At 45.0% G+C, this 72,089-nt stretch overlaps 1 protein-coding gene across 1 annotated transcript; it reads right to left on the bottom strand.

The window, feature by feature from the left end:
• Nucleotides 1–39,379: 39,379 nt before the first annotated feature.
• On the bottom strand, nucleotides 39,380–59,315 carry fermt1 (FERM domain containing kindlin 1). The gene is made up of 16 exons (XM_083642492.1): nucleotides 59,225–59,315; nucleotides 56,701–56,858; nucleotides 55,965–56,062; nucleotides 54,981–55,116; nucleotides 54,666–54,794; nucleotides 49,174–49,360; nucleotides 48,943–49,045; nucleotides 48,632–48,739; nucleotides 46,911–47,042; nucleotides 46,009–46,058; nucleotides 44,079–44,203; nucleotides 42,154–42,260; nucleotides 41,745–41,969; nucleotides 41,490–41,614; nucleotides 40,600–40,741; nucleotides 39,380–39,800 (listed from the first exon to the last, which is right to left on the bottom strand). The coding sequence occupies exons 2-16, from the start codon at nucleotides 56,849–56,851 to the stop codon at nucleotides 39,627–39,629; spliced, it is 1,992 nt and encodes a 663-aa protein (XP_083498618.1). The 5' UTR covers nucleotides 56,852–56,858; nucleotides 59,225–59,315; the 3' UTR covers nucleotides 39,380–39,626.
• Nucleotides 59,316–72,089: the final 12,774 nt, after the last annotated feature.

Below are 72,089 nucleotides of genomic sequence, written 5' to 3'. Positions count from 1 at the left end.
CCCAAAAAGCCCTCAAGTGTGGGCATTCTGCCAGCTGTTCAAAGGACGCCATTTTGTGGATTTGATCTGATTTATGGATTTGTCAGACAAGAACAAAGAACAAAGAATAACACACAAAACTGCAGACAGACTAAAGGCACCTACACATGATCCGTGGTAAAACAGCTCTGCACCCGCTGTCCCATTGTTTTCCTATGGGGGAGAGTGGCGCTTCTCAACTAGGCAGCAGCGCTACCCTTGGCGACGCGCACAGCTTGATTTTTCCACTTTGCTCTGCGCTCAAAGTTCAAAATATCTCAACGCTGAGCTACTTATCGCTAGTCTTGCTGGCCAGGCCAGCCTCCTCTCCCTTCCGTCTGAGGAGTCTGGCGCAACGGAAACATCTCTCCCATTGGAGCGACTGTTTCGGTGGCAGCCGGATGTCCGCTCCCCACTTATTACAAACTCTGTCATTGGCTCCGACCATGTCAATCAGAGCGGCTTCCCCTCCCTCCTTGTGTGTCGCTGTAAATAGTGCCCTGCCGCCTCAGTGAAAACAACAACGCTAACTAGCTAGCAAGCTAACGGCAGAAACCTACACGCTAGCTCGTTGCTACACGCTGAAAACGGCAACTTGGATTGTTGAAAACTATTTTCCAAGGACACTGCCGCTAAGCACCGCCCATCGCAATCCCACTATGGAGACCTGCGGCGCCAGACTCCTCTCACGGTCGGGAGGGGAGGCTGGCCAGCGAGACTAACTTATCGCTGACCTTTCATGAGCGCAACCAATCAGAGGAGAAGAATCAGGGAGATGCCGCTGCTCACCTCTTGTCTTGCAGATGTGCGCTCCGCTCACATATCGCTCTACCTCTCGATGAGAAAAGTGCAGACCACTTATCATGTGAAGGCGCCTTAAGAGGCATTTACACCTGGCACCAACAATTTTCTGTGATCAGATTGCAATTGGATAGTGCTTGACCGCTTGAAAGTACAGGTGTAAATGCCCCCAAGACACATTGAGGACGGATTGGGATCCCATCCGCCAAACCACCTCCGGAGGTGCTCAGGGATGCATTGTGACCACAACGAACACAAGTGTAAATGCAATGTGTCCTCTCAAACCACATACGTACATCAACAGTCATTGCCGTTTTTCTCTCTCTCTATGGAGCTTGCCTGAACAGATCACAATTGGATCTCAATGTGGACACTGGAGACACATTAATACCAATTGTAAATGCCATCAGGTTAATGTGGTCAAGCACTATCCGATTGCAATCTGATCACAGAAAGCCCATGTTGGTGCCAGGTGTAAATGGCCTCTCTAGGTCCATTTAGTGATTTCTGTGTGGTGATGATGGACAGCTCCTTTTATCGTTAAAATAAAAAAATGCTCTGAGAAAACATTATTTGAAGTCCGTACTGTTTACGCTCAGATGTTAGCCTTGTAAACCAGCCTGTCACGTGAACTCACATTTCATTTTGTTCTATCAGACCGTCTGGTCTCAAGTCCTGGGAGGGTGTTTGCAGAAACTGCAAAGCATACTAGCCACTCAGCGACCGGCCAATCAGGAATGCCGCTAGCAAAACACTAATGGCTGCCTCCGTGCCTGTCAGCTAGCCTCGAGCAGTAACGTCAACGTTCATCTAGTTTAAACAGCCATAAGTGCAGTTATTGCAGAAATAGACTCAATAACGAGTCAACAACAACAATTAAACAAGTAGGCTACAGGAGTATGCAACAGCGGGGTTTCTCGGTGGAAAAGTTGTTTTTGCCGTTCTCCTGAGTGGATTTGGATTTGACTGGATCCGACACTGATTGGCTGAAGGAGTTGTCTTTCAAGGCGAGTACACCCGCCCAACTTCCACCCACTGCAAACACTGCGTGAAAGCTTGATGCCAGACGGTCTGGTAGAACGAAATGAAATGTGAGGTCATGTGACCGGCTGGTTTACCAGGCTAGTCACATGTGGGCCGCAGATATTTTTCAGATTTCCAAGTGGTGGGCCATGAGTCGGGATTTGGGAACCGCTGCTCTATACAACTCCTCTCTTCGTCCTGGAGATGTTGGACCACAGACAGACAAGCGAGTGGATATCTGATGTTGACCAGACCACAGGATGACCTTCAGTCTCTGAGTGGAGTGGACACAACATGGCGTCCTTTGTTCAGCTGGCAGAATGCCAACACTTGAGGACTTTTTGGGAGGTGAATTCATGTCCATGGCAAAAACAAATAAAAAATATTAATAATAATAATAACAACCACAACCACCACCACAACAACAACAACAACAACGTCCTGTAACACCTCTCCTCTAAATTAAAATCAGAATCAGAATCACTTGTATTGCCACAGTATGCAAGTTACATACGAGGAATTTGTCTTAGTGTCTGTATGCAGCATGGCGGTCACATCAATATACAGAGATAAGAAGTAGGAAGATAACTAAAGACAATCACAAAGTTGCAAGTGCAATCAAATCGAGTAAATATATACAATATGTACATGAGTCAGTATTACCAGCCTGGGCAGAGCTAGTGTCAAGAGGAAGGATGATGACCTTTATCTAAAACTATATTCTGTGTTTGTTCTTACCTGTGTTTATCTCTATTTAGCCCCTTTACTGAAACGCTCAGTGATAAAGCTGTCCGATTAGAAAGACTAATTACAGGTCCAAAATCACCAAACTCATCCTTTAAAGCTGCATGAGTCCAGATTTGACTGTAACATAATTAAGCTGCAGAAATCCACGTTCTCCTCTGGACCACAGATCCAGAAAACAGTCTGGAAAACAGTTGATTGTTTTGGGCTTCTTTTTGTAAATGGGGTGTCATTAAGGAGAGGAGGAGATGTTTATGTATGTGATGGTCTACATGTTGTTTCAGAGACTTTTCCACCCAGACCAAGAACAACTTTCTGAGGGAAACGGTGAATATTTTGAATTGTTTGGCTTGGAAACAGAGATTAAAGATTATTGAATATTGGCTGTCGACCCCCTTCTCACCTGGCACCTTGGCGTGTGCGGCGGTCCAGAGAAGGATGGAGAGCAACAGCGTCTTCGTCTCCATGACAACGCTGCAAATATCAAATCAACCAAAGACACGAACTGATCGTCTTCTTCTCTGCCTGCTGACGGTGGGACAGCTGGTCCTCTGGACACACATCAGAGTGGGAGGAGTCTGGAACACTTTCACAACAAACAAACAGTCCATGGTTCATCTGAGCGGACTTTGAGCTGCCGGGTTTGTTGTTCTCCACTCAGGGCCGTAGCTAGCTATGAGGACGGGGAGGTCCGGACCTCCCCTAATATTTCAGCCTGCCAAAAAAAAAAAAAATCTTTTTTTTTTTTTTTTGCAGGCCAGGCCAGGCCACTCACTGAACAGCAGGCCAGGCGCCGCCTACTGGTTTACTAGTGGTTTTATTACTTTATTCAGGTTTAAAGTGGGTGCATCTCATTGTAAAATTGGACTTGGCCCAAATTGGGCTTCAAATGGCCCAAATCAGGCTTCAAACGGCCCAAATCTGGCTTTAAACGACCCAAATAGGGCTTCAAACGGCCCAAATCTGGCTTCAAACGGCCCAAATTGGGCTTCAAACGGCCCAAATTGAGCTTCAAACGCCCCAAATTTTTTCGCGCGCGTCGGCCCGTATCGGCCTGGCCTGCTTGGTATCTAATGCCCGGCCTGAATTATGATCCCAGTCCGCCCCTGGTGGTGAGTGATGACTGTCTGTCTGCCTGGCGAGATAATTGAAGGTGAGCGAGCTGCGAGACAGTGAGCGAGTGAACGACAGACAGTGAGTGACACTGACAGATTTTTTAGCAACAACCAAGAAAGTAAGTGTCTAGTCTGTCTCTTAAGTAATGTTACCTGTGTGACACGTTGGGATGCTACTGGCTAATCATGCATGATGCCAATTGCCAAGCTCCCGAAGTCAGGTATGCAGGTGGCTATATGCATGGTTTCAGTTTCATGACCCAATAAGTAACAAAAAGAGGTGGTGTAAAGGTAAAAACAACATAATATATTTTATTTTATTTTTCAATCGTTCCTATCAGGAATAAATAAATGTCCCTCTGTATGTTTTTTTTATTATCGATGATGACTTTGTGTGTTGTGTACGGCTTGGGTTGTGTACCTGTGTTTGTAGGTGTCATTTTGATATGAATTTGGCTAAAACAGTTTGTGTTTGTTAGTTACAATTATGTTGACAGGAGAGCTGAGCAGGTGGTGACATGAAAGAGAATATACTGAATAATGACATCACAACAGTATAATCCTAATGTTGATTTAAAATGATATATTACTCTAAATATGGCTTAAAAAGGGGGGAAAAAAAGCTCAATTTTTTTTCGGCGGCGCCCTTGCTGGACCTCCCCTATTTCGGAACCCTGGCTACGGCCCTGCCTCCACTATAGATCGATCTCTGTCTGTTAGTTCGTTTGTGAGTCAAGTAACGTTGATTTTGTGCTAGGGGGCGGGATTTACAATCAATGGGAACAAAGCTATACAGTTATCATAGGTTGCATACAGTAATAGTCAGAATGGGTTGATGTGTTTAAATAAATAACTTTTCATCAAATTGATAGCTGAGGTTTTAAATCCAGATGCAGATAGTTTGATGAGTAATATAGCTTGTGGTCTATGACATCAAAAGCTGCACTGAATTCCAGCAGTACAGTAGCTACCCACCATTAACTTTCTATCAGTTTGTTTCAACCAGTCATCTGTTAATTGTAAGGCTGTACATGTTGAGTAACCCACCTTATGTTGGAATTCAGAGTTGATACTGTTTTCTGAAAAACTATGCAGAATCTGTTTAAATACAATACCCTCCATAAGTTTGCGTAACAGCAGACACCAGCTGATCCAATTTAAGGTCACTCATCGTCTTCATTATTCCAAGTCCAGGTTGCACAAGATCTACCCTTCTGTCTCACCACTATCTGATAGGTGTCAGGCGTCAGAGGGTAAGGCTTATAAAATAACCCTTCAGTCGGAGGCGGAACTCGCCATCTTCGGCTGCTCGGGAATCCTCTCTGCTCCTCAGTGCAGCAGTCTCTGATGCAGGGGATGACTGTCGCCAAGAGACTCATTCTGAAGGAGTGGAAGTCTTCCTCTCCACCTTCTTTTAAGCTGTGGCTGACAGACATGGTTTTGGTTATGGAGAGACTCCGGTTCCTGAGGACCAATTCTCTTGTGAAATTCTCGGCTATCTGGGACCGATTTCTGGCCTACTTATACAAGGTTGAAAGCGACAAGTAACTTTCCCAACTGGCTTTTCATGGACCCCTTGCATGGCATCCCACGCATAGCCTGGGTAAACCCAGCCCCCAGTGACCTGCTCTCAGGCTTACCCTGCTCACGAGTCACAAGTAGTGACTGGGAACTCTGAGAGCAGGTCACGTGGGGGCTGGGTTTACCCAGGCTAACCCACGCACACCTCTTACAAGCACAATAAGCAACACCTCTTACAAGCACAAAAAGCACTTGATGTGGCAGATAGCACAACGCTGTAACATTGGAATGTTGATATATGTATATTTTTGTTTTTGTTTTTTCTCAGTCTGTTTTTTTCCCCCAGGTTCTGAAAATTGTACAATAAAATATAAAAAAAGAGAGAAGGGTCACAGCTCCAAATCCCTCCCCCCCTTCTAAATAAAGAACAGTTCCTAATGCGAAGCAAGTTGTGAAATATAAAAACACCCTTTAATGTTTTTTTCATTAAAAAAAACTTTCACATGTTGAAACAAAATTAAACAAGGCTTAATTCTTATAGACATCGTGCCATCAAACTTTTGAGAGAAAGACATCCAAATCTGTCTTTACTAGTTATTTACATCAACAACATTGTCTTGGTGCTCTTGCAGGAAACATTGCTCAAACTGTCTGCCCCTTTAATATATCATACAGAAGAATGTGTGACTTTCACATTGTAACATCTACACACGAGACAGACGTAGGATCAAAGGCATGATATCAGGGGCGTTTCTAGGTCCTGAAGACATTGGGGGCTTTAGCCAGGTACCCCGACGGGGAGGGGGGGTAAGGGGAGAGGGGGCTCCCCTCCCCCCCACTCAAAAAATTTTGGTTTTTCCAATCCGTAAACACCCATGTTGTGAGTCATTTGAGATGGATACAGAAGAACAAGATTAGTGGGTCTCGAGGTCCAGGGACCACCAGAGGTCCTTGATAGGGTTCTGGCGGGAGTCCACTTAGCAAATTTACATATTTTATTTTATTAAATATTATATCTCAATGGTACGAACCCCCCCAGTAACTCCTGTGAAGGTATTTTATTAAGGTACACGCTTCCTGTAAACCTAAATTCTGATGGTGCCGTTTTTGTATCATATGGTACTTTTATTTTGAAACTTAGAGCGGACGTAGTGATGTTATATCTACGCTACTTGACGTACCTACGGAACCTACGGTTCTATCTAATCAAAAGCGCCTAGCTGGAATTGGGAACAACGTATTGTTTGTTGTAATGGTTTAATGAAGCAGTGATGTGTGGTTTTGTTTAATGTAACTGTGAAGTGAAGGCATTGTTATTGTGACAGTCATGCTAACGTTAGCTTCTATAGACATTGGAGTGGATGGCTGTGGCTTCATGCTGATGCTCAGGGGCGGTTCTAGGCCTTTTTTGGGTCCAAATCCATGGTGGTCATTATTAGCAGTTTCTGACTACACTTAATGTGCTGTGTGCGTGTTCCCCCCCCCCCCCCCCCTCTATGTTCTTAGGGTGGGCTGAGACAAAAATTTAGGGGGGTTCAGCCCACCCGAAAAGTTTCTAGAACCGCGGCTGCGCAGGCGCTCCCTCCTCCATCTATCTGCCTAATCCCACATCACTTCACACAGGTCACACACAGTACAGCAGCGAAGTGGTCCTCCACAGTCCACACAATCGTTCCCCCCACTCATGATCAATGAAACTGTGAGGTGAGCATTGAGCAGTCAGAGTCGTTAGTAGTTACTTAATTAGCGCATATTGATATGCAAATTAGCGCGTAACGTTGTTTCGTAGGCTAAACAAAAGAATTTGTCGCTGTGCCTGCCAGACAAACAGGTGGACTGGAGGAAGGTAGGTAGGCTACCATGGCAGCAGCCAGCCATGTCATGCTAGCTCGCAGTAAAGTGGGTGTAAATGGATGCAATGTTTTTTGAGAAACATATGGGCATAAGTGACAAACATATTTTCAAACAGGTCCCTTGTTATCTGAATGAAATTAAGCCCTTCAGAATCGCAAGTGGCTGCTTTACACAGCCTGTCTGATGTGATGATGACGATAGCTTAACATGCGTGCATGGCATGCTATTCCCTTTTCTTTCTTTCTTTCTTTCCCTATTTTTGCACGCTGTGGTGGTGGTAGCCTACCAACTTCCAACCAGTCAGATCTTGTTTTTTCCCACAATAATTTCATAATACCATTTGTAATGCCACCGTTGTAGTGCTGTTGTTCAAAATTAAAGTACATTTTCTCAGATTTATTGGTGTCTTTCTAGTCACACAATTTAATAGTCAGTGTTTCCCATACACTGATCTATTTGTGGTGGTACACCCTACATAGATTTTGACCCCCACAAATACTGCCACATATTAATTTCAACTAGTTGACTGCAAACTCCTGCTTTAGTGCTTACAGTATATTATTATCTTGTTGGAATATTCCAGCCAATAAGTTAGGAAGTTCCCTTTTGATTTAATTTTACTTTTGTTTTGCCTACAAAGCAAAATGTTACTTTACTTGAAACTCCCCTGAAGTGATTTTGGTATTATTTATGCAAGCATAATTCTACCATATAGTAACCTTTATGCAGAATATATATAGTGTATATATAGGGAAACAATTATTTTTTCATCGCTGTAAAACCACAGAATGGTAAAGAAGATATTGATGTGTGTAGTTCTTCATAGATCTAGTCTCTTCTGATCTCAAAGTGCGCCAGTTTGATCCATTTTTACTTGAAACTGTACAAAATTTTCTTCCGGGGGGGCATGCCCGCGGACCCTCCTAGGTGTTCAGTGGTCCATGACCTTTGGGTGGGCTGAGCCCACCCAAAGCTCTGATGCTAAAACCGCCCCTGCTGATGCTAGCGTTGTAGGTTGTATGGTTAATAATATTCTGTGTGAAGATATTTTCTGAGATAAATGGGCCTTGAGCATCAAGGCCCATTTATCTCAGAAAATATCTTCACAACTAAACAACTAAATAACATAAGATAATTTCATAGTTGTAGCTACTGTGATGCTGTGCATGTTGGCGCATGTCATTTGTTTGAATAATTTCATAGTGAGATGATGAGCTCGTGTGGAGAGGAGGTGGTGAGGAGTGAAGCAGAAACATTATGTAATGACACACTATGACAATAGTAACTGATAATTTGGTCCTGCATAGCCTACTGATATTTTCTGTTTGTTTTTTTTAGAAAACTGTTTAGAACTCTGACTTAATGATTTTGCTTTATTTATTTTATTTTGTTGTTTATTTGATTGTCTGTTCCAATTTTGTAAATGTTTAGTCTGATTTTTTTGTATAATGTACTGATTATTAATGCCAGACTTTGTTTATTGGAAGAAAAAAGAAAAAAAAAAAAAAAAAAAAAAAAAAAAACTAGGAAAAAAACATCCGGGGCTAGGAAAAAAACATCCGGGGCTCTAGCCCCGGAAGCCAGGGTCTAGCGACGCCCCTGCATGATATCCTGTCTCTCATTCCTGGCCCCCAGTGAGTTTATGGAACAGTTCTTCGTCTAGCGTCTCGTTCTGGTCTTTGGATCGCGTGGAGAGGAAGATGTAGCCGCCGATGTACTCGTGCACCACCTTACAGTCACAGCTCACACAGGAGAAGGCTATGGACACGTTCTGGTCAAACTCTATGGCCACCTGGAAGAGCAAATGCATCATGTGATTCCCAACACACAGTCCTGTGTCGCAATGGCCCAATCTCTGCAATACAATACCACAGGGATCATGTATTTTTGTAGGCTTATTTAGACGTCCCTGCACTTCCTGGTTCCTACGTGTAAAAGTCAATGGGATTTTTGTATGGGAATCTCGGTTAAATACATGAAATAAGGTCTGTGGTTAACAAAGGTTTGTGAAACAGCTAACTTTGTGTTGAGCAAGAGATAATCAATGGGAGTATTTTAACTAAACTAAACTTTACCACTGTTCCTTCAGAAGTTGTAGCTGTAGACTGTTGCATAGTTGATTGCTCTATTGCTGACAAAAATGTGTTATCGTAAGTCGCTTTGGATAAAAGCGTCTGCCAAATGACGTAATGTAATGTAATGTAATGTATAATCCTCACAAATGAGAACCACGTTTATGACTTTATGAAGTGTTTTCTGAAAATCGCGTAAAAAAACCGCATATACACTTAGAAAATCATAAAAGTGGTCCTCATTTGTGAAGATTAATTTGCTGAACATCAAGTTCACTGTTTCACACACTTTTGTTAAGCAGAGACCTTATTTCAAACATTTAACCAAAATCCCCATGCAAAAATCCCATTGACTTTTACACGTAGAAACCGGAAGTGCTAACATCCACGTCTTCTGGACTCATTCCTGCGGTGCTCTGTAACGTATCAGGCATTTATTTGATTTTCTCTGTTGAGGCTCCTGCCTTGCATGAAGAAAAAAGGTGAAATCATCATATATGAGGCAACCATAAGTTTTATAATAACATCTTATAATCAGGAATTACATTTTATTCTTATTTCCTTGTGATGTACAACTCAACTCAAGTTGCATTATCTAAACACTTGAGGGCTTTTTGGGAGGAGATGACCTGGACGAGGATTTGATTGTGGTTCTCATTAAACTAATGGAGAGCTAAATGAACCCTAACCCTAAAATAATGAGTATATCGTGCAACACCTCTCCTCTAAATTAAAACCAAAGAAGAGGATCCTCTACATACGAGACACACTAGGAGTAGTGGGCAGCCACAGCAAAGCGTCCGCAAGGGGACCAACTCCAGTTCTTCTTTGTCATTGCCTTGGTCAGGGGCACCAAGTAAGGAAGTAGGGAAAGCAGAGCACCCAGTGGAAACCCACACAAACATGGGACATGCAAACTCCACACAGGAAGGCCCTGGTGCGGACCGGAGCGGGGTCCAACCCAGGACCTTCCTGCTGTGAAGCAACTGAGTAGAGGAAGGATGATGAACTTGATCTCAAACTACAGTATGTGATGCGTTTGTTCTTGCTTGTGATTATTGTATCCCTGTTAGTAAAACACTCTGTTATTAACCTGGGGGGAAAAAAGTGTCTATGTGACGCCCGTGGTGGGCTTGTAGGCGTGCACTCATTTAAAACCGACAACGCCACCTAGGTTTGAAGAGCCTAGGACTCTTTTAAATAACACAAAAAGGGATCTAAAACCAGGTTCGTTTCATCGGGTGGAGAGCAGTTAAAACCAGTGGTGTATCAAAAAAGGTGAACAAGGACACAGTGCAAGGAATAACAGTTTTTAATGGCTAAAATATAAAATGCAACAACAGTGATCACCTAAGTCTAAAAATAAAAGACAGGGGGTTAAAACTGCAGCAGCTAAAATGTCTTCGTTAAAATACAGCAGCTCAAATGGTCCAGCTAAAACTCTGGGCCAAGCCCATAAAGTGCTCGTGCTGGATGACTGGGGGAATCCGGAGTCCACCGTGCAGGGGGGCCTCCTCTCCTCTTTGGTCAGACCTACAGACACAAACTGTAGGGGAGTCAACCGTCCTTTGCTTACATCCTGCTTATTACACGTCTACACCACAAGCACATGGAACACCGAGAAGGTCAAAGACTTACGCGGAAGGGAGAGTTTACACTCTCCCTCTGCTGGCCGCTAGCGAGCGGTGCTCCAAGGCTGGGTTTGGGTTGAGTTTCGGTCCGGCCCACTGCTCCTTCTGGTCTGCTGCTGCTGGGCTGCTGCTAGGTCTGCTGCTTCAGGTCTGCTGCTAGGTCTGCTGCTGCTTCTGGTCTGCTGCTGCTGCCACTGTGGTCTGCCACTGCTTCTGGTCTGCCACTGCGTCCCACTGTATGTTCTCCCCAGGGAAACGGCACACCGGCGAGCCCGGGAAGCCTCGCCCCGCCTGTGGGTCTCAGCAACCTAGGTGTGGGACAACATTTGGGCATCCCCCCCTCTCTCCCATCCCCCGTCAGTCATCTACGGTGCGCCCATAGGTACGCAGGGAGAGAGAGGGGCCCAAGCCGCAACGGCTCAGTTGCCCACACCTTACCTTGCCCACAGGCAGGGCCGTCAGCTGCTCCCCTCTCCGCCGCTTCCCCTCAGTGTGTGTGTCCTCCTCAGTGTGTCTTTTTGTCCAGCTGTCTTTCTGCATCAACAGTTTATATACTTCCCCCAAACAGGTTAAGTCCCTCCTCTGGTGCTGTTCAATTGGTCAGCTCAGCTCCATCTATTTTCTAATAGGCCCCCCGCACTGCCTGTCTTTCTTGTGCTCCATCCAGCACAGATTGGTGCCAATGGACAACAGGTGTGCAGTGGTGATCAAGCTTGAGACAATTAACACAAAACCACGTCTAGAAAATAAAAGCATGCATCAGTCCCAAAGGAAACATAACTCAAAAATAATTAAACACTGCAAAAGAAAGAATAAAGAAATACAAAAACATTGTCTCACCGCCCGGCTCACATCCCCCCACACTTTTCTGTTGGCAGTCCCTTGCCACACGACATTAGTCTCTGTATCGGGCAGGTGGTTGGCCCAGGTTCGTTCTGGCTGAACGCCGAAGAAGTCCATCAAATCCCGCACCTGGGGGAGGCCCAGGCTGCTCTGTGGGTGGCAGTGTTCGAATTGGGGGGGAGCTAAGGGGAGCTGAGCTCCCCTAAGAAGGACATTGGCTCCCCTGAAAGACTGCTTTGTGAAATGTAGGGGGAGCTCTAAAATATTGGCTGTTTCTTTTTCAGACAGGTTATAGAGTTCGATTTTCTGTACTGAAATAAATAATACTACAAATACGTCAAAGTTGTGTCTTTATTTTGCTCTGAATCGCTTATTAACGTTCACACTTCGATGTTTATTATTTCTATTCCTGCTGGGTGCCATCCATGCGTGGCGGCGCTGCAGTCAAATCCCTCACCTAGTTTGCACGTTTGACTTGTCTTTACTTGCCGGCTGTATTTGAAACTTTAAAAAATAAAAACAAACCGTGATGGCATCCTGGGCGATTGGCGAAAATGTCTAAACGAAATCAACCGAGCCTCGCACAATTTGGGTTTGCCAAGAAACCTAAAACGACAACTAATGTTGAACATTCTGCACCCGTGCTTCGCGTCAGCTCAGAGGGGGAGAGATCAGCTGTTTCAACCGCAGCACACAGCAACGCACCAGGGACGTCTACAGCGAGTTTGCCGAACAGGCAGCCGGTACGAGAGCCGCTGGTGGTTGATGTAAACATCAGCTCGGACTCAGGAGAAGAGAGCGAGGCTCTATGGGACGTTCACAATGACAGCTCGGAGGAGAGTTCAGGTGCTGAGCCGTCGGTTGACAATAATAATGACAGCTTGGATGAAGAGAGCGAAGCTTCTTGCCGCTCCTGCTGCAGCACCAGACGGCCCCGCGGACCCCGCCCCCACCACAGACACAGTGCTGTGCACAGACCCACCTTTCAACTGGACAAAGAAGCGATGGAGTGGGTGGAGAGACAGAAATCCATGGCTCTTCACCAAAAATAAAAAGTTAGGATGTGCTGTGTGCAAAGCTGCAAAAAGCCTGCTGCAATCCGAAAGGGTAAATGGAGTACATATGTCAGAAGAATGGATGAGTGGAGAGGTCAGTAGTGTGAAGTTTTTGGCCTACTGAAAAAGCTTTATTTTTGTCTCAGGGTATTTATTTTAGAAACATTATTCTAGAAATATTTTTTGTTAATTAATATTAAATTTTACAGCATATTGATTGTATAGGTTATACAGGATTCTTGAAGGGGTGTTTTGAGCAGAAAAAACGTTGCCTGTGTGTCCCCTTGCTGCTTTTCTTTACTCTGATTAATAAATGAGTTCGATCATCCAATACGGCTAGTAGAATGTTTTTCACATGGTCTTTAACCCAGCAAGCACCGTTCTAAAAGAGGAGCAAATGATACATTTGTTTATTTATATTGAGACCCGTTATGTTGCCAAATTGCGTCAATTAATTTGCTTCAAAGTGAAAATTTGAAGCAAATTTTCCAACCCCTCAAAAATTTTGGCTCCCCCAGGACCCATGGTCCAATTCGAACCCTGGTGGGTGGGAACCCATAAAAGGCCCCGGGAGTCCAAATATGTAAAGATTTTACGCACTATATCCCTTTCATCATCGTCTAGGACATTAACTTGTCGTTTAGCTTCCCCAGCTAGGGCATCAAGAACAATATCCACCTTCCTAGCTTCAGCAAGTTCTTGTGCTCCCAATAGCCCTCCAATTTGCTCTTTCCACTCTGAATACCTTAAATCATCAGTGCCTTTAAACTTTGGCAGCCATGGGGCCCAGGGAAAAACTGGCATCATCCTGTTCACTTTTTTTTTTTTTTCTACACCACAACTGCTCTCTGTAACCCGATCCTGCCGACTAAACGCCAAATGTGACGCCCGTGGTGGGCTTGTAGGCGTGCACTCATTTAAAACCGACAACGCCACCTAGGTTTGAAGAGCCTAGGACTCTTTTAAATAACACAAAAAGGGATCTAAAACCAGGTTCGTTTCATCGGGTGGAGAGCAGTTAAAACCAGTGGTGTATCAAAAAAGGTGAACAAGGACACAATGCAAGGAATAACAGTTTTTAATGGCTAAAATATAAAATGCAACAACAGTGATCACCTAAGTCTAAAAATAAAAGACAGGGGGTTAAAACTGCAGCAGCTAAAATGTCTTCGTTAAAATACAGCAGCTCAAATGGTCCAGCTAAAACTCTGGGCCAAGCCCATAAAGTGCTCGTGCTGGATGACTGGGGGAATCCGGAGTCCACCGTGCAGGGGGGCCTCCTCTCCTCTTCGGTCAGACCTACAGACACAAACTGTAGGGGAGTCAACCGTCCTTTGCTTACATCCTGCTTATTACACGTCTACACCACAAGCACATGGAACACCGAGAGGGTCAAAGACTTACGCGGAAGGGAGAGTTTACACTCTCCCTCTGCTGGCCGCTAGCGAGCGGTGCTCCAAGGCTGGGTTTGGGTTGAGTTTCGGTCCGGCCCACTGCTCCTTCTGGTCTGCTGCTGCTGGGCTGCTGCTAGGTCTGCTGCTTCAGGTCTGCTGCTAGGTCTGCTGCTTAGGTCTGCTGCTTCGGTCTGCTACTGCTTCTGGTCTGCTGCTGCTGCCACTGTGGTCTGCCACTGCTTCTGGTCTGCCACTGCGTCCCACTGTATGTTCTCCCCAGGGAAACGGCACACCGGCGAGCCCGGGAAGCCTCGCCCCGCCTGTGGGTCTCAGCAACCTAGGTGTGGGACAACATTTGGGCATCCCCCCCTCTCTCCCATCCCCCGTCAGTCATCTACGGTGCGCCCATAGGTACGCAGGGAGAGAGAGGGGCCCAAGCCGCAACGGCTCAGTTGCCCACACCTTACCTTGCCCACAGGCAGGGCCGTTGTTACGCGCAAATCGGCCCCCCTGTACATGCGCGCCCCCCTATGTAAACAAACGCATTGGACAGACCTGCCCCCCGTAGTACCACATTTTAGCCGCCAGGTGTCATCTGGACATAAAAACACTGCTACATTTACAGGCAGACAGTACGTTACCACAGATCTTCAAATCTCACTAAATATAGACAGTTTTCACGGAACGATGTTGCTAGGGAACAGTTTGAAACCTAGCTTAATTCCTGACAGTTATTGTATTAGCAAACACTGCAACTGGAAGTAAGCTAGGGACCATTTAGAATGCCAATAGTCAAGTTAAAACCGTCTAAAGTTGGATTGTAAAAACGTGTATTTGTAATTAAGAAAATAAATAAATAAAAAATCATGACTTGACAAGTAGGCTATAGGCTACGTGCTGTAGACATACTCTGTTATAATAAGGACATGCAAAACACATTACAACTGGGATTTGAACTCATGCCTCCCTAATCTGCAACATGGACCAGAAGTCAGCGCTTAACCCACTCCACCACAGAGACCATTAATGGCAATTGGTGTGTTTTGCATTAGTTAAATCGTTTCTATGTGCAACCTTGCTCTCCCGTACGTGATTGTCCCCCCTGTCTAAACACCTCTCCACACCTTCCACTTGTGTCTGGACAGAAAGGCCCCCCTGCAGTACCGCATTTCCACCACCATGTGTAGTTTCTCCCATGGAGGCTTATGTTTAACTGTAAAAACAGGTGCTAGTGAGATAGATAGATAAATAAATAAATAAATAAATAAATAAATAAATAAATAAATAAATAAATAAATACATACATACATACATACATACATACATACATACATACATACATAAATATATAAATAAATAAATAACATTTAATCTCTAGGTCTCTTTAGATTGCCATAAGATGGACTGTAAAAACAGGTCAGTAAAATAAATGAATGAATAAACTAAAGAATTCATGGCCTTACAAGTAGGTAGTCATACTCTGTTATAATAAGGACAAGCAACAAAGATCACAGGTGGGATTTGAACCCATGGCCTCCCTAATCTGCAACATGGACCAGAAGTCAGCGCTTAACCCACTCCACCACAGAGACCATTAATGGCAATTGGTGTGTTTTGCATTAGTTAAATCGTTTCTATGTGCAACCTTGCTCTCCCGTACGTGATTGTCCCCCCTGTCTAAACACCTCTCCACACTTTCCACTTGTGTCTGGACAGAAAGGCCCCCCTGCAGTACCGCATTTCCACCACCATGTGTACAAATGTTTCTCCCATGGAGGCTTATAAAAGAATGGAACCTCATCAAGTCTCGTCTGTACACACTAGCCCATTTAAAGGGAAAGGTTTCCAAATGTAGCCTATATTTAGGTTTTGAATTAATTGGAGTACCAACATTTCATCTCTTGCCAAAGGATGGACTGTAAAAATAGGTGTTAGTAATCAATCAATCAATCAATCAATCAATCAATCGACTAAAGAATGCATGGCCTTTCATTGGCCTTAAGTAGACAAACCGTTATAAAGACATGCAACAGACAGTGGGATTCGAACCCAAGGCCTCTGCAGCCAAAAGTCAGCTCTTAAACCACTGCACCACAGAGAGCTTTGATGACTGTTGCTGTCTTTTGCATTAGTTAATTCCTCTCTATGGGCAATTCTGCCCTCCCATACATGCTTGTCCCCAAGACCTCACATCTCTTCCACTGTCTATGTGTACGCCTCATGCAGAAGTGTCCCCTGCTGTACCACATTTCTGCCACCAGGTGACTGGGAAAACCAAACACCTTGCTCTAGTCTTCCTAGTTCCTCTTTATTGGGGTCACAATATGACCGTAAGTGGTCATTTTGACGTCAAGATTACAAGCTCTCTGATGATAAATTCCTCAATTGGGAGATTCATGCATTTATTGTGTTAATATCCTTTAGAAAGACACTTAATGTGAAGAGGCAATTTTTTCTATTCTGTACAGGCACAATTAGATTGACCACACCTTGTTGCAGGTTGTTTCTCACAATCATCATGCTAACCATGTCTGTCTCTTTCATGTATTGCATGTGTGAGAGAATGCAACAAGCAAAGGTTCTTGAAATAACATGTATTAATGGTTGGTAGACTGATCAACAAGGAATATGCCTACATGTGTTTTGCTTGAAAATAATAGCATTTCAGCATCTGTCACTAACTAGATTAAAAGCTATAGGCTATCTGTTTTGTTTCAGACAGCCTTGTGACTTGCTTTGAACACAGAAAGAAAGAAGGAGCCTGCCTGCATATCAAAATGAGGCTAATAATTGCATTTAACTTGTTTATTTAAAATAGTACTTGACCAAATAGAAAACAACAGAATATTGACGAAAAACCATTTTGACTCTAGCACAAGTCTGGGTAAGGAATGCTTATGAAAGATTCTGAGGCCTTAGTAGAAGCTTAATGTTCAAGGCAAGGCAAGGCAAGGCAAGGCAAGGCAAGGCAACTTTATTTAATGCCAAAAACAATTCAAAGTGCTTTACAGAAATAGAAGAGATAAAACAATACAACAATGGAACACATGAAATTACATCAGGAAAAAAATTACAATCACAGTAAAAAGTGACAATAAAAAAGAATTGAAGTTGAAGAATACTGTCTGACGAAGAGCTGTTTGGCTCGAAACGTTACCACTGCACTTGGTGCAATAAAGCTATCAAAAAGGAGTCCTTTTAGTGTGCGAGCGATTTTTTCATTTGTTTCACTGTTATATTTTTTCGTCTCAGCACCTACCCGAAGTCTCGGTCCTTGGATGTGCATGTTTACATCTATTTCAAGTTGAAGAATACAACATGAATCTCCTGGTAATTCAACGTATTAGCAAGATACACCTGGGTGTATTCATTCTAACAAAGCTTGTTTGCTGGTCGGACAAAACTGCCTCCCCACCAAGCCCCGCCCCCGCAGCAGACATGTGCAGACTCGAGTTTGCCAATGAGTTTGCTTCAAGTAAGTCAAGACAGGCAGATTCAATGGTGGAGTGCATGCGCCCCCTAGTGGATGCATGCATTTACACAGGGGGGGGCACGCATGTACAGGGGGGTTGATTTGCGCGTAACACCGTCAGCTGCTCCCCTCTCCGCCGCTTCCCCTCAGTGTGTGTGTCCTCCTCAGTGTGTCTTTTTGTCCAGCTGTCTTTCTGCATCAACAGTTTATATACTTCCCCCAAACAGGTTAAGTCCCTCCTCTGGTGCTGTTCAATTGGTCAGCTCAGCTCCATCTATTTTCTAATAGGCCCCCCGCACTGCCTGTCTTTCTTGTGCTCCATCCAGCACAGATTGGTGCCAATGGACAACAGGTGTGCAGTGGTGATCAAGCTTGAGACAATTAACACAAAACCACGTCTAGAAAATAAAAGCATGCATCAGTCCCAAAGGAAACATAACAACTCAAAAATAATTAAACACTGCAAAAGAAAGAATAAAGAAATACAAAAACATTGTCTCACCGCCCGGCTCACATCTACTGCTATGGAAAACAACATTCTGAGGAAAACACTGAATATGTTGGATTGTTTGGCTTGCAAACAGAGATTAAAGATATTGAATATTGACTTGAGAGCAGCAGTCTCCATGACAATGCCAAACAAGTCCAGATTAGCAACTATATGGGCAGGGTGAGTGCCCTGGGGCATCAGCTTCCTTGGGGCATCAGCCACAATGAATTGTACTGTCTTTCAGAGGCTGTAGCGGGTTTATTTGGAAAGCTAGAGCGAAGGTACTGATATCATATGAAACTAGAAGACCTAAGGCATCCATTGATACCAACCATGACATGTTACCTTGTCAGGAAGGGGGGTAAATACTGCTCCAAAGTTAGACTAAAGTTTGGCATGGGAAAAACGGGCATGGCCATATTCAAAGGGGTCCTTTGACCTGTCACCTCAAGATATCTGAATAATAATGGGTTCTATACACACAAATGGCCCACTTTATGCTAATCCATTTTATTCTTAAAAAAACATGCATTATAAATGTGTTATTTTTGCCTATTCTGAATTTTTCTGCATATAGGACCCCTAAACAGTATTGGAATTGCATAAATTGATTGTGACTGGAAAGCTGAGACTCTTGTCAATTCAATTAGCCCAATTGTATTCATGTGTGCAGCAATGCGAGTGATCAGTGTGCTTGTGCAGTGCAACACACCCCATTTGAAAACGTTAAATTATGTCCTGAAGGTTAGTTGTTACAATTGTTTAGAGCTTGTTTCTGAGTAAAATGCTTATGATTATTTTTGTTTTGTGTGCGATCTGTTTACTTTTAACAACAAATATTGCAGACCCCGTTTTATATTGTGCCAATTCATCAAGCCGACATATTAAGCTAAATATTATTTCCATTAAGTTACCAATGTTGCATTAACATAATATTTTGACGCATGATACAAATGAATGGTAACCAGTTCTAAAAGTTGGGTTTTTAATGGTATAAAGAAAGATATCGGTATCAGAAAGAAGGCGAGTGAGACAGTAATTACTTTTGTTAGCTCAAGCGAGCCAAGATTAATTTAGCAACCTTAGGTGCACAGGAGAAAAACAATAACACACATTCTTATTTCCAGTTAAAATTAAGGTTAAGGTTAAGTTTATTTCATATGGACATCACAGAGCATTGGAGATGTAACATACATGTACTGTATGCACAACAACCAGATACACAGTGTTAAGTGTTCATAGCGGAACGCTAATTTTCAACACCTGTCCACAGGCGACTTTTACATTAAAATACACCCCAAAGGACACACCCAAAGAGAAACATAATCAAATATAAAACCACAAGAGTAAAGACACACGTACAAAAGTATTGACAAGAAAGTCACCAGGAACTTGCAGGAAGTCACCAAAACACACCCCAGAGGACATACCCAAAAGGAAACATAATCAAATATAGAACCACATGAGTAAAGCTATACATACAAATGTATTGACAAGGACGTCACTAGATGCTGGAGACTTTTTAAGGGCAAAGTCACACCTTTTCATTAATTACCAGATATCTTGACCAAACATGGAAGAGAGCTTCTTTTAGGGCTGCTCCTCCATGTTTTAGTGTATCTGTCAATTAATGCATTAATAGTTGTCACAAAATGATCACAGCAGGTATTCAAGGATGTACACACAATACAGACATAATACAAAGAGTACCACGAGTCTCCACCTATAGTGAGCATGTCCCTAATGAAATATGCAGACAATCTCCCAACAGCTTCAATATCCATAACCTAGCATTACAATATCATAGCGATGGGCTACTTGTGTAAAATACCCAATATCTTAATAAAAGCGAATCTGCAGGAGGCGAGTTAGCAGAGCTCAAAGGTGCCTCAGGCAGTGACTTCCGCCTGCAGAGGCTGTGCATGTACCACCTGGTGGTTGTGGTGCACACTGCATCTACTGGTGCAATGACCCTGAAGAAATACAACCATTACCATGTGGGAACGCCCACAAAATGTTAATTGCGGTAGCGTTGTGTCAGTATGTCACATGGGGGAAAACTAATAATATATTGTATCTCAATGGTCTGTCTCTGTCTAACTTTGCTGACTGCAAAAATGGGAGGATTTCCCCCATGCTGACCCATTGACCCCACATCTGACGAGACACCGCCTGAATGTATAATGTCACAGGAAAGGGGTATTTTTAAACAGCTAACATCTGTAGCACTGTTGTCATTAAGGAACCAAGGTAGAAAGGTAGGAAGGAAGGAAGGTAGGAACGAAGAACAGTTGACCACTACATTCAATTAAGCAGTCTGCAAGTATGATTATCATCTGATCAAATTAATACTTTTTTGGTACTTTTCATTTGTCTTGAAACAATCAGGCAACAAGTGTGTCTCCTCATCTATTCAGCGCCTTCTGCTGTGGAGAAAATGAACAGAGAAGAATAATTAGTTTGAGCCTCAAAAGTGGATTGAGAACTTTTGTGCCATACATTTTTCATCTGAGATATAGATTAAGGCCATTCCACCCTCATTATAGCCCACTGTTTCTCTCAGTGTGACTGCTCAGGTGTGAGTGATCTGTAGGCTACTTACTTGGACAGGATCTTCTCAATCACGCTCTTGACCCAGGGAGCCTCAGGGTCCAGGCAGACGTCCTCGCCCGTCTTTAAAGTGGCACTGCAACACCAAACAGAACAGAGATGCAGTCAGAACTAGAACTTTGATCAGCACCTCATGTCCTTTACCAAAGCCAATAAGGCCAACACTAGGGACGGTAAAATTAAGGTAAGGAAATCGCCAGATTGCCCTGTTGTTTTTATAACATCGCATGTTAATTATGGCTTTGAAATTTGGACTCACATGATCTCAGTTTCCTCGCAGTGGGTGTTGGGAGGTATGAGCTCCACCTTGGCGATGTGGCGGCCGATGCGTCTGCTCTCCGTCAGGATGCAGCTGCAGTGCAGCTCCACCCCACCAATATTGCTGTTGTAAACCACTGTTAAGAGGCAGGTACAGTCACAGATTGGCATGGCATGTGCTTGATTGTTACATTTGATCTAGAAACTGATGAGGGGGGGGGGGGGGGGGGGGGCACCAAATATGTCAGGGCCGGGGCATGGTTAGGAAGTAGACAGTTATATACTGTATATATAACTATATAACTATATTTCTCTATCATATAATTGTTCGATGTGTTATTATTACTACTGTAATTTGTTAATGTTGTGTCAGCTAGCCCTCCTCTCCCTGTTCTCTCCATATAGTCTCCCATACTCCCCTATACTCCCATACTCTTCCATATGCTCTCTCCTCTCCCACATTTCCCATTCTCTCCCCACTTCCTCCCTCCCCCTGCTCTCAAATATATACCAAATATGTCAGGGCCGGGGCATGGTTAGGAAGTAGACAGTTAGCAGCAGGTGAGTCTGTTCACCACTAGCCTAAGGTTGCATTGCATCTTCATTATCACATTTGCAAGAACACCGCAGTTAAAGCCTTCCCAGTCTAAACATAGAGCAATAGAGAGCCGCAGGGATGACGTATTTTTGTAGTCGGAACACGGAAGCCGCGGACTTCATGGTTCTTCACTGGGTTTTTGGCGCGATGCTTCAAATAAGGTCTCTGGGCAACGCAAGCTTAATCAAACGTGAACGAGTGTTCAGCGGGATAATCTTCACACATGAGGACCACTTTCATGAGTTGTGAAGCGTAAATGCGAGCCCTAGAAGTAAAAAGCTTGTGCTAAGCTAATCCAGAACTACACACAGTGTCGCACAGGCTTCCACGTCACGTCACCACTCAACCTGGAGTGTTGTTGATGTGTGCGCTGCTGTGCACTGATTACTGAGGGAAAGAGAATTTCCGTGTTCGTCCTTTGAAGTGATGACGTTATTGACGTATAATATCCCCGTCGACTCAACAGTGTAGTCTCATTTAGCCGTTTGCTAGCTAGCCGCCCTTTTAACGGCAAATAAAAGCTTAAAAACTCATAAAAGTGGTCCTCATGTCATGTGTGAAGATTATCCTGCTGAACACTGGTTCGCATTTGAATAAGCTTGCGTTAACCACAGACCTTATTTGATTCGCGTCAAAAACCCATTCAAAAATCCCATAGGCGAAAACAGTGAAGAACCGGGAGTGTTAGCATCCATGTTTTCTGGACTCATTCCTGCGGCTCTCTATTAGCTCCTGCGAGACGCATGCTACAGCAACTACGCCTATGGCCAAGGCAAAGAAGAAGACGACACTGTGCCACCACCATAATGCTTTGAATCACAAAAAACAAAGTCAGAATTTGGTTATCCATGTTGAAATAGTGTAACATTAGTCAACATGGCATTTCTTCTCTCAACTCGCACCAAAAGTGCATCACCATTGTGAGTCTGCGACACACTTTCTTCTTCTTCTCTCAGTTTATACAGGCGGGTCGCTGACACCTTCAAGGTGCTTACCGCCACCTGCTGTACAGGTAGGTTACTTGCATCGTTTCAAAAATCCACTCTCCACATGTCCACATTGACATTCCAACCCGGATTTTGATGACGAAGACGGGCTCGGCCGCCGGAAACCGGAGTCTTCATGTTTGACGCTCAAAACAATAGAGGTATTGTGGACAATAGATGCAAAGAAAGTGCAGATCCCTAAAAAACTGCCTAATGTAGACATGGCCTAAGTATCCTTAGAAACCTGTTGAGACCAGCTCCATCAGCCTCAAGAGCTAACCCGTTAGTTGGAGAGCTAGGCCGGGTACAGAGGCATCTCGGGAGACACCAGTCATTACTGAATAATTAACGACCTGTAACTTAAAAGGTTACCAATAATCATTATGTAGAAAAACAATTAGTGTTGGAACTGTTATCATTGAAAGAGATTTTTAGCCAACAACACAATGCTGCTCACCTTGTTCAGTTGGGCAGAGGTCTGGTTCACTGGTAGGGGTCGGGGTCGGGGGAGACAGGGCTGTTGGGCCTGGTACCAGAAGGGGGCAGCAGAGACAACTGATTTAGTAACAGCTCACTCAAAGTTTGCCTGCACAATGTCTGCTAATAGAGGAGCAAAATGTGAAGATAATAAAGTCCTTTTCAGACATGCAATGAAGTGCTGAAGATATCCAGATGTTACTTGGATAGGCTGTATATGAACACAATGAACTGCTGAAGATATCCAGATGTTACTTGGATAGGCTGTATATGAACACAATGAAGTGCTGAAGATATCCAGATGTTACTTGGATAGGCTGTATATGAACACAATGAAGTGCTGAAGATATCCAGATGTTACTTGGATAGGCTGTATATGAACACAATGAACTGCTGAAGATATCCAGATGTTACTTGGATAGGCTGTATATGAACACAATGAAGTGCTGAAGATATCCAGATGTTACTTGGATAGGCTGTATATGAACACAATGAACTGCTGAAGATATCCAGATGTTACTTGGATAGTCTGTATATGAACATAATGAAGTGCTGAAGATATCCAGATGTTACTTGGATAGGCTGTATATGAACACAATGAAGTGCTGAAGATATCCAGATGTTACTTGGATAGGCTGTATATGAACACAATGAAGTGCTGAAGATATCCAGATGTTACTTGGATAGGCTGTATATGAACACAATGAACTGCTGAAGATATCCAGATGTTACTTGGATAGGCTGTATATGAACATAATGAAGTGCTGAAGATATCCAGATGTTACTTGGATAGGCTGTATATGAACACAATGAAGTGCTGAAGATATCCAGATGTTACTTGGATAGCCTGTATATGAACACAATGAACTGCTGAAGATATCCAGATGTTACTTGGATAGGCTGTATATGAACACAATGAACTGCTGAAGATATCCAGATGTTACTTGGATAGGCTGTATATGAACACAATGAACTGCTGAAGATATCCAGATGTTACTTGGATAGGCTGTATATGAACACAATGAACTGCTGAAGATATCCAGATGTTACTTGGATAGGCTGTATATGAACACAATGAAGTGCTGAAGATATCCAGATGTTAGTGGATAGGCTGTATATGAACACAATGAACTGCTGAAGATATCCAGATGTTACTTGGATAGGCTGTATATGAACACAATGAACTGCTGAAGATATCCAGATGTTACTTGGATAGGCTGTATATGAACACAATGAAGTGCTGAAGATATCCAGATGTTACTTGGATAGGCTGTATATGAACACAATGAACTGCTGAAGATATCCAGATGTTACTTGGATAGGCTGTATATGAACACAATGAAGTGCTGAAGATATCCAGATGTTACTTGGATAGGCTGTATATGAACACAATGAACTGCTGAATATATCCAGATGTTACTTGGATAGGCTGTATATGAACACAATGAAGTGCTGAAGATATCCAGATGTTACTTGGATAGGCTGTATATGAACACAATGAACTGCTGAAGATATCCAGATGTTACTTGGATAGGCTGTATATGAACACAATGTCCGTTGTGAAATCGCGGCCACGCAAACGGATCTTCACCACCCAAAACCCCTAGTACTATATCCCTGTTGCTCGCAGAGCGGATCATGTTTGAAAACTACAGCATAATGTCCAGAGTGAGCGAGCGGGCGGGTTGAGGACATTGGGATTACTTCTGTTATATTGTTAAATGACACTTTTACAAACTATTAATGTTCCTGTGCTATTTAATTTCATGAATGGACATTATATACGTGGCTGGATTATTTGGAAGACAGCCAAATTCGGTTCATAAACCTGTTTGAATGGTGAAGATGCAATAAGAAGACGATATAGTGCTGCATTAGGCTATATAGTCCAGAGATCACTTTTATGGGGTGAAATCCATTTAAAACGGGTCACTTGCAATTCACTGCTAGCAAGTCATGTTTGTGCCTGGTTTTGGGGGCACGGCCGAATTGGAACATCTCAATTGGACTAGAAATTTGAAAATGCTGTTAAAGGAGAATTTCGTTTTTTTTTAACCTGGACCCATCTCCTGGCAATAATTATGATTTGGCCACTCACCGATGTGGGGGTTTGGCGTAACCTATGTGGGATTCGAAATAACGAAGGTTATGCCAAACCCCACATAGGTTACGCTAAAACCACCACCGCAAAGCGTCCTACCTGTAGTTGACCAGTCGGCAGGAAAGTATCGCGGGACTTCACGAGACTTGGTGACCGAGATCACGTTTGAGGTAATTTGGTCCCTGGGAGAGACCAGGAAATAGCCTGGGGGGAAATATCACTCTGGTGGATGTTGACGGATCAGATTATGGCGATTGATGGCGAAAACGGGAATAAAAATAGCTATTTAGATGCAGGAAAGACAGGCTCACACTTGGCCCCAAATCAGCTCCATTTTACGACTGACTTGGACGCTATTGATCTCAAAACAACGCTAGGACGCCCAGAAACGCCGCGGACATCGCTCGGTGAGTGGCCAAATCATAATTATTGCCAGGAGATGGGTCCAGGTTAAAAAAAAAACGAAATTCTCCTTTAATCTAGTAGTTAACTGTGGTACTATACCTTCAGCACAAAAGAGTCTGGCCTGCAAGTTCTCCCTCAGTTGTTCAAGTGCTGTAAAGTTGTCCACGCTAAACATGTGCTCTGGTTTCGGAGAGGATGCAATGGTTTCCAATTCTGCTCTTGCTGAGGGAACATCAAATGCATTCCCCACCTGATATGAAGACAGAGTTTCAGAGGTGAACTGCACTGTGTGACACAGTTGATCCGTTTATTGATGCAAACGTGTAGAGGTCAAATGTCAGATCATATTATTAGGGTTCTAAGCACCACAGGTGTTGGAACCCTATTGTTCATTATTATTATTAGTAGTAGTAGTAGTAGTAGTATTAGTATGTTTCTCCTTCTTTTCTGCTAAAACTATCTGGATCTCAGAAACCATACAACCAAAAGTGACCAAACTTGGCAGATAGGTCCAAAGTGTCAGCTACCTATAACTTCTGATCCGTAGGTCGTAGAATCAAAAGTATTATTCCTTGGGTTGTTCCACATCTCCATATCGGCCACGGCCATCACGGATGTGATTTTCCACCATTTTGAATGATGTACAAAACACTTTTTTCATGACCCCTCCCAGACCGTTCATCTGATTCATGCAAAACGTGTGTGCGCAGAATCTTGCGGTTGCGCTTTTTAAAACATGTTTTTGGATCTCCCCCCAATGCTTTGGCTTTTATCAATCGATATCAAACTTTTAAGGAAACATAACACTAAATTGGCCATAACTCATCGTAAGACATGTTGAGCAGTGTCGCTTGAACACAACCACACATGCCATTTTCAGCTCTACCACCACCAGGGGGCGCAACAACATACTAAACCGTATGTTATAGGGGGGGAAACAAGATTTTTTTTTAAATCGCCATACCTTAATTAGTAAATACCCCCAAAATAATAATGATATATTGAAAACCGAGCACACATATAGTATAGATGGAAATGTCGAAATACAGTTTGGACAGTCTCGTAACGTGACGATACTGTTTTTGTGCTGCCTCTGTGTCCCCCAGAACAGAAGCCTAATGGCTAATGCATAGGTCGGCAATGCCACTCTATGTAGTTTTGAATTCCGTGGGTCACACTGTTGCCTCCCACCATAAAGTTTATGGTAACTAAGCATAATTATAGGTTTCTCATGAATGGACAAATGACCATACTGTGGACACCTGCCGCTTGTGACTATATTTAGGGGTCCAAGCATGAAGTGCGTGGATCCCTATTGTATCTGTTCTGATTATTTTTTTTCTTCTTCTCCGGTAAAACTGTATGTACAGCAGAAACTGTAATGCTCAGCGTAGCCAGACTGGGCACATAGATTGTAAATGTGCCTCACTACTCAGCAACAAAAAATGACCCATATCGGCCAGATGGTGGCGCTATAACAGACCATTTCGCGTTATGGTCCATATCTTCTGAACCGTGTGTCCTATAGGGCTGTGAATCTTCACTGGCCTCACGATTCGATTCGATTACGATTCATCTGTCAACGATTCGATTCGATTCGATTAAACGATGCATCACGATGCATCGCGATGCATCTTAAATCGATGCATCACTTTTTCCGCAATACATGATTTATTTTTTCTCACTTTCTTTTTTCTCACTGTGTGGCTACTTTTAAAATAAAAGTGCATTTGGAATTGCATTGTATTATGATCCATAATTAAAATAAACAACTGCATGTACTTACATTCTATTTTATTTGATAAAAAAATAATAAAAAAAAAAAAAAATTAATAATCGATTTTTGATATTTGTTAATCGATGCAGAATCGTGCACGTCCGCATCGCGATGCATCTTATAATCGATTATTTTTGACACCCCTAGTGTCCTATACTCAAAATTTCACTTCTCCTGGATTCCTTGGAACAATACGCATCTATCCATATAGGCCCCGCCCATTTGCGTGTGCCTAGATTTTCCGCCATTTTGAATTTTATCAAAAACCTACTTTTGCGAACTCCTCCTAGACCGTTTGGCCAAATCACATGGAAATTCTTCTGGGTCATCTATGGACTACCCTGACCTAAAGTTATTAAAAGGATTTTGGATACGTGAAACCGTTTTGAAATTATAAATGTCTAAACTTTTGTGTATTTGCTTTTGTTCTTTTCCTGCCCTAAAAGTGTGTGGATGTCAGAAACCATACACCCCCCATCACCCAAACTTTCCACACAGGTTCACGACATCACCCACTACTCAGAGTAAAAAAATTACACCAATCCACCAAATGGTGGCGCTATAACAGCCAATTTCACGTTTGTCGGTCCATAACTTCTGAACCACGAGCTGTAGAATCAAAATTCCACATCTACTGGTTTCCCTGGAGCATCATGCATCTAACCTACTAGGCCACGCCCCTTTCTGTCTGGTAGATTTTCCGCCATTTTGAATTTGATCAAAAACCTACTTTTGCGAGCTCCTCCTAGACCGTTTGACCAAATCACACTAAACTTTTTCTGGGTCATCTATGGACTACCCCGACCTAAAGTTATTAAAGGATTTTGGATACGTGAAACCGTTTTGAAATGATAAATGTCTAAACTTGTGTGTATTTGCTTTTGTTCTTTTCCTGCCCTAAAAGTGTAACCTATTTACCCCTAACGTTTTGCAGTTGTTGGATCTGACCACACACAGGGGCCACAAATTCACATCCAAATGTAAAGAGAAGGTAACCCAACTTCTTATCTCATTGATCGTTTGCTGATTCAGGATACAGTGTCTCACTATTGATCCATCTATACGTTTATTGCAGCAATGTCAACAGTCTCTCTACACTACAGTATGTCAAAGTGAGCCAAATATCTTACCCCAATTGCAAATCGGACAATGTTTTCTCTCTCAGCTAAAGATGCTGCGTCTTCTACGGAACCCCCACGATTAGATTCTCCATCCGTAATGACGATCATGATCTTCGTCACGTTGGGTCTGGCTCCCCTTGATGTTGAAAAGACATCATTGCTGTCAAAAGAAAGATACAGTAAAGTTTACACTTTCTTGCAATGTGGCCAAGTATTCATATTTTGTGTTGTTGTGTTGTTGCCAAGTTTTTTTGTGTTTTGTGTTGTTAATATCCCAAGTTCACACAACACAACCCAACAGTGTTTCATATTGATTTTGTTGATTTCTGATCAAATTAAAGGGAGGCGTTGCCAGCTTTCAACCCACTTTGTATCATTATAATCGCTTTGTAATATAAGCAGATGGACAGTGCTTACCTTCTCTATATGTTTTCCACACAGAGGAATATCCTCCATTTGTCTGCCTGCAGAAACTCCGCCCCCGCCAGCTGCAAGTCATTGAACGAAGGCTTTGCCGTTTTTCCACCAGATTTGTAACCTTACAGTGTCAGCAGTATGAGCAGATGGGCAGCCTTAGTCTACCTTACAGGGAGAGCTCCCAGTTCATTCTCAGGCTAAATTCTCCATTGGAAGCTCTGCTCGCGGCTTCCTGGGCATCTGTTATTTTGTTATTTTTATTTCTTAAGTATGCGCGCATCCACGAGCCTTAATGACTTGCAGCTGGCGCGGGGGGAGTTTCTGCAGGGAGAAAACCGTTAGGGTTGTACTACAACCCGGGTTTTACGAGTGAGAACGAGAGCTCTCACTCTAGTGCCTTGTACGCTGCGCACGCAGCCCTATGGAAGACTGTCATTTTGCTCCGAAAAATTACTTTTCATTCAAACCGACCACCCACCCGTAGGTGGCGTGGTGCCCCCCTGGGGCTGACGTGGTTCCACGTGACTACGTCACGTCCTGCCAGCCCCAGGAACGCCACTCATTCTTCCAGCCAGCTGAGATCCGACGCAACCAACGACGCATCGACGCAGCAAGGCTGGGTAGTGAGAGCTCTCGTTCTCACTCGTAAAACCCGGGTTGTAGTACAACCCTAACGTTTTACTTCGTTTCGAACTCAAGCTCTCACTCTAGTGCCAAATTCAACCGCCCTTGCTGCCGGGAGCACCCCACAGGGCGACCCGAAAGGCATCGGTGAACCACGGCCGTATGGCAACGTTCATGCCTGACCGTCTGACATATTAGAGTGGCAACGATACTACTTCCTTGCCACCGACAGTACCGCGTGCGCGAACCGCGAACCGGACACGTCGAGACTGTAGTACCTAACAAACGTGTGATGAGAGGACCATGAGGCCGCGGCACACATGTCCTCCACCGAAACACCACGCAACAACGCAGAGGATGTCGCAACACCCCGCGTAGAATGCGCCTTGATACCCTCCGGGGGTATCTTACCCACGGCAGAGTATGCCAAAGCGATTGCCTCCACTATCCAGTGTGATAAGCGATCCTTGGAAAGGGGCCCACCCTGGGCCTTCTGCCCAAAGCAGACCAACAACTGGTCTGTAGTGCGTAATGAACGCGTCCTGGCCACGTAGGCCGAGAGCGCCCTTACGGGGTACAGCATGTGCAAGCGTCTCTCCTCACCTGAACTGAACGGCGGGGGACAGAATGCTGATAAGTCTATGACCATAGACCTAAAGCTGGCATTAATATTCTTAGGTTGGTAAGCCGGGTTAGGTCGCAACGTAACCCTGCGCCCATCATTCCCAAAACCATACAGGCCTGCTGCACCGAGAGGGCAATCAGGTCACCAACTCTCTTTCCTGACGACAAGGCCAGCAGCAGCGTGGTCTTTAAAGACAGAACCTTTAAATCGGCGGAGTCCAAGGGCTCAAACGGATGACCCGTTAGCCCGTCCAGCACCGTAACCAGGTCCCACTTGGGAAAAACGCACCGTGACGGCGGGCGCAGTTTACGCGCCCCCTTCAGGAAGCGCGAGACCAAAGGGCACGCCCCCACGGGGCTCCCTTCAATTCCCATGTGGCAAGCAGAAATCGCGGCTACGTACACCTTAAGCGACTGCGGGGACTGACCCGCGTCAAGCAGGCTCTGAAGGAAACCGAGAACTGGTCGCAGACTGCAGTTCACTGGATCCACGCCCTTACTTGTGCACCAATGCGAAAAGACCCGCCACTTGTACGTGTACTGAGTGCGGGTCGAAGCAGCCCTAGCACTCTGCATAGTGCATACCACATTATCGGGCAAGCCCTGGGCTAGCAACTGGTCCCGTTCAGGAGCCAGACTGCTAGCTTCCACCTGCCTGGGGAGGGGTGGAACACCTCCCCCTCCGCCTGGGATAGGAGATCGGGCCGTACCGGCAACGCCCAGGGCGGATCTTGCGCCAGGGAGACCAGGTCCACAAACCATGTCTGCCTGGGCCAAAACGGACTAAAACAAGCCGGAGGCGCTGTTCCCTCACCCTGTTCAACACCTGACGGATCAGGGGGGTCGGGGGAAACGCATAGAGCTCCTCCCTCGGCCACGCGTGCGCTAGCGCGTCGTGACCTAACGGGGGCTGTCCTCCTGGATCGAGAACCACAGTGGGCAGTGTGTCGCGCGCCGCGATGCGAAGAGATCGACGCGGGCGCGACCAAACCTGGCCCAAACCTGTTCCATCACCCGAGGGTGGAGGCACCACTCCGTATAACGGGGATTGCCTCGAGACAGCAGGTCGGCCCCGTAATTCAGCCGTCCCGGCAGATAGACCGCTGACACTGAAAGGAGACGGGGATACGCCCACAGGTGAATCCCTGCTATGGTTCAGCGCCCCCGACCGCACACCGCCCTGTTTGTTCAGGTGGGCGATCGCTGCCATATTGTCCGAGCGAATCAGAACATAGTGCCCATGTGTGAGCCGCTGGAAGTGTTACCTCCGCAGGCTGGGGGGACTGTGGAGGCAACGTTCTCTTTCGAGTCTGGCCGCACGCGGACTTGTCCGGCAGTGCGGTCCCCAGGAGAGCTCCCAACCAACAATGGGCCCACGGCGCCATTGATGGTGGGCTTGTCCTGAAGCAGAGCCAGGCGAATCGCCTTCAGCTCTAGCATGTTTATGTGGCGAAGCTCCTGAGCCTCCCACCGGCCGTTTGCCGAAAAATGCCCGCAAATCGCACCCCACCCCCAGAGGGAGGCGTCGGTGCGAATCACCATCCTGAGCAGGACAGGGCCCAACCGAGTACCTCTCGAGAGGTAACGGGGGTCCGCCCATATGGCCAGCGCCTGCCGGGCCTGACCTGTCAGAGGAACCCTGCGATGACGGTCCCCGGCCGGGTCCAGGCGAAGCCTGAGGAACCAGATTTGGACCACGGGCGCATGTGTAGCCTCCCCAGTGGGAGCACATGCAGTGCTGAGGCCATCAGGCCCAACATCACTGTGCACTGATGCACTGACACCGAGGGCACAGACCTAACATCCTTGGTTTGCTGTCTGCACCGTGCGAGCCTGTCGCTCTGGCGAAAGGCTCGCAGGGAGTCTAGCTCGAGCCCCAGGAAGGTCGCCGCCTGTGCTGGGACGAGGCAACTCTTCTGCCAGTTCACCAAAAACCCTAAGGTTTGCCGGTGATCGGTCACCACCTTGGTATGTTGCGTGGCACGGACCCTCGAGTCGGCCGCTAAGAGAACGTCGTCGAGATATAGGAAGACGCGGATCCCCCTCGCGCGGGGGGGAGCCAAGGCTGTCTCCACGCACACCGTGAGGGTTCGCGGGCTCAAAGACATGCCGAATGGCAAGACACAGAACTCGTAAGCCTTCCCCAGGAAGGAGAACCTCAGGTATTTCCTGTGTCTCCTGACCACGTGGACATGGAAGAACGCATCTTTCAGATCCCCGGACGTAAGAAATCCCCGGCTCAACGCGTTGAACAGGCGGGGAAAGAGAGCATTCGGAACGGGAACTTCCTCAGCGTCTTGTTGAGACGCCGAAGGTCCAATTTTGGACGCATGGAGCCGTCCTTCTTGGGCATGACAAAGTACCTGTGGTAGGACCCAAGCGCACCTCTGCCTTGGGAACCGAGCGAATCGCCCCTTCGGCGAGGAACGAATAACCTCCTTGTGGAGTATGTCCATGGCCTCCCCCTCCACGGCCGGATCGGGGGTCCCGTCGAACGTGGGTGGGGGCCTGGCAAACTGTAGAGCGTCACCCTTCTGGAGGGTGCGCCGTAATGGGGATGGGGAACATAGATGCTCCCAGGCATCGAGCCTGTTGGACAAAGATGGTCTCTTGTGGCCAAAGGAGCGGAACCCGTCATGAGCATATTGTTGGGCACCGGGACCTTTTGATCCGGTACCCTGATGGGGGGGGCGGGACGTGAGAGGCTACGCCCCCCTGCCGCATGGTCAGTTCCGTAGAAGCTGTGCATGCTGGGGGAGAATTTCTTACGCAAGCTCCGCCTACTGATGCGCCCTGTGGGTGCGTTGTATCGAAGTAACCCCCCGCCGCCGTGCGACTTTCGCAGGCTGGGGGGACTGCAGGTAACGTTCTCTCTCGAGTCCGGCCGCACGTGGACTTGTCCGACAGTGCGGTCCCCAGGAGAGCTCCCGACCAGCAATGGGCCCTCGGTGCCATTGATGGTGGGCTGTCCTAGGAGCCTCTAGCCGAGGCCAGGCCGTAGCCATGGACCAAGGCGAGCCTTGATGACGGGTATGAGACCCTGGGCGAGCTCCCGACCGAACTCGGGCCTTGGGCATTAGTCTTTCTGATTCTGATTCACTCACTGAGTGCTCACCTTGAACCAGAAGAGCTCTGCAGCATGAGCATCCAAGGAGAATTGCAACATGCTGGTTGCATCACATACAGTTTTACTCCCAGGATGGCGGTCTGGGTTGGCTCTGTAGTGGGGATTTATTCAATCTAAAATAAATAATCTAATCTAAATCATTAATAATTAATCTAAATAAATACATATTTTTGGGGGTTTATCATACTCCTGGCAGAATCTTTCAGTTGCTGCTTGGATTTATTAGGGATCAACAACCGCCAATCTTTATAGAATGGATTGGCCCCCCTTTTAATCATTTTAGTCTAACTGACTTTCCTACTTGCACAGCTAGCTCCTCCTGGTGGCTCTTCCAAGTAAGTACATGGAGAGCCAGGGAGGTTTGCCTGGTATGGTCGTTTCAGGGGCTCTGTGCTGCTGCTCTCTGTGCCTTATCGGCGTTCCTTGTAGGCACATGGAAGGGCAGAGATGTCCCAGAACTATATGGCAATTACAGTTTATTTTAATATAGTGGTCCTGACTGAACTGGGAGTTGTGGTACATTATCATCAGTGTTGGGGGTAACTCATTACAAAAGTAACATTACATGTAATATATTACTTTTAGCAGTAACTCAGTAATATAACTTATTACTTATAGGATTTCAGTAATATAATACCAGTTACTTTGTCAAGTAACTCAAGTTACAAATTGAGTGATTTTTTTTAAAACAAAGCACTATTTAAATGATAATAAATAATAATTTCCTAATCAATTTTGGATTGTTTACACTGACTTCACGACGGTTGAGATTATTTTTCGGGATGTTCCTGGGCAGCGATGTCATTCTGCTGCTGCTGTTGTTTTGGTAAAATGCAAAAGTAGTGTAATAAGTAACAAGTTACTCTACACAGACAGTAATATTGTAAAGTAACTTATTACTTTCAAATGAAAGTAACTAGTAATATGTAGTATATTACATTTTGAAAGTAACTTGCCCAACACTGATTATCATTGCGAAGGCACTTACACAACCCGTTGGATGGCTCCAGCCGTGCGAGTCCATCCCTTTTGTTGCTTAATACTATCAACGCTAGTTTCACAAGATCCAGAGCTGAGAAAACTATTAAAGTAAGAATGGATCGTGGACTTTGATGAAAACTGGACGATTGCAAACTGCAAAAAGACAAAAGACAAATGTGTGAAATATGTATTACACAGTGCTATTAGGCATTGAAAGAATTAGAAGTGCATTATGGTATGTTATGATATCATTCATTTGATTTAACATTGGACCTTGAATGAATTCTTTGAGTCATGCTATCTGGCACTATGAACATCATCTCACCTGTATATCTGTTCCCGGTGAAGAGCGGATCACATCTTTCACAAAAGTCTTCATCAAATTGAACTCGCCAGATCGTACGCTGTCTGAGCCATCCAGCAAGAATGCAATGTCTGCTTTCATTTGGCACCCTGTGAAAGAAAAGAAATGGGTTAGGGTCTAACAATTTTGATGAGTTCAGAATGTCAAACCCAAAGAAAGCTCCCCTATGGTCCATCGCAGCCCACGGCCCGGGTGGCCATTTGGAGAGAAAGAAAATGGAGTCCACATTTTACTGTAACATCACATGCTCACAATTTACTTCATTCACACCCACAAAATACAATTTGTTCCTTCAATTTCGTTGAACTCTGTATTTTACAGTTCAACCTTTTAGGTGTTGCAGATTTTAGCTGTCAATTAGTTTCGCCAGAGAAGCACAATCAAATCCTCATCGAAATCGTCTTCGTTCCCAAAAAGCCCTCAAGTGTGGGCATTCTGCCAGCTGTTCAAAGGACGCCATTTTGTGGATTTGATCTGATTTATGGATTTGTCAGACAAAAACAAAGAACAAAGAATAACACACAAAACTGCAGACAGACTAAAGGCACCTACACATGATCCGTGGTAAAACAGCTCTGCACCCGCTGTCCCATTGTTTTCCTATGGGGGAGAGTGGCGCTTCTCAACTAGGCAGCAACGCTACCCTTGGCGACGCGCACAGCTTGATTTTTCCAATTTGCTCTGCGCTCAAAGTTCAAAATATCTCAACGCTGAGCTACTTATCGCTAGTCTTGCTGGCCAGCCTCCTCTCCCTTCCGTCCGAGGAGTCTGGCGCCGCGGAAACAGTGCAACAGGGATAAACCCTCCCCTGCTCTACAGCTGCTCTCCCATTGGAGCGACTGTTTCGGTGGCAGCCGGATGTCCGCTCCCCACTTATTACAAACTCTGTCATTGGCTCCGACCATGTCAATCAGAGCGGCTTCCCCTCCCTCCTTGTGTGTCGCTGTAAATAGTGCCCTGCCGCCTCAGTGAAAACAACAACGCTAACTAGCTAGCAAGCTAACGGCAGAAACCTACACGCTAGCTCGTTGCTACATGCTGAAAACGGCAACTTGGATTGTTGAAAACTATTTTCCAAGGACACTGCCGCTAAGCACCGCCCATCGCAATCCCACTATGGAGACCTGTGGCGCCAGACTCCTCTCACGGTCGGGAGGGGAGGCTGGCCAGCGAGACTAACTTATCGCTGACCTTTCATGAGCGCAACCAATCAGAGGAGAAGAATCAGGGAGATGCCGCTGCTCACCTCTTGTCTTGCAGATGTGCGCTCCGCTCACATATCGCTCTACCTCTCGATGAGAAAAGTGCAGACCACTTATCATGTGAAGGCGCCTTAAGAGGCATTTACACCTGGCACCAACAATTTTCTGTGATCAGATTGCAATTGGATAGTGCTTGACCGCTTGAAAGTACAGGTGTAAATGCCCCCAAGACACATTGAGGACGGATTGCGATCCCAAACCACCTCCGGAGGTGCTCAGGGATGCATTGTGACCACAACGAACACAAGTGTAAATGCAATGTGTCCTCTCAAACCACATACGTACATCAACAGTCATTGCCGTTTTTCTCTGAACAGATCACAATTGGATCTCAATGTGGACACTGGAGACACATTAATACCAATTGTAAATGCAATCAGGTTAATGTGGTCAAACACTATCCGATTGCAATCTGATCACAGAAAGCCCATGTTAGTGCTAGGTGTAAATGGCCTCTATAGGTCCATTTAGTGATTTCTGTGTGGTGCTGATGGACAGCTCCTTTTATCGTTAAAATAAAAAGTGCTCTGAGAACACATTATTTGAGGTCCGTACTGTTTACGGTCAGATGTTAGCCTTGTAAACCAGCCTGTCACATTAACTCACATTTCATTTTGTTCTGTCTGGTCTCAAGTCCTGGGAGGGTGTTTGCAGAAACTGCAAAGCGTACTAGCCACTCAGCGACCGGCCAATCAGGAATGCCGCTAGCAAAACACTAATGGCTGCCTCCGTGCCCGTCAGCTAGCCTCGAGCAGTAACGTCAACGTTCATCTAGTTTAAACAGCCATAAAGTGCAGTTATTGCAGAAATAGACTCAATAACGAGTCAACAATTAAAGAAGTACAGGAGTATGCAACAGCGGAGTTTCTCCGTGGAAAAGTTGTTTTTGCCGTTCTCCCGAGTGGATTTGGATTTGACTGGATCCAACGCTGATTGGCTGAAGGAGTTGTCTTTCAAGGCGAGTACACCCGCCCAACTTTCGCCCACTGCAAACACTGCGTGAAAGCTTGAGGCCAGACGGTCTGGTAGAACGAAATGAAATGTGAGGTCATGTGACCGGCTGCTTTACCAGGCTAGTCAGATGTGGGCCACAGATATTTTTCAGATTTCCAAGTGGTGGGCCATGAGTCGGGAATTGGGAACCGCTGCTCTATACAACTCCTCTCTTCGTCCTGGAGATGTTGGACCACAGACAGACAAGCGAGTGGATATCTGATGTTGACCAGACCACAGGATGACCTTCAGTCTCTGAGTGGAGTGGACACAACATGGCGTCCTTTGTTCAGCTGGCAGAATGCCAACACTTGAGGACTTTTTGGGAGGTGAATTCATGTCCATGGCAAAAACAAATAAAAAATATTAATAATAATAATAACAACCACAACCACCACCACAACAACAACAACAACAACAACAACAACAACAACAACGTCCTGTAACACCTCTCCTCTAAATTAAAATCAGAATCAGAATCACTTGTATTGCCACAGTATGCAAGTTACATACGAGGAATTTGTCTTAGTGTCTGTATGCAGCATGGCGGTCACATCAATATACAGAGATAAGAAGTAGGAAGATAATAAAGACAATCACAGAGTTGCAAGTGCAATCAAATCGAGTAAATATATACAATATGTACATGAGTCAGTATTACCAGCCTGGGCAGAGCTAGTGTCAAGAGGAAGGATGATGACCTTTATCTAAAACTATATTCTGTGTTTGTTCTTACCTGTGTTTATCTCTATAGGCCCTTTACTGAAACACTCAGTGATAAAGCTGTCTGATTAGAAAGACTAATTACAGGTCCAAAATCACCAAACTCATCCTTTAAAGCTGCATGAGTCCAGATTTGACTGTAACATAATTAAGCTGCAGAAATCCACGTTCTCCTCTGGACCACAGATCCAGTCTGGAAAACAGTTGATTGTTTTGGGCTTCTTTTTGTAAATGGGGTGTCACTAAGGAGAGGAGGAGATGTTTATGTACAGTATGTGATGGTCTACTCTACATGTTGTTTCAGAGACTTTTCCACCCGGACCAGAACAACTTTCTGAGGGAAACGGTGAATATTTTGAATTGTTTGGCTTGGAAACAGAGATTAAAGATTATTGAATATTGGCTGTCGACCCCCTTCTCACCTGACACCTCGGCGTGTGCGGCGGTCCAGAGAAGGATGGAGAGCAACAGCGTCTTCGTCTCCATGACAACGCTGCAAATATCAAATCAACCAAAGACACGAACTGATCGTCTTCTTCTCTGCCTGCTGACGGTGGGACAGCTGGTCCTCTGGACACACATCAGAGTGGGAGGAGTCTGGAACACTTTCACAACAAACAAACAGTCCATGGTTCATCTGAGCGGACTTTGAACTGCTGGGTTTGTTGTCCTCCACAAAAGGGGGGACTATAGATCGATCTCTGTCTGTTAGTTCGTTTGCGAGTCAAGTAACGTTGATTTTGTGCTAGGGGGCGGGATTTACAATCAATGGGAACAAAGCTATACAGTTATCATAGGTTGCATACAGTAATAGTTGGGTTGATGTGTTTAAATAAATAACTTTTCATCAAATTGATAGCTGAGGTTTTAAATCCATATGCAGATAGTTTGATGAGTAATATAGCTCGTGGTCTATGACATCAAAAGCTGCACTGAAGTCCAGCAGTACAGTACCCACCATTAACTTTCTATCAGTTTGTTTTAACCAGTCATCTGTTAATTGTAAGGCTGTACATGTTGAGTAACCCACCTTATATGCATGTTGGAATTCAGAGTTGATACCGTTTTCTGAAAAACTATGCAGAATCTGTTTAAATACAATACCCTCCATAAGTTTGCATAACAGCAGACACCAGCTGATCCAATTTAAGGTCACTCATCGTCTTCATTATTCCAAGTCCAGGTTGCACAAGATCTACCCTTCTGTCTCACCACTATGTGATAGGTGTCAGGCGTCAGAGGGTAAGGCTTATAAAATAACCCTTCAGTCGGAGGCGGAACTCGCCATCTTCGGCTGCTCGGAATCCTCTCTGCTCCTCAGTGCAGCAGTCTCTGACGCAGGGGATGACTGTCGCCAAGAGACTTATTCTGAAGGAGTGGAAGTCTTCCTCTCCACCTTCTTTTAAGCTGTGGCTGACAGACATGGTTTTGGTTATACTGTACATATGGAGAGACTCCGGGTTCCTGAGGACCAATTCTCTTGTGAAATTCTCGGCTATCTGGGACTGATTTCTGGCCTACTTATACAAGGTTGAAAGCGACAAGTAACTTTCCCAACTGGCTTTTCATGGACCCCTTGCATGGCATCCCACACACACCTCTTACAAGCACAATAAGCAACACCTACAAGCACAATAAGCACTTGATGTGGCAGATAGCACAACGCTGTAACATTGGAATGTTGATATATGTATATTTTTGTTTTTGTTTTGTCTGAGTCTGTTTTTTCCCCCCCTGGTTCTGAAAATTGTACAATAAAATATAAAAAAAGAGAGAAGGGTCACAGCTCCAAATCCCCCCCCCCCCCCTTCTAAATAACGAACAGTCCCTAATGCGAAGCAAGTTGTGAAATATAAAAACACCCTTTAATGCTTTTTTCATTAAAAAAAACTTTCACATGTTGAAACAAAATTAAACAAGGCTTAATTCTTATAGAAATCGTGCCATCAAACTTTTGAGAGAAAGACATCCAAATCTGTCTTTACTAGGATATTTACATCAACAACATTGTCTTGGTGCTCTTGCAGGAAACATTGCTCAAACTGTCTGCCCCTTTAATATATCATACAGAAGAATGTGTGACTTTCACATTGTAACATCTACACACGAGACAGACGTAGGATCAAAGGCATGATATCCTGTCTCTCATTCCTGGCCCCCAGTGAGTTTATGGAACAGTTCTTCGTCTAGCGTCTCGTTCTGGTCTTTGGATCGCGTGGAGAGGAAGATGTAGCCGCCGATGTACTCGTGCACCACCTTACAGTCACAGCTCACACAGGAGAAGGCTATCGACACGTTCTGGTCAAACTCTATGGCCACCTGGAAGAGCAAATGCATCATGTGATTCCCAACACACAGTCCTGTGTTGCAATGGCCCAATCTCTGCAATACAGTACCACAGGGATCATGTATTTTTGTAGGCTTATTTAGACGTCCCTGCACTTCCTGGTTCCTACGTGTAAAAGTCATCGGGGTTTTTGTATGGGAATCTCGGTTAAATGCATGAAATAAGGTCTGTGGTTAACAAAGGTTTGTGAAACAGCTAACTTTGTGTTGAGCAAGAGATAATCTATGAGAGTATTTTAACTAAACTAAACTTTACCACTGTTCCTTCAGAAGTTGTAGCTGTAGACTGTGTTGCATAGTTGATTGCTCTATTGCTGACAAAAATGTGTTATTGTAAGTCGCTTTGGATAAAAGCGTCTGCCAAATGACGTAATGTAATGTAATGTAATGTATAATCCTCACAAATGAGAACCACTTTTATGACTTTATGAAGTGTTTTCTGAAAATCGCGTAAAAAAAACGCATATACACTTAGAAAATCATAAAAGTGGTCCTCATTTGTGAAGATTAATTTGCTGAACATCAAGTTCACTGTTTCACATACTTTTGTTAAGCAGAGACCTTATTTCAAACATTTAACCAAAATCCCCATGCAAAAATCCTATTGACTTTTACACGTAGAAACCGGAAGTGCTAACATCCACGTCTTCTGGACTCATTCCTGCGGTGCTCTGTAACGTATCAGGCATTTATTTGATTTTCTCTGTTGAGGCTCCTGCCTTGCATGAAGAAAAAAGGTGAAATCATCGTATATGAGGCAACCATCCCTCACCTGTCTTATCTCCCAGTTGACATTCCACTGCTTCATGTTGGCGAACCTCCAGGTGGTGACAGGCAGGCCAGTCGACATGTCGATACGGATCAGACGATTGTAGGAGATGCCCAGAATCTCATCCTTCTTACTGCCTCTGAATCTGGAATACACATAAAACAATGATGTCTGAAATTACTATTCAGAAATTAGATGGTGTAGATCAGGGATACTCAACTTGCTTTGCCCGGGGGCCACTTTTGTAAAATGACAGGAGGCCAGGGGCCAGTTAGTAAACACAGATTAATATGCATTTTTCTGTAGCGGATTGTAGGTTTTTGGGGGTGTCAGTCGGAGTTTACTATGATAATTTTGTGCATTCAGAATAGTTAGTTAAGTTAACTTAAGTTAGTTGAGTACATAAGTGCCCTTGGTGGTGAGCAGAAGGCGGTATTTGACAGTTTAGCTGGAGCTCAGTCAAACTTTATTTAACATTAGTTTTCATTGTGAATTAGAAAATGGTCGGGGGGCCACTCTGCACCCTATCGCAGGGCGCATCTGGCCCCCGGGCCACAAGTTGAGTATCACTGGTGTAGATGTTAAAGTCAGATTTTGAATGAAATAGATGCATTTGGAAAATAGGTTTTACATTTTATGCTGTATTTATTTATATACATACATACAATTAATACATCTAAGTTTTATAATAACCTCTTGTAATCAGGAATTACATTTTATTCCTATGACTTATTTCCTTGTGATGTACAACTCTTAAGCACATTATGTATATCATTGGAGGTTATAGCTCAGGCAGAACCAGGAGCCCTGGAGCCTGAAGTTTTTACAGGGTCATATTTGTCTATTCACCAGGTCACCAGTTTTCTGTGTACTTAAGGAAAATGTACCTGTACCTGACAATGTAGTACTTGATGCCAAATTCTGGCAGCGACTGCCACGCCTGGATAAAGCGCATCTTGGCGTCCATGAGCGACAGCCGTGCAATGTTCTGATGGGCCTCCAGGATGCGAGCCGTCAGCTTGAAACAATCACCAGCGGGAATATAAAAGAGAGCGGTTTAAAACAATCTATTCAGTGGCAATGTACTGATGTAGCCTTGATGTTTGCAGGCAAAGTCAAGTGTGTTGCTCAAAGCCCCGTGAGCAGACCTGTTTGGTCTTGTACTTCTTGGTGTAGCGCGGGGACACGAAACTCTCAGCGTTCATCTCCATGGTGTCGAGGTTGGGAGCGGTCTGGCCAGCAGAGGGCGCCAGGCTCTTCATCTGCAGGAAGGACTGGATGTTCTTGACTTCTGACCTGTAGGAGCTGTAGGCCATCGTCTTGCCTTTGGAGGCCAGGATACATGCAGCTTTCCACTTGGCGTACTGTGTTTCCTGGGGTAATCACAGGAGACGCAATATCAGCTACAGTTATAGCCCCAAACATCTTATAATATGGATACTTTCTAGGGATTTGAAAAAGAAGGAGGAGAAGAAGAAGAAGAAAAAAAAAGGCAGAATCACTGGATTATCACAGGAGAAGTGCTGGTAAGCATGCGAGCGAGGAGGCGGGCCTTACATTGTCACATCGGATGTACACCTCATTCATCCCGTCAGCAACTGGCAGCAGCAGCTTGATGCCAAACTTCTTGTCGGTCACGTTGACGTCGGGGACGACCTCACAGCCTGTCCAACGAACAATGTTGTAAGATTACATATATTATATACAGCAGATAGGCAATACGTCGCTTTGTAGGCGGCTGCTGGCGGCTACAATGTTCCCCGCCCCCTTTTAGCGAGAAAACACAAGGCTCTCCCCGTTGACCCGTCAATGTAAAATAGCACTACAACATTTTTTTATAAAAAAAATAACAGAATCAATCTCGTTTTTAAATGACCCCAAAACACCATGACATGACAATAGGCGGCCACACAATGATGCATGATGATACATGGGAAATATGACTTTGACCCATCTAACATCATGTAACTCATGACCCGTCTCTGACCTACCGTAGTTCCTGTGTCTGCCTGTTGCTAACTTAGTCTTCCGACATTAAATGCTGTTGTAGTGGAGCCCAGCGTCGTTGTAGGCTACTTGGCTCGGGGCTGTAATGTAAATTATGTGACATGAGTCACATGATTTTAGATGGGTCAAAGTCATATTTCCGGTGTATCTTGCCCATTCTATGGCCAGATGAGTTGTAATATATTGTCATGTCATGGTGTTTTGAGGGTCATTAATAAACAGACAATTGTCCAAGTCCCTCTGATCCGAGTCCCAAGCGAGTCTCAAGTCAATTGGTCCCGAGTCTCAAGCAAGTCCCAAGTCTTTCCTTTTGTCGGCAAGTCAAGTCAAGTCAAGTCACAATGTTATTTCAAGTCAAGTCTCGAGTCGAGTCACAGGTTATGTCAAGTCGAGTCACAGGTTAGAAAAAATGACAAGGCAGAGATTATTTAGGCTGCAGACGTGCGCGTTCACGTTAATACGTGCTTGTTGCCAAGCAACACACTTCTCTCAGACGAGCTCGAGACAGCTGACAGACAGCTCCAACTCAGCTCAAACTTATAGAGTTGTATTCAAAGCATAGAAACGTTCTCACAGCTCAATTTAACAGCACCAACACAAGCAGTTTGATCACAAGTGCAATCAGTACTGAATGCGATGGCAGACTGCGCACTGCGGGCAGTTGACGAAGTCAGGAAGAAATTGAAAGATCTTCCGACGCATCAGCTTAAAACCCGCCGACGAGCGGAGGTCCTGCGCCCAAAACGTCTATATTTACAGCACATATCGATCGATATTTTTGGAGAAGATTCCGGCCGCATCACGCGCAGATCAAGATGAGACAGCTGTCAGTGAGTAGCTACGCATTTGGGTGTAACTTTTACGCCTGCTCCATACACAGACGCAGCGCATACAGGGTGCACTAGTCATAAAATTAAGTTAGTCGTAACTTTGAGTTCTACATCGGACGTAGCGTGTAAACCTAGGCGTACGCCCAGCTGGTGCACTCGGCTGATCTTGTCACAAGTCCGAGTCGAGTTTCGAGTCATTTTCTTCCAAGTCCGAGTCAAGTTTCAAGTATTTACCTTCCAAGTCCGAGTCGAGTCGGAAGTCGTCAAATTTGCGACTCGAGTCGACTCGAGTCCGAGTCCCTATGACTCGAGTCCAATTGTCTGTTAATAAACGAGATTAATTCTGTTATTTTTCTATAATGTTTTGGGGTAGTGCTATTTTACACTGAAGTCAAGAGGAAGTCAAGAGGCTTGTGTTTTCTCCCTAAAAGGGGGCGGGGCCTAAATGACGATCTGATGTATGGCTAAATATGGTCAACCAAGACTGTGTTCTAGCTTTTGTAGAGAACTTCTCATATTCAATAATGCTCATTGACCTGCTCCAGGACAGAACAATAACACGTGGAATGGTTCACTTTAATGGTATTGATGCCCAACAATAAAGCACACATTAGATTAGGCAACAGTCAGAGCTTCTGTCCTGACCTCGGAGGTGGAACTGCTCTAGGGGTTCTCCACTGGAGGTCTCCTTGTTCTTGAAGTAAGAGATGGTGGTATCCTTGAAGACGAACCAGTACTCTTTGTACGGCCGCAGCGTCAGTCTTTTGGGCCTGATTTTGTGAGACAGTATTGCAAAAAAGAATGTGTGAAGACCGTGTGTTCTCCCACAGTGCACAGTTCATGAGTTTATCGGTGTGAAAGGCTGAAAGTAAAGCAGCATCAATGCTTTGAGCCGGATTTGTGTGTCAAAGCCTGGTGTACTTATGCGGTGTATCACCCTTAAAGGGCTGGACCCTATTTTCTGTTTATGTATAACTAAGTTGTTTGAGCAGAAATGTCTTGAAATTGGTGCATTTTCCCTGGCTTTTCCCACATGCCCCTCCCGCCTTGGCAGTAAACACTAAACCAAGCTTGTTTTTGCAACGGACACAGGCTCAGATTGTTATTGTAAAAGAGAGAGGCTCAGATTGTTATTGTAAAAGAGAGAGTGAAAACGCAATGTTCACTCTCTATCTGCCTGCTGTCCGTCACTTTGAGATATAGAAGCTCTTCAGTTTGTAATCCGTATAAAGTTAGTCCGGCTCAAATAACTACAAGCGGCCATCGAATTCAAATGCGTCGTCCATATTCTCGAAATCAGGTAAATATGGAGCCATAACTTACAAAATCCTACGCTGTTACTCCAAGCGAAACATGGAGGCTTGCTCCACTACAGCTGAACTGTCAACTCTTGCGAGACTCAGGTCCCATAGGTCAATAGAGGCACTCCCAGTTCTGTCTCTATCATATAATAAGGATATGAGCCGGTGCGTGGCAGAAAATATGCTTTTTACAGGGCGTACATGCACGGTTCCCACATGCCCTATTCACCTTATGTAGCCACGCCCATTTGACCCGGTTGTGTGGTCGTGTGACGACTTCCGGCAAAAAAGAAAAGAAAAGAAAAATGGCTGGCTGCTCCAATATCATCTAACTCTGAATTAACTAATAATTTAGCCAATTGTGTGTAACATACCAAATAAAAGCAAACGGCAATGTCTAAGAATGCAATGCCATGTAACTGGCTCGTTAATTCTCGCATTCCAGGGAATTACGTTAACATCTGCGGGTCTTACAGACGTAAAAGGCGCGTGCTGCGCTCGGAGGAGAGAAAACCATCTGAAGCTTTCTTTGTTGGAGTCCAGGTATGTTTTACAAGAAAGTGCTCGTCATTGTCGACGATAACGTTATCTGACCTGGCTAACAGTGGATACTCTGCTTGCTTGCTGTGTACCGAGCTCAAAGTAGTAGGCTACGTTCTTTGTTTTACCCCCTGCTCTGTCCGCTACAAAAACAACTCTCTTCTTCATGACGTTCATTTGTATTTCGCGCCGTGACCACCGAAAGTGTTAACACGACCCGGAAGAATTTGGCCCACCCCCGCGTCTGAACATAAGGTGAATTGGCCTCTGTTGCTCTGTTGTGCGGTGTGTTCTAGCTCAAGACTGCATCGATTTAAGACATTTCAGTGCTGGGTGACTACTTTACCAGAAAATAAGATGAAAATAAGGTCTAGTTTGCAAAACAAAAAACAAAAAAAATCTCCTGTAATTGCGTACCATGGCTATATCAGTGATAAGTTTGAGGTTTTATAGTTTTCAATTCCTCTTACACCTAGATTTTCAAGGCACTAGACAGGGAAAGGATCAAAGAATCGAGAAAGTTACAGAGAAAAGTTACTGTAATTGAGATTTTGCATCAGTTATGCACAATGGCATCTTCATGGGATAGAAACAGAAATAGAATAGACTAGAATAGAATAGAATAGACTAGAATAGAATAGAATAGAATAGAATAGAATAGAATAGAATAGAATAGAATAGAATAGAATAGAGTAGAATAGATGCAGTATACGTTGGTCGGCTTCAGGGTTTACCTAAACAGCTTCAGGGAATCCGCCAGCTCTGGAATGTCTGTTATGTCTTCCTGGGGGCGGGGACAAACAACTGTCAATTATCTTGTGTCTTCCCGTGACATCACCATGTACAGACATGCAATCAGTGGAGGCCTAGCTATCAACCCCTGCTTCAAAACAGGTGTTATTATACTGTAAAGCTGTGTTCACACCGAGATATTTATTTTTCGCTCTGTCGCTTGATTCAACCCTTTGGAATCGCTCTGTCGCTCTGTTTAATTCGCTCATCAACAGGCACACGAATTGACGGACATGTGGGGGCTATAACGTTACGCAATGTCATGATGTTTGTCCACTACGAGCCACCGTCGTCGTTTACAAGCTAAGCCTATCAGCGTGCTCCTAACGCGAGCTCCATACCAGTAGTACAGACTTCACTTCATGTGAGCTGTCAGCCTGTCAATGCGGTTTGTTGCCACACAATAAACCAGCGGTTTGTTCCAAGCCAGTGTGATCCTTGACTCGCTCTCACACGGCGGCCAATCAGCGTTGAACCGCAAGCGACTGATGCCAGCGTATTTTCGCTCGAGTTGGGATATTTCATCTGGGGCGACGAGCGTATTTTCTCCCTATCGCTCTGTCTCTGTCGCTCGGTACGCCCAGCGATTTTTCTCCCGGGCGAATATACGCTCAATCGCTCGTTTGCATTGACTTTGTATGTAAACTCGATGCCAGCGAAAACTTTAATAGGTCGGTGTGAACGCAGCTTTGGACTAAAAAAAAGCTTAACTTAAAAGCTGAAAACAAGTGTTTTGGGGGTTAGTTACACTTTAACACAGACCTGAAAACTCAAAATGACTTGTTTTTATTCAGGCCACCGTCTAATCTAATAAAGAAAGAAGAAGGGTAAAGAAAGTATTTACCAGAATGCTGTCTGAAATGCCTCCTTCAAGTGTCACCTCCAGGTTGGACAGGGCAGCCTCCACTTCATCTACCTCGGGCTCGTTGGAGTGGTCCAGGGGCTCGGTCGACACGGTCAGTTTGCAGATGTGATACTGAAATAATGTGGAAGTATTTTTTTACTGCGTTATTAGAACACCTCCAATCAGATTCCTAATGATCATAATGATTTATTAGTCAAGACCAACAAGATCAAAGTCATGATGACGTAATGAAGAACTCCAAATTGACTTGAGAGCTTACGATGCGAGCCGGAGTGAGTTATTGCACCATTGTGTACATGAGTGCAACAGTAATGAATCACTGCACCAGCAGTTGCTACAGTACATAACAGCTCGATAGATCACAGGTGGGCATCAAACTCTGTGAATGCCACAGCTTGTCATCATTTGTCATCGCAGCAAAGTTTAATTGTATCTATTCAGCTTATGTTCCAACACAGCGGGTGAGCCGGTTACTTCCTGTTGTGTTGACACTTCCTGTGACAGTACAGTAGTAGTGAGCAGGTAAAACAGACGGTGTTTTGAACAGGAAGTCATAACACAACTGGGTCAAGTGGGCGGGGCTACATAAGGTGAATACTCCATCTAGTCTCAGTATCTCTCTCCTGATATGTAGCTCTCTCTCTCTCTCTCTCTCTCTCTCCTCTCTCTCTCTCTCTCTCTCTCTCTCTCTCTCTCTCTCTCTCTCTCTCTCTCTCTCTCTCTCTCTCTCTCTTCTCTCTCTCTCTCTCTCTCTCTCTCTCTCTCTCTCTCTCTCTCTCTCTCTCTCTCTCTCTCTCTCTCTCTCTCTCTCTCTCTCTCTCTCTCTCTCTCTCTCTCTCTCTCTCTCAGTATTTTCCTCCTGTCCCGACATGTCTCTGCATGGATTAAGACAGCAAATCAGTTCTCCTGCACAGATCACACACACACACACACACACACACACACACACACACACGCACACACACACACACACACACACGCACACACACAGTGTGCTACTTATACAGCATATACAGCATATCTATCACACCTCCCCCTGCCTGTGGAGAAATGTGGTTCATGGTGGCAAAATCAATTTGAAATTAAATCAATTTCAAATTTCAGGATTTTGCTCATGTAGCATGGATACCAGGGATAAGCCTAGGTGAATATATGATTTATGTATGTCTGTTGTGCACTTTATAGTGCCATATATCTTGAATTTTAGCATCTCTTCACTAGTAACTAGATTTAGAACTGATTTGAACAGATTTGACTGAACGTCTTAACTAAACCTCTTAGTTCTCTAAGCAGCTTCTGAGATCTTTCAGGTCTTCTGATGGAGTTATGTGCAATATAAATGAAGTATAAAATGTATTTATTATCATTATCATCATCATCATCATCACTATTATTATTATTCCTTTCATAATTTCACCCAACAGTGGTGTTGATAACATGCCCTTCATCTACCCTTGCATTGCCCAAAACCTAAATTATTTTTCAAATATGACCAACCACTTGCCTAGCCTGGGTAAACCCAGCCCCCAGTGACCTGCTCTCAGGCTCACCCTGCTTACAGTCACTGAGAGAGCAGGTCACGTGGGGGCTGGGTTTACCTAGGCAACCACTTGCCAGGTCAGAAGATCAAGCTACATCCTCATATTTTTACAATATAGTTCAATAAGAAACATCATCCATTGTGATGAGATCATGTTCACCTGTAGTGAAGCAAACATCAGCATCTCTTCTTCAGTGCAATCAATCTCCTCCAGCAGGACGGACCAGCGAGCCTGTTCGTACAGCTGGGTTATCCTGACAGCATCATACTGACACACACACGCACGCACACACACGCACGCGCACACGCGCGCACGCGCGCACGCGCACACACACACACACACACACACACACACACACACACACACGCACACACGCACGCACGCACACACACAAACACAACTTGAGTTCAACAAACTTCAACAACAGACCTTGCTGTAATTCCAGGGCTAGACTCTGGGGGGTCTCTTACCTTGGGATTGAGGTCAAAGAAGAAGTGGTACTTGAAGCGTAGCAATAGCCTGTCATCCTCCTGAATATCTTGCTCCATCAAAGAACGAGATGAGTCCAACCACCTGTCAATCACAGCCACAACCAATCAGATGAGCTGCGGTACACACATCTTCCAGATTGAATCATCTAAAATCTTAACGATATCATTGGGAGGTTCGGCGAGAAGCTGTTTTGTAGTGATTTCATCTACCCTGCGTAGGTGACGGTTTTGTCCACTAGTGAGAGTGGCTTGTACAGCTTGGCCAGCTCTGCGGGGGTCGGGGTGGGCCTGCTTGCCGTGAGATGGTTGTCCCCAAACCAAAGGCTTGTGGCGGAAACTGGCATCCCGTTCTCCGGGTCGTAGGTCGCCGTCATGGTCTTACTGTACATGGGGTTTCCTATAAGGGGAGATAGTATACAAATGGGTTTTCCAGATGAACGCACCTTCAAGCATCAATAGTGATTTTAAGGGATATGTTAGGGGGGAATTATGCTTTAAGTGCAGATTGCCTTCATAGCAGGGGAAGGGTAGGACTATTTAAAAAAAAAACTGATTTCATTCTGGGACCAAAAAGGACTTTCTCAGAGAGGAAGCAACAGTGATATGAACAGATGTTTGACAAAAGACTAAACTAGGTCAACATAAAAAAAAGCTGAACAGAAACGCTCTCACGAAGAAAGAGGATGAAAGAAAGGTCTCCTTTAAGACTTAATGGCTCACTTTGCAAACCAGCTTTGAAGTCAAGTCGTTTATGCAAATTAATCATGTTGAACTTCCCTCCATGTTGCCTGCACCATGATCTCCACGTTCAGAAACGGAGTGGTGCCTTCAAGGGCGGTAAAATGTGGGTTTGTAGAAGACTGTATCTATGAGCAGTATTCACCATAACCTGCTGCTCTATGGATGTGGTGGCATGCAATTCAATGCAACAGGCTACCGCCGACACAGGTTGATGACGTCGCCAGTGTGCGAAGCGTTTAACGTAAACAAAGAATGTACATCGATAAGAAGTGACAGTCAATTGATCGCTCCATGACAATGGACACTACTCTCTATGATTGCCTAGACCCCGTCCCATGCTATGCTGAAAAGCAGACACTACAATATCATAGAGAGCCAAAGTGAACGTCACTTCCTGCTTCAGCACTGTAGCAGAGATTTCCATCCGCCATTTATTTTCCCATAGACAATTCTCAAATGCTTATAAAAATAGTTGTACTTGTTCAAACCAAACAGTTCAGATATATAACATTTCACTCAGACCAAAATGTAAAAAAATGCAAGTTTAAAGTCGAACTGAACCCGTTCGTCACGTGCATATGAGTCCGTTTCAGACTGAAAACATAGTTTGTCTAAGATGACAGGTTGAGAGGCGGGTCATAGTATCATGTCGATGATTTTATTTGACAATTCTGGGGACTGGATTGGGCTTTGGCCAATCCTGGCGTGTTCCGCCTCCAAATCGAGTGGGATTCAGTGTGTTGTGGCGCTCCCCTCGGGAAGAGCCTGGTGACACGAAGTTAGTTGCTGGCCGTAGGAAGCCAGCTGCCTTCGTGTTGCCGAGCGGAGAGTGCAGCACGTTGGCCTGGAATCTCGGAAGTGCGACCCCTGACAACCAAGCTCTCGGATGCGCGTGCCATTATCGCTGCTGTAAATACGATATCCCTGGAATGCGCGTTTTAACGAGCCAGTTACATTTCTTTGCATTCTTAGAGATTATAGTTTTTGTTTATGTTTCTAACAATTGGCCAAGTTAGTAGTTAGTTTATGGGATAGGAATTCTGCCAGATGACAGGCACTAGGCGCCATTTTCTACTTCATTTGGAAGAGAAAATTATCCTGAAATGTTTGAAAAAAACAATGTTTTGAAAAAATTTGATTGACAGCTGCATGTTGTGATATGATTGGTTGAAATGGGGTAGAAATTTGATAGTACTAGGTGACGTCAGCAAACTGTACATTACTGTTATCAATGAAATCTTGAAAAATGAACTTTTGATGTGAAAAGGTGTGAAAAACTAAAGAAATTAGATTGTTGTGATTTGTTTTGCATACATTATTAAATAGGTGCACTGCATACCCAGGTATTTGAACTAAAAGAAAAGAAAAGTCATTTTTGGGTTCAGCTCGACTTTAAAGAAAATATTTTTTCAATGTTGTTGTTTTTTAAGTTTTGGACCGAGTGAAATGTTCTATGGTCTCTGCCGATTCTAAATATAACTGAACAATTTGGTTTGACCAAGTAAAACTATTTTTATACGCATTTTACCAAATGTGTATGGGAAAATAAATTGCGGAAGAAAATCTTTGGTACAGTGTTGAAGCAGGAAGTGACGTTCACTTTTCCTCTCTATACTGTACTGCTAAATAGTAAAATATCAGTATGCTTGGAAGAAGACGAGTTTCATGTTACAAGGCTGGGTGTCGTCCATCAGCTGACTTTCTCTGTGATAACAGTAAAAGCTCAGGGGCCGATTGCACAAAGCACCTTAAGTTAAGATTTTTCTTAGAGTCCGAGTGTGTCCATAAAATAAAAATCGGTTGCACAAAACACCCCAAAATCCTCTCCTTAAGGTTAAACATTTTAAGGAAAACATAAGCACAAGATTTAAGGGTGTTTTTTGTGTGTGCAGCCGATTCTATTTTATGGACACCTGAACTCGGACCCTAAGGAAAATCTTAACTTAAGGTGCTTTGTACAACCGGTCCCTGAGACACACAAGGTGATTCTCGGCCATTTGCAATATCTGAACATCCGTCGTCGCCCTAGTCTTGGCGGTGTGTCCTGATGATTCGACATGTTGAATCGGGGGCGGGCAGTCGGTGAGAGAAATCACTCTGATTGGCCGGTGGTCAGCAAAGCGAATCAGTGGCACGAGAAGAGAGGGCGCGCACAAAATATTCTTCTCATTTTTTCAACCTCTCATCTGATCTAGTGTCCTCTAGTAAGAGAGTGGACCAAAATGCGAGACTCATTAGCCAATGAACAGCCAGGAATGGGTCTCGCGCTACTTTTGCATGCTAAAATAAAGCTGATAATGTACAATTTGATTCAAGGGATGAAAAACCCTTTCAAAGTACAACACAAACTGTCTATTTTGCTGCAACTCGACAGTGCTGCTTTTTTTTACTCAAGAGTTCCACTTTCTACTTCCTGGAAAAAAAACTGGTCCATTGGAGTGAATGGAGATGTCGGAACTCTTCTATTATACGGCTCTGATCTGATCGTTCTAATACACAAATATTGGCCTCTGGGAAGCTTCCCGTTGAGCCTGGTCTTACACAGGCGTAGGAAGTAGCCCACGTGCCGACCGTCGGCTGTAGTCTTTGCGGTGGGTTCAAGTGGAACTGTTTTGCACACACACAGGCGACGTGAGGCGACGCAACAGTCGGCCATCTTTGCCGCTCCTTCGTTGCTGTTGCCCCGGTGTGTGCCAGGTTTAACACAAACAACTAGCGTTACAATCTAATCCAGGGGTGGGCAACTATTTTTCATGGGGGGCCATATCAGAAACCCAGATTGTTGCCGGGGGCCGAACAAATATTGTCATGCCGTAACCCATGGATGGGCAACTTTGATGATAGAGAGGGCCACAAAAAATGTCCTCGCTACCAGGTTTTGCTGAGGGCCAGCGTGAAAAATTTGAAGCCAGGTTTAGAGCAATAACTCATTTTAAATTAACAGTTGTGATGATGTCATTAACCACCAATATTTGATCGTTTTCTCACTCACTCCTATGTCACCACCTGCTCTCAGGGCTTGAAATTAACTTTTTTGACCACCTGCCAATATGGCTGCTAGATTTTAAAGTTACCAGCCAATTAGAATTTCCACTAGCCGAAATGTTTTTCTTGAAATAAACCAGAATATGAGTGGGTTAATTTAAAGCAGCTACGAGCAAGATTTTCGATTGTTATTAAACAGTCTAAATGTAATATTGATGCATCACATCTTACCTATAATAGTAGCTGAGACCAAAGCCGTGTGAATCAGAGATTGCTCTCTTGATGATTATAGAGTCTGTGTCTGTCTTCTGGCAGGCCAGAAGTGACCAGGAAGTGAAACGAAACGGTTTACGGCAGCTGCCTGCCTTCGGGGACTGCCCCCTAGTCCGATACCTCACGAGTCCGACACCTCATGGTTTTGGGTTAGGGTCTGGGGGAGGTTAGGTTTAGGCGTGGGGGTGGGAGAGGTTAGGTTTTGGGTTAGGGTCTGGGGGAGGTTAGGTTTAGGCGTGGGGGTGGGAGAGGTTAGGTTTTGGGTTAGGGTCTGGGGGAAGTTAGCCTCTTTTTTCGGACTCGTGAGGTGTCGGACTCGTGAGGTATCGGACTCGTGCCATGGCACCCTGCCTTCAACCGTTTCGCTCTGCCTAGCAACAGACCATAAACAAGGAGAATGCCATGCAGGGGCTTGTTACTCTCGTGAACATTTCTCATTATATTCTAACAGTTTGTTTGGAAGTAATTTTGTTATTTTGTGGTTATGGCCGAAGTGGCTGCCGCAAACCATTTCATTTCACTTCCTGATCTGTCCCGGCCGCAGACAGACTAATCATCAAGACAACACTGGCCGATTCACTCGGGGTTCAAGCGAGACTACTCAGCGTTGGTCTCATCTACTATTATGAGGTAAGATGTGAGGCATCGATATTAAATTTAGACTGTTTAATAACTGTTGCTCGTAGCTGCTTTAAGCATAAGTATCAGTAAGTGGCCCGGGATTCTCAAAGCCTGTGTTGAGGGTCACACAAACAAAAATGCACTCTTGAAGCTAAATAAATCCAAAACCAATGAGTTAATTATTTAAAATAGATATTCCATATTCCAGACTGAAATGCTATAACAGAAGTGGAGTGTTGGCCAGAATGACATGAACATTTTTACACTTATTCAGCGGGTATCTTGCATGTTGCGTTCAGGTGCACTGTTTTTTTTTTTTGCAATTCCATCGCGGGCCACACATCGCGGGCGCGAGGGCCGCATGCGGCCCGCGGGCCGTATTTTGCCCATGTGTGATCTAATCTCAGAGCAGACATGTGGCACAGCTATTATTATAACTATATGGGGCAGCGAAGAGAGCACTTTTTATGCTGGTATGGAATCTGCACTGGTTAGTGGCAAGTTAACGAAAGCTGGAAGAACACATAGCAGCACACTGAACAATTCTTTCAGCTCTCCACGATGAAAACTGTGGCCGATCAGATCTTCAGAAGCAACTATATATAGACGTCCCTCATTTCTCCAACGTCGCTTCTAGGGAGGTGACTCACACAAGAAGAAATGGTTTCTGACCACTTGTTACTGCAAGTGGTCAGAAACCACTTTTATAAGCAAGAGAACAATGTCGTCCATGTTTTTAGAATCAAAGCAAAGCACAAAGCCTATGAGGTTTAACGGGAAAACCGCTGTACAATAATGACCAAACCAACGACATGTTTCATGACCGGGGGAAACGTTCAGACCAGCAAATGCCCATTTTGAATGGTCATATTGTATTCCATCCAATGCATCTTTTACTCATCATCACCACAGGTATGGAAAGATGTAAGACATGGAACATCTAGTCTGAATCTGTCCACAGATGGAGAGGATTACTTTTGACACCAGATAAAGCCTGGATTTAGCTACACATCAAGCAGCGCGGTAATCAAAAGTGTTGTCAAACATAGTTATGATTCATGAAATGATGCATTTCACGGTACCTGATCCTCCTGGTCCCCCGCTGAGGACATCCATGTCCAAGACGTCGTCCAGTAGTGCCTTCTTGCCTTTTTTCTTCTTCTTCTCGTCTTGTGCCTTCAGCAGGGACAGTTCCTCTGGTCTCCTGATGTCTGACGTGAAGGGAGTGGGAAGAAGGTGTGAGGGACCAGGGAGGACATTTCCAAACAGTGCAGTCCTATTTATGACTCAAAATCATTTATTTTTATTTTTATATAGGACAACAACACACAACAAGAGAGGGCAAAGAGAGAGGCACACTGCTCCCCGGCGTCTACACTCAGGAGAGGGAGACTCACTGAGGGCTCGGCAGATCTCCGTCACAGTCTTGAAGACCACGCTGGAGTAGCTGACGGTCAGCTTGATGGTCTGCCTGTTGGGGAGCTCCAGCAACAGGGGCTTGTGCTGCGGTGTGTAGCGCAGGTCAGCGTCGGCCTGTGCAGCAAAATGATTTTGGTGTGTGTGTGAATTATTTTTGCAATATATTTCCTTCCTTATTGGACTTCATCTCTTTTTCTTTTTCTTTCTGTAAATTTGGGTGATTTGAGGGAACCTCCCCGGTAACCCATGTGTTTAGTTTCTCCACAGTCGGTATGTCAAGCTGAAATCCTTTTATTATATATATAATATTATATATATATATAATATTATATATATATATAATATTTGTCAAACTGTACAGTGAAAGTACAGTACAGTGAAACTGTACAGTACATGAAAGTGAGGCCTACAGGTGATGTCATAAAATAGACATTCAAAATCGATTATTTTGAGTGAGCATTTTGACATTTAAAAACTGTTTGTCATTTCTATCGCGCCCATTTCTTAATGTTGTCGCCACATGAGGGGGTTGGCTAGAGCAGTGGTTCTCAAATGGGGGTCCAGGGACCCCCAGGGGTCCGTGGCACTTTGCAAGGGGGTCCGCGGAAAGTTTTCAGGAAAATAAAAAGAAACTTTTTTGTTGTTGCAAAAGCTTCATAGTTCAACGGAAATATTGTATGCTTTAAATCTAAAATGGTTCATGGATTACATTCTAATGTAACAAACCTATCAATTTAAAAGTCAAGCACGTTACCTTGGAAACAATTAAGCTTAGCCCAAAATCACAAATCAGAATGAGGGGGTCCCCGGTATATTTTCTATCTTGTAAGGGGTCCTTGGCTGAAAAACATTTGAGAACCTCTGGGCTAGAGTGTATGAACACCTGAAAACCCCCTCCAATATGATGGCGGTGAGGATATGATTTTACCAAACACCTTTGATCAAGTTGGCATCCATATTACCTGAATTCCATACTTGTCTAGGGTCCAGTGGGTTTTCAGCAGCCAGCATTTCCTCTGCTCCCACCACAAGGCATGGTCAGACCAGTCCTGAGGAGCCTCTGGTCCACACAGATACAGAAATCAAAACATCACTACCATTACTACTATCACATTACTGTCATATCTCATGTTGAAATGTCTATTTAACCTCAAAATGATTCGACACTTTTGCATGTCAAGTTTAAAGGGTCTCTCAGGGCGCGCCTGGTCTTCACGTCAGTAATATTATGACTACGCTATGACACAAACTATAACACTGTTTTGTGGGTGGCTGGGCATGACAAACAAAGGTGTGGTTTTATGATTCTGTCTGACATCATGTTCTGAATTCAGAAGGCCCGGTCCAGTCTGCTGATGACAAGCGACTTAGTCATCTATTTGTGTCTCGTGCGCTTTAACCCAGCGAGCCAACTTAAGAGTGAGAATCAACAGCAGATCAAGCTGCTTTCGTTGTTCGCTCTGCCATGTTGAGACAGATCAGACTGTGGGTAAACAACAGATATCAGATCAGATTAGGTCAAATCAGACTGGGGCTGAACTTTGCTCCCTGAGGCTACACCGGCGCAGGCATTGTAGTAAAACAAAGGCACTGCAGTTTAGAGGAATGCAGGGCAAACAAGGGTGTGGCCCACGTAGGCAAGGCCGGCCCCGGCCCGCGACGGCGGTGACTCTCACGTTGTCCGACACGCGCACTTACTGATCTTCTCCACTAGCTTAAGCATGAGGCCTCCGATGTGCAAGTCGCCCTTCACCCTCAGTTTGAACCTCATGGACTCGTCTCCGTCTCTCTGGTCCACCTGCACCGTCAGCTCCCACGACGTGGGGCCGTACTCCGCCGCTGTGATCATGATGGCCCTGTTTCCCACGAGAGAGAGAGAGAAGTGAGAGGGTGGAGGTTCAGATATCACTGTCAGACAGATGCCACACCACCACACCATGACGCGACACGGCGGGGAGAATTCGGTGGAACAAGTCGTCGATTCCTTCCCTTGCGTTTCTTTCGTTAGAAATGTTAGGAAATATTATCCTGGATGAAAACGCGAGTCAGCACATGATCGTCATTTTCAACTTCCTGTGTGGAAACAGCCCCGACTTAGAGTAACTTGTCCCCTGCAGTTAACAGAGCGTGCACAGGTCAGTCAAACGCTTACTGCACAAACTCACCACCTAAGGAGCAGAATATGACGTGCTGTTTCTGTAGTACCGCTGCACTGATCGCGCTGAGCAGCCCCCAAAGTCCTCCTCTCAGCCAATACATTTATAAATCATATGTCAACATGAAATCCATTTCTAAATAATATATCAATATGAACACACAGAGGCTGTCGGCTGTATCGGCTGCTGCCAGCAGTAAAAAAAAAAAGAAAAGAAAAAGAGATGAGACTGCAGTAAATAAATATACAGTAAACACACCCGGCAGCTGTACTGGAGGCTGTTAGCACTGAACAGTGCACGTCACCAGAGAGACACAGAGGTGTGCCACAAATGATGCATATTGCAGAAAGAGGGGAAGACAGAGACGTGCAGAGAGAAAGAGAGATTCATATATGTTGTTGGATTCTAATGAGGAGAGGATGTAAGGAAGGGGAGCGAGGAGAGGAGAGGAGGAGAGGAGGAGGAGAGGAGGGGAGGAGGAGAAGGGAGGATGGGCCGTGGAATGTGTGACGAGCAGGGACACGAATCTGGAGCCCGAGCAAAACAGCAAGCTTCACACACTGTACACAATCCACCTTTACACACACACACACGCACACGCACACACACACACACACACACACACACACACGCACACACACACACACACACAGTTGCAGCAACACACACAGTTGCAGCAACACATGCATTAGTGTGTTGGGGCTATTAGTAGAAAAATACCCGTCCCCATTTGTCCTGGGTACATGGAGCAGAGCTTGATAGCCGAGCGGTGTCCCTCACAGTTAAAGGTTTGTTTAGTGGAGGGAGGCTTGACGATGACCTTCATTATCGATTCATCTGTGGATTCTTTTTGACTAATCGATTAGTTGTTTGGTCTACAAAATCTCACAAAATTGTGAAAAATGTCGATCACTTTTCCCCAAAAGCCTGTCATCCACATTCTCCTGTCTCCCTGACCACCATCCATCCACAACCCAAAGATAATCAGTTTACTGTCTAGACTACAAGAAACCAGAACATAATTTCACATTTAAGAAGCTAGAATTTTAGTATATTATATAATATAATTTATAATAAAGTTATAGTCAGACTTTTATAGTAGAACTTCTCTCTCTCTTGCAGTGGTTTGACTTTTGAAAACGATAAAATGTGGGACATTGTCTCAATATGTGGGACGTGGGGGAAAAGACATGAAAATACTGTGCAGCAGTCCCACACAAAGTGGGACAACTGGTCACTCACCCTACTACCAAGTAAGCCTAAAAATGTATAAGTAAACTGAGCTAGGATGTTTTATTGTCCCTGGCAGACTGTTGCGTTGGGAGTGTGCTGGGACTGTATTGGAGGAATGAATAGCCTACAGCAATGGAAAATGCATCCAGATGAAGCGTACAACATGGTAACATGGCACGTCCACATACAAAACATATAACAGTCCAGCAAAACAAAGGCCATGGACAACAGCTAGGGAGGATGCAGATTCTTATTGTTAGAAATCACTCTGCCAATGACCTGAAAGAAAAACAGCTGATGAAAACAGAGCAGGCATACTTTTCTGTTGAGACCTCATGAACTCAGAACAGCATGAACACACCGTTTTAGGTGTAACTAAAGATTAAACTATTGAACTATTTTAAACAAAATCACAATAAAGTAGGTCTACACATCCATCACCCCTATAAACGTTACGGGTATTTTATGTGCCCACCTTAAAAAGGGATAATCTCAATGGCCAAGGGCCAGCGTGCTCTCCTAAACCGAGTCGAAGTAGTTACACTACCTCCCCTTCTATATCCTCGGGTTTATCGTATTTATTTATTTGTGTTTGGGGGGAATCGAACCCGGGTCTGTGAATCAGCGCTCACATACCTAAAGTCGAACACGCTAACCAGTCGGCCACGGAGACAATCCCAAGAAAATAAAACACGCCAAGATCCTAGTGGTTTTTTCCACCTGCGAAATACTGCGTAATTTAATCGAATCCGGATGGATGATGAAAACAGCAACAGTGTAACGTTCCTTCCAATCACATAATTGGTAATTAAGCAGTTATTTAATTCCGTTACCTGGATTCAGAGTGGTCCTATCGGTGTCCAATTCCTAGCGAGGAATCTCTCGTGAAATGCAACGAAGCAGGAATGCGACTCCCTGAGGAACAGAAGCCCACCCCCGAACACACACACAGCACAGGTAGAGGAAGTGAAGTGGGGGCCTGCCACACTTTAGCACAAGGCCAAGGTAAGTTTACTGTGTGCAGCGTGTTTTAAGACATAAACATGGACGTGTTGTGAAGGTTTCTTAAGTTTGGAACTGAATTTATTAGCGTTATTAGCCCCCCACTGAACATTTGCAGCGGGACAAGCAGCTATAGGCTATGTAAACAAATCACAGTTAGCTTTTTTTTGCAGAACAAACAAATTCGCCAAACAAACAAATTCTATCGTAATGACTTAGCGTTAGCAGCCATGGTATCCATCCAGGCTACATGACTGCCACATAGCAGTAAACCACATTTACTGAATAGTGTGATTGACAGCCAGGGATGCAGTAGCTACCTAGCTGTAGTTTGACAGTCCCATTTCCATCCCAAAAAAGGGCACTTAAATGAATGATGTGTCTGCCCTGGTCTGAATTTTCACTATCCATGACTTTGCATCCCTGTGTATAACTAATTAAGCAAATGGTATGCAATGTCACAATTAGCATCCGTGTGTTTTCTGTTTTCACAAATAGAATAAAACAAAAAAAGAGCAGAAAACATAGGCTACCCCATCATCAGTTGTTCTCTTTTGAAAGAATAATTTCCTGGTTAGGAGGTCGTCAACTTTCTGTTCACAGTTCACACTATTGTAACCTAGGCTACATATTTTGTTATGGGTTATTATAACCACTATAGATGGGTCACTGCAGGCCCTGCCAATTCTAACAAATGGTAGCAGAAAGTCTCCTAAGTGGGCGTGTCCGTGGAAAACCATGGGCAAAACCCAGGTGACAAAATGACAGGAAGTGAGTTGAAGTTGGGCCGTCTTGCTTGAATCCCATCGTCTTTGGTATAACTATGAATTTGTGATTCATGATGTGAAAACAACAATATCAACACTGTAACTGGGTAACTATTACCCATATTTAGTTTGGTTAGGCTTGTCATTGGCTGGATCTGACTGACTAACCAGATTGAGTGACCGATAGCTGACTGGACTTAGTTGTATTTCTAACTCGACATACAGCATTAAAACTATGACGACAATAAAAGTAGGCTAGTAGTATAGTCATGCAGAAGTATTGTAACGTTACATGAGAACAAAATAAAAAAAAATAACTCTGTCTCACAGGAAGAAGGTCCTGAGTTCAATTCCCAGCCCTGGTCCTCCCCTCCCACAAGCTACATCATGCAAGTCAGGTGGATTGTTGAGTCTTGCCCTGAATGCAAGTGTGAGTGACTGTCTCTCTGTGTTAGCCTATAGCTGTAGAGCTGTCTCTCTGTGTTAGCCTATAGCTGTAGAGCTGTCTCTCTGTGTTAGCCTATAGCTGTAGCGGCCTGGTGCTGGTGACATGTCGAGAGAGAAGATCCAGCCCCCCCGCAACCATGCTGAATAGGTAAGACAAAGAATGATAATATACAACACATATGGACCACCAACTACTTTCTTACTTCTGATGAGGCCAGTAAGCAAAGCCAAATTTGATTATTCATATCCAGATCAGGGATATTAGAAGATCATAATCAGGTCAGGCTCAGATCAGTGCGAGGTCTGACCGCAGTGCACTATGTTTGTAGCAAAGCTTGTTGGCTTGCTGGGGGCAAAGCTTCTGGGCTTGCCTCGTGAAGTGTGCTGGATCGTGGATGAAGGCTCACGGGCTGTGATCGATCAGAATCACGGAGATGGAGATAGGGACCGAGATGTCGGTCCTGGGACGCGGTTGAATTACCACTGTTGACCTGTCTGGGTGTAAGGCAGCGGGTCAGCAGGGCCTGGCTGGTTGTAAGACAGCAGGGGTTCAGTTCGGGTCCGGAATTGGTTGGGATAATGGTTGACATTATCAGGGAGTAAGAATACCTGAAGTATGGAAGTCGAAGGAATCTCGAAGGAATCAAGCAGGAATCTCTCGGATGTAAGGCAGTTGGTCAGCAGGGCCTGACTGGTTGTAAGACAGCAGGGGTTCAGTTCGGGTCCGGAATTGGTTGGGATAATGGTTGACATTATCAGGGAGTAAGAATACCTGAAGTATGGAAGTCGAAGGAATCTCGAAGGAATCAAGCAGGAATCTCTCGGATGTAAGGCAGTTGGTCAGCAGGGCCTGGCTGGTTGTAAGACAGCAGGGGTTCAATTCGGGTCCGGGATTAGTTGTGCTAATGGTTGACATTATTAGGGGAGTAAGAAATACCTGAATCAAGCAGGAATCTCTCGGATGTGGTGTAGCGTCACGGAACACTTTGTTTATATGGTCGCGTTCCGTTGTATGACATCACGTCATTGGTGATGTCACAACGTTCGAGGTAGCTATGACATCATCGGTGTTATGTCTGACATCGCCGATGACCTCACAGGTGAACTCTATGCTATGACATCATTGTCATCGCTGATGATGTCATCATCATTACGTCGCTGACGTGTCGGCTGGTAGGCATCGACTGCCCCAAGAACAGGCCTGACGGTGGGCCATTGTGGACCGTTTCTACAGCCGCTCCCAGATTCCTGTGGGGAATCTGTATTCTTCCAGAAATGGCCGGAATGGCCCTCCAGTCCCACCTGGTATAGGCAGGGCTTGGTTGATTATTCTGGGAGTGAGGGGGGCTGTGGTCCGCCTGGCCACCAGCCGGGTGTAGGCACGGGTCCGTGCGCCGTTGTCCAGTCCCGTACATCACAAGAGCCAAGATTTGGTGACTGTCCTCGTTGGCCAGGATGTGTGTGGGATCCTACTGCAGTAGCGAGCTGTAATGGCCTCTGGGGGCTTGAGCTTCCAGTTGAGGAAACTCAGCGGCGTGAGGTCAGCGCGGGAGCCGCTCAGGAGCCGGGGGTCTACCCAGCTACTGCGGTAGTGAGGAGCCTCTGGTTCTGGTGGCTTGAGTTTCCAGTCAAGGAACCTCAGCGGCGTGAGGTCAGCGCGGGAGCCGCTCAGGAGCCGGGGGTCTACCCAGCTACTGCGGTAGTGAGGAGCCTCTGGTTCTGGTGGCTTGAGTTTCCAGTCGAGGAACCTCAGTGGCGTAGGGTCGGTGCGGAAGCCATTTGTCTGCCCTCGTTGGAGGGAGGCCTCTGCCCCTAGTGCCTCGTTGGCCGCCCCGTGGAGCGCCGGTGTGGCATCCTCACTGAGGGCACCGAAGGTCGTACACTCCTCCGGCTTGGGGGGAGCCGACCTGAGGCCACCATAACTTGGCTTCAACTCCTCGCTCTTATCCGCGGTCGTGGGGAGTCGGGGTGTCTTTGGCCAGCGATCTGGGCTGAGAAGAGGTGGTCCGTCCCCCCACTCTTCCCAGGCCTGCAGGAATGTCTCAGGTAGGACTGGATCATCCCAGCCTGGTTCCCATTTCCATAGGTGCTGTATGAGCAGGATAAGATGGATCCTCCCGAACTGATGGAGGGGCAAATTCCTCGGGCGGGATTCCTGCTGCAGGGCGGTGATGGGGCACGGTTGCTCGCCTAGACCAAGGTTCGGTTCCGTAAAGGCTCTCTTGGTGCAATAGGTCTGCTCTGGGCGAATTGCCGGCGAGACGATGAGGGAGACGGCCGCCCCGTGAAGCATCTGGGGCTCCTGCCTCGGCGTCCGCAAAGGCATGTCCACTTGCTCCACTTGCTCAGACTTGTTGGCCTCCCTGGAGACCTTGGCTGGAGTTGTCTCCATGAGCCCGGGCAGGGCCAGGAGGTGAATTCTGGGAATAGGTAATTGAGATGGCTGGTCCCGCCCTCTGGGGGGGTCCCAGCTGTCGTGTCCAGCTATCTTGTGGGAATGATTGACGCCGTCCGGCTGGCTGTGCCCTGTGCTGTTGGTCCCAACGTTCGCCGTGCCTACCTGAGTGTGGGGTATCGCAGTGGCGGGGTCGGCCGCCCCGTTGCACTGTATTGCATGCTCAGGGTCGGCGACCTCTGTCCTAGGTGGGAGTGTTGGTGGCATTGGCACTGGAACAGTGGGTTCCGTAGTTTGGGTCGTTGGCTCTGGAGCCGCCGTGCTGACCTGACCCTGGTCTTGGGAGGTGAGAGGCACAGGTGGAACTGCCGGGTCCCCGGCGAGCAGACAGGCGCGAGGCCGGGCTGCTACGTGCTCCTGCTCGACTTGCAGCCGGGCACGAACCCGGGCCTCGTGGTGGGCCAGCTCAGCTTGCCGCAGGTGTCGGCTTCTCTCCAGGCGGCGGGTGATCCGCTCTCTAGCTTGGAGGGCCTCCTCTTGGGCCTGTTGGGCCTGTTCTTGCGCCCGCTGAGCCGCTCTGGTTTGCTCGTTCAGCCGGTGGTACTCTTCATCCGCTTCCTCCTCCTCCGCGTGTTGGCGGCGGAGGCTCTCGGTCACCAATAGTGCCTTGTATTCCTCGTAAGCTGCCGCTTGGGCTGAGGAATACGTGTGGGCGCGTACGGTTGACCGTGAGCTGGCGCTAGAGTGTCGCGATGCACTATGGTGACTGCAGTAACTGCTGGCGCTATGATAGTGAGAGTGACTGGGGCTCCTCGACCGAGGCTCTGCTCGGGAAGGGGGCCGGACCCCTTGGTACCGGGCTGACCCATACCGGCCTGGGGTCTCCGGGTCATAGGCGAGGGCCTGGGCCGAAGATATTCCGTCATGATGGCTTGCGCCCTGATGATGGTGACTCCTGCGCCCGCTAGGGCTGCGGGATACATGGGCGTCTCTGTCGTCATAGGTCAAGCCTCCATGACCTGACCTGTCCCGGCTTGACTGGTGGCCAGCTTGATGGGACCTGCCAGTGCGTTGGGATTCCTTGAAGTATTCAGTGATGTCCTGGTTGGTCTCCTTTTGGCGCACGATCGTAGCATCGAATCGTAGCATCAAGTCCCTTGCCTGGGATGCCTGAGCAGGGAGTCGGTGGTGGCTGCGGATGAGTTCCTGCCCCGGTTGGATCGTCTGGTGGGAGTGTAGGGGGTCTGGCCCTTTAGTACTACTCCGAACCCTGGATACTCTGCGGTATCCAGATTCGATCTGGTGGGGGAAGGGTTGCTCCTCTGGTCGGTGAGGTGCCGTGACCAGAGCGAGCTCACCTGACTCCTGCTCCATCTCTGAGCGTCGCAAGTCCTCTGATCCGCTCGAAGGACCAAATTGTAGCGAAGCTTGTTGGCTTGCTGGGGGCAAAGCTTCTGGGCTTGCCTCGTGAAGTGTGCTGGATCGTGTATGAAGGCTCACGGGCTGTGATCGATCGGAATCACGGAGATGGAGATAGGGACCGACATGTCGGTCCTGGGATGCGGTTGAATTACCACTGTTGACCTGTCTGGGTGTAAGGCAGCGGGTCAGCAGGGCCTGACTGGTTGTAAGACAGCAGGGGTTCAATTCGGGTCCGGGATTAGTTGTGCTAATGGTTGACATTATTAGGGGAGTAAGAAATACCTGAATCAAGCAGGAATCTCTCGGATGTGGTGTAGCGTCACGGAACACTTTGTTTATATGGTCGCGTTCCGTTGTATGACATCACGTCATTGGTGATGTCACAACGTTTGAGGTAGCTATGACATCATCGGTGTTATGTCTGACATCGCCGATGACCTCACAGGTGAACTCTATGCTATGACATCATTGTCATCGCTGATGATGTCATCATCATTACGTCGCTGATGTGTCGGCTGGTAGGCATCGACTGCCCCAAGAACAGGCCTGACGGTGGGCCATTGTGGACCGTTTCTACAATGTTATTAGTTTGCTTGAAGGGCTAGAACAGACCAAATGTGACTGTGAAATCAGCCTCTGGTGTCTCCGTTTCGAGGAATCAGATGACCAGTTCAAGGATTCAATTGATATACTTCAACGGGTCACTTATTTCGTCTGTCAAAGCACATCTTTGTAAACTGTTTTAACGGTGCGATATAAATAAAAGTTATTACTTCGAAAGGATCCCTGGAGCAGTTTCTATGAAGTCAAGTGAGAATGCAGTTAGAAAAAATAAAAAAAAGGCGCCAGGGAATAGTGTATTGAATGGAGCTGAATTGCGGACATTTATTTGGTTTTAAATAGCCAAATAACATTGTTGTCCTACAGATTGCTACCAACTTGCATAATCTATCACTCACAGTACACTATATTTGAACAGCTGCTAAACACTAGCATTCTGGTATTTATTCATTTTGACATGTCGGTTTGAAAAGTCAACATCAAAGTAACAACTTTAGTTCAATAATGAGAGGCTAGAAGAAAAGTACAATAAACTTTAATGATATAACAAACAACACTTTGCTTTGGCGTATGACTCCATGGTATGATGACACTCCTCCTGAGATGTGACGAGGACGTCAGTGATTTATAGGATAGAGAATCCCCCCATAGGGAATTCTACAGGAGTCATGACATTGGTGGTGTTCAGGGGAGGAGGTGGGGCGAAGCAACTGCTACAGCGAGGAATCAGCCGCTGAAGGGAGACACACAAGGAGATTTACAACGCTGAAATACGAGGGAACTGATATATAGAACCTCAGTTAGGTGATTGGCCAGCAGGCCAGAGAAAGGGAAGCGTGGGAGACATTGATTGGACAGGAATGAATGGGCGTGTATATTTATGAATGGATGACATAACTAGCCTTCATTATTGAAAATAGTCTGAGACAGTATTTCACAGAGAGAGACTATAGGTGAGAAGGCACCCTATTCACCTTATGCAGAAGAGACCGTCTGGCTTGAGAAACTAACAGGAAGTCTAAATACAATCGTAAGTTCCGATTGTATTTACACTTCCTGTGACTCATAAACCTAGTCTGACTCATAATGTGAGTCAAACTAGGTTTGACCAGGTGAGTCAGACTAGTTTGAGCAGGTACAACAGCCGGCGTTTTGAACAGGAAGCCGTGATACAATGGGTCAAGTGGGCGGGGCTGCATAAGGTGACTAAGAGAGATTGAGTTTGTTTTGTTGCACTGTATGTGAAAAGACCATAGCAGGGTTGTTTGTTCCAGCTAAACTAGAGGTAGGCTAAAGGGAAAGGCCCACAACATGATGAGTAATAATGCTTTAGCTCAGATGAATCAGCCCGCCGGCTGTAATGGTCACATCCTGCCTAATGAAGACATCAAGATGAATCACTGGTGTTAGTCTGTGCCATATCATAATGTTGCCATCGTATGAAACCAGTGGCGTAGGCAGAAATTCAATTATAGGTGGGCCTGGATAAAATTGGTGGGGCACAGACAATCCATAACATCTAGGAATTTTGCGCGCAAAATTTCTGCATGTCATGAAGTCGTCATGCATTAGACTCTGGAGATGATGTGCCCTGTGTTTGGGCATTTGGGCAGCGCTGCATTGTGGTAGATTTCCGATGCAAACATCACACAGGAAATGAAATGTAATGTTGAATCACACAAATAAACAGAGTAGACAAAGACTGCAAACCACACATTGTCATTTTAGGTGATTTATTAACAACGACAACAACAACAGCAAAAAAAAAGAAAAATAATTCAACAGCAAGTTGATTGGCTGGGCGAGCGCAAGAAGTGGGTGGGGCCTGTGCCTACCCGGGCCCGCCCATAGCAACGCCCCTGTATGAAACTACAAACACAAATCAGACATCCAGAAACATTTTGGTTTACCATTTGTTCATAATGGTGTAGTACTGAGAAGCAGCAAGCCCCTTGATAGCCATTAGAGTCATAGCATACTTAGGCCATGTCCACACGGAGACGGAAGCTATCTTTTTTTTTTTCGTTTCAGAAAAGTTTTCCATAAACATGGAAACGTTTCAAGAAATGTGTGTATCCACATGAAACCACTGAAACCGCTGTAGAATAACAGAGAAAGACAATCTCGTCAATAATGGCATACAACCTATAGGGGCGCACAGTCTATAATGTGTATCTCACTGTAGCAGCAGCTTAAACCCTTGGCTTTGCGGGAGGTTTGCCATGTCGATGAATAAAATGATGAAACCTACAGTATACAGGCAAATGCAGAGCTGTTCAGCAGGGATGGTCTCCCTGTAGCCTACAATATAGAACGTTAACTATCGGTGACATTCCTGATATCATCCACTTCCATGATCTTTAGACATGTTGCAAACACATCCCAGCGTATTGGCCGCTCCTGCACATCACAGCACAGGCTAAATGATGCAACATAAATATACATTATATAAACTCATGGCATAAATGTGTTTTTATTGGAAAAAGTCGCGTCAAGTAAGCTAAAGTCTTGTTGGAGTGGACACGAGCGGATATCAGACATCACAGTGCAACCGCGTGTTCCTCAAACCTCTCACTTCCCTATTCACGTTGTATTTACGAGGGCTATATATAGGGCAAGAGAGTATGTTGGTTACACTCAGGGTTTAGATTTCACTTCATTTCATTTTGTCCAATATTAAAATATTCCAGAATTGCATGTTGTATTAAAAATAAATATAATTTCTATCTAACACGTTAAGCCTGATTTTGTTTGTGTTATTGTAAAAATGTAGCCGCCGCTAAGCCTTCTGGGAAATATCCGATGAAGGGAGGGGAGGGGTGGATGGGAAGAGTCAGCTGTGTGGAGCCCTGAGGATGTTGTAGGCTACACCATAGATATATATAAAGGCTAGATAGCTTACCCGCGCTGCCGGCCAATGGAGAGCGACGTCGTCGCATGGCGGCCATCTTGCTACAGGGAGCTACTAGGAGTTATGAGCATCTGTTGTTGGGTTAGTATGGCAACATCATATGATCATAACTCCTAGGGAAATGGATGAAACTGCATGAAACTTTGTGCCTGAATCCCTCTCATGGCATAGATGCTTCGGTTTAATTTTGGTGTAATTTGGAGCCCATCAAAAAAATAGTGTTTTTAGTGGGGGTTTTTTTTTTTTTGGTCTATCTCGGGAACGGAATATCCTTGTAATAAACCAAACCGTTTGTAAATCCGTCAAGATTTCAGCGAGTTATGAGTATTTTTGTCTGTGCAGGTCACCAGCTACCATAGAACGTACCAGAAAGGCACTGTAGCAAGATGGCGGCCGTTCAACGACGCTGCTGACTCCGCCTTAAGCCATCTAGCCTTTATATATATCTATGGGCTACACGCTGTTCTCCATGTCCACTTGTTGCTGACGGTGGTAATAGAGGAGCATTATATTTTGCTGCAAGATCCCCACTGCTGTAGCACGAACGTTACTGCCATTATTGTTGCTGGTGGAGAGAGGTGGGGCTATGGCGTCATCGTTTCAGGAAAGATGCGTATGGGTTGTAAACACGGAAATGCAAGGGTGGCGTCTTCAGATTTAATCACTCTGGGACCCGTTTTGAAAAATTAGCGTATACGGCCAGAACGTATAGTCCCAGAACGCGGTTCCATCTGGACGAAACGGCTATATGACAAAAAACTTTAGCGGATACACCTAAAGTCATCTCCGTGTGGACATGGCCTTAGTCTATTTTTCTGTAGGTGTGTTTTGTTGTGTATAATGAAGCCTATGTAACGTGGGTGTTCGATAGGTGGTTGGAAAGATCACACTAAATAATAGTAAACAGTAGAGCCCGACCGATATTATCGGCCCGCCGATATTATCGGCCGATATTGGCGATTATTGATATATCGGTATCGGTAAAAAAAAAAAAAAATTATCGGCCGATTTTTTTTTTTTTTTTATATATATATATATATATATATATAAGTTATAGACAGCATGGACAGCATGTTGTGTATATTTGATATTTTTTCTTAACTATTTGTTCTATTGTGTTTTTGTATTTCTAGTTATTTATAATTATTAAATTCCCAGTTAAGTTTACTGTTTCATTGCATTGAGTTTATTAATAAGCTGTAAAATATCCTGCCTACATCACATATTTCAATTCATGTCAACTCAATCATATCTTTGTCAAGTGTTTGATATTTGAGGGTTGCTGATGTGGTGCCTCCTCTGGTCGTTAAGGGCGCCTGTTCGGAGGGAGGGGAACTCGTTGGAATATCGTGATCCTCCCACGTGCTATGTCCACAAAAGCTTCCCCTGTCAGGTGAAAAGAAGCGGCTGGCTAACTGCCCATGTGGAAGCATGGAGCCAGTTTTCGGCTCTCCCCAGATCGGCAGAGGGTGGAGCAGCAACCAGGATAAATAAATAAAAAAATTAGCACTAATGGGGGATTAGCACTAATGGGGGATAAACATTTGATGATAAAAACTAAAATAAAATAAAATAAAAATATCGGCCGATATTATCGGTATCGGTAATTTTTTATTCCCTAAAATCGGTATCGTATCGGTTTCAAAAATCCCATATCGGTCGGGCTCTAGTAAACAGCCAGACGGAGACGGATAATTCAGTTCGGCAGCACTTTACTAGACTCCACACTTCACAGTATCAAAACAACCCCACTTCCGTGTTCTGACTAAACATGTGACTGAACGGAACCAATCAGAATCAAGAAGGACTTCTACTCACGTAAATACGAGTTCACCACAGAGAGGTAGATTCAGCAGTGTAACATAAACATGTAAATAGGTAAATATAACTAAACATAAAAAATATTCCTTTTACTAAGTGAACTCAAATATTGTAATTAGCTTATTGTCTTATGCATTAATTGACGTATGATTTATTAATTAAATTATTTAGCTTATGAATCTTACACCTACTTCTCTCTTCACAGATGCTTTGCCGTTCATCAGAATGCATTGCACTATAATGAGATGAGCCCATGTGTCTATCCTGCCACCTCCTGGTTTCTAATGGGAAGCACATGATGTAGTTGCCTTGATGGGTTTCTTCAGCGAATGCATGCTATGACGAGGTAAGAGCATCAACTGCATTGTGGTTGGCAGACATGGCTTCTGTCATAAGGATGGAGAGACTCAGGTTCCTGAGGACAAACTCACTTGGGAGATTTCTAACTATTTGTGACCCGTTTCTGGCTTACCTTGATGAGGTTAGGGGTGACGGGTAACTCGCCCGGCTCATCTTTAAGGACCCCTTTGTGTGAGATCCCATGCATAGCGTCTGTTGCGGGCACGTAAGCACCTTGTGCGGCTGGTGGCACCACATTGTGATATTTGCCCGCGGAAGGGTTGATCACGCCCAATCCGCTGCAATAGAGTTTAGTGCTACACCGCAGTATTGAAAGACCTTCGGTGCATGGAGGTCTAAGGCCCTGTGGGGTGATTCCAGGCCGGGCACCTCCTTCGTCTGACCAGAACCTCCTGTGGCAAAAGGCAATCCTACCATGCCGTACCATGGGCAGGGAGGATGCCTCAAGAAAGCCTGTGCGCTGCACGTCATACACCTGCGGTGAGCACCTCGCTCTAGCCTGAAGGACCCCAGGCCGCGCCGATGTTTACGCAGATTTTCAGGAGGCTGATCCGTAGCATTTGTATATATATATATATATATATATATATATAAGAAAGAACATCAACTGCATGCCTAAAAATGGTTCCGGCTCAAGGAAGTAAAAAACGAGGGAGTAATATGCCAAATTAAAAGTTATAATAAAATTAATGGAAAATAATTAGACAACACAAACTACATAAAACAAAAAAGCAGAACAAAAGCACACGGGCCCATGTGCAGACAATCAAAACAGCAAAGACAAGACACACAGCAGCAGAGCGGGAGGGTCATCACAAAATGTAAATGCAAAATGAAATTAGATCCTGAAGTGTGAATTAAGCAAGTTGAACCACATTAATCACTTAAAACCATAAAACTACAAATAAATGACAGCTTCACACTTAGAAAGCCAGAGGAAGCAAGAGAGAGAGAAGAAGAGAGGGGGGGGGGGGGGGAGAGAGAGCGAGAGAGAGAGACTGTACACCTCTAAAATGTTCATGGTACATTATGTAATACAACTCTCTTGCTGCAATGCTGCCACATAGTGGCGCCATCAGACCATATCACCAAGAGCTGGAGGAGTGAAAGATCATGACTTTGTGAAGCACGTAGTTCAGCACAGTGTGTCTGCTGCCTTGGGAGAAAGGTGCTTCATGTCTTTGGCTTAGAAATGGACCATTGCTTTCTCCAACCTAGTGGTTCTGCGTGGGCTGTATTTTGTGGCATGGAAGGAACCCAAAAGGGCATTGGCCTGGTCAAATTCCAATCTCTATTAATGTGGGAAAAAGAAAGAATTGTCATCCCTTTCATTATGCTATGTTTCTTACTGGAAGAGAGCAACATCTCCTGGGACTACAATGCCCACAATTGCCACTCAAGTTATCACAGTAGATGAAGTGCATGGAAATTATGTCCACTATATGCCTCTTTAATGAACTGTAGTCATTCCAATGGAGCATTTTTGGGCCAATCTCAAGTCTCAAGTACCATCAGTATTTAATAGGGGTGGGGGGGGGAAATCGATACACCATAGTATCGCGATATTTTGCCTGACGATATTGTATCGATATTTGGACACCAAGTATCAATATTGCAAAAAAAAAAAAAATTGCAGGCCATGCCAGGCCACCGGGCTACTATAAACTTTAGTTCCAAGGCCAGCAGTAAACAAACGGTAGCATATTTTCATTTTGTTTTAACAGTAACAGTTTTGTCATAACAGTAATTTACAAATTCCCCAGTTACTGAATGGGCTGCACAAGATGTTTTGTGTAAGTGAAGTTGCATTGTTCAAAAACTACCCAAGTACAGTAGTCCACACACACATCCAGTTAAGGTGGACTGTAAGTAGACTGTAACAAACAGTTCAGTTTGTCAGGTGCATGCAACTATGACATGACTTTATGAAAGTTGTTGGTCTGTCTACTTGACAATGTTGCTGCAATAAAATGGTTGAAGTCAGATGTACAGACTGAAAAATTGTTCTTATA

The sequence above is a fragment of the Poromitra crassiceps genome (genome assembly GCF_964638095.1).
Source record: "Poromitra crassiceps genome assembly, chromosome: 9".
Lineage (NCBI taxonomy): Eukaryota > Metazoa > Chordata > Actinopteri > Beryciformes > Melamphaidae > Poromitra > Poromitra crassiceps.
This window is presented reverse-complemented; position numbering and strand designations above follow the sequence as displayed.

What these genes read in the sequence shown, in the direction of transcription:
- fermt1 (XM_083642492.1), bottom strand. Translation starts at nt 56,851, where the DNA reads ATGATCACAGCGGCGGAGTACGGCCCCACGTCGTGGGAGCTGACGGTG. An exon ending in TAGACAAGTATGGAATTCAG is followed by an intron (nt 55,117 to 55,964) that starts GTAATATGGATG and finishes TTTGCTGCACAG; the next exon opens with GCCGACGCTGACCTGCGCTA. An exon ending in TCAACTGGGAGATAAGACAG is followed by an intron (nt 39,801 to 40,599) that starts GTGAGGGATGGT and finishes TTGCTCTTCCAG; the next exon opens with GTGGCCATAGAGTTTGACCA.